The sequence below is a fragment of the Aedes aegypti genome, chromosome 1, assembly GCF_002204515.2.
Source record: "Aedes aegypti strain LVP_AGWG chromosome 1, AaegL5.0 Primary Assembly, whole genome shotgun sequence".
Taxonomy (NCBI): Eukaryota; Metazoa; Arthropoda; class Insecta; order Diptera; family Culicidae; genus Aedes; species Aedes aegypti.
In genome coordinates, this window is record NC_035107.1 from 3,929,527 (window position 1) to 4,001,615 (window position 72,089).

At 39.4% G+C, this 72,089-nt stretch overlaps 1 long non-coding RNA gene across 1 annotated transcript; it reads left to right on the forward strand.

Annotated features, from left to right (window-relative positions):
• The first annotated feature begins 22,540 nt into the window (after nt 1–22,540).
• LOC110674727 lies at nt 22,541–23,366 on the forward strand. Its single transcript, XR_002499134.1, has 2 exons — nt 22,541–22,667; nt 22,734–23,366. It is a non-coding gene; the product is annotated as an uncharacterized LOC110674727 (long non-coding RNA).
• Nucleotides 23,367–72,089: the final 48,723 nt, after the last annotated feature.

Here is a 72,089-nt window from a genome sequence, read left to right on the forward strand (position 1 = left end):
GGAGTTCAACCAGAAACTCGTCTAAGAATACCTTAACACATTGCTACATGGACCCCTAAAAATATATATACATTAATTTATTCATGGATTTCTTCAGTGATACATGAAATGTATCTTAAAGAATATTGAAGGATTCCTCCCAGATAATATTAATGTATTCCTCTAAGCATTTCAAAAAGGATAAATTGAATGAACAAATCAATTAATAATATTTCTAGCAGAATACTTCTTTACGAATTCCTTTAGAAATTTTCTATGATATTCCAAGCCAATCATCGAGAAACTTTTTATTCTTCGTCCAAGAATTTATTCAAATGTTTAATCAGGGATTTCTGCATTAATTTATCCAGGAATTCCTCCAGAAATTTTTATAAATATTTTCTAAACACGCGTACTTTTTCCTTCAGCAATTTCCAGAAACTCTAGCATAAATATAACAACTTTTCATGGTTTTATTCAGACTCTTTAGCAAATTTCTTAATCTCATGTACTCTTTTATGAATTCTTCTCGCAATTTTGAAAAAATCGTAAACAGTTTTCAAACAAGTTACCCTAGGACTCCTCTTATTATTCTTTAGAAACTATCTGTACTATTAAGTTCAGGAACACCTCCCTGAATTTCCTGCCATAGATTCCACCAAGGATTGTATTCGCTAGAGATTTCTCTGTAGGTTCCTGATGAAAAGCATTGAGGGATTTGTCCACAGGTAGTATATGAAATATCCCTGAAAATTCTTTAATTTTTTCATAACACTTCAATCGTCGCGCTTTCCGGTGGAAAAACTCTGGAGGAATTCCTGGAGAAACCCTGGAAAAATTCCCAGATCAATTGTGAAGGAATTCCCTTAGTAACTGTGGACGATTTCCGGAGGAACTCTGGAGGAATTCCTAGATGAACCCCGTAAGTATTTCTGGAGAAGCTACGAAGAAATTACTGGAAGTATTTTTGAAAGTAAGGAATCCGTAGGGATTTCAGATAGAACTCTGATGGAATTCTAGGAGAAACTCGTAATAAATTCCTAGACGAATTTTGAAGGATTTCTTTGAGAAACTCTGGAGGATTTCCCGAGGAGTTACTGGTGGGTTCCTTGAAAAACTCCGATTAAATTCATGGAGGAACTATGGTGAAAATCCGAAGATATCTCCGTTGGAGCTCCAAAGGAATTTCCGATGGAGCTACCAGTGGAGCTCGAATGGAATTCTCGATTGAGCCCTCCAGAAATTCCTCGGGAGATTTTTTCCAAGAATTCCCCCGGAGATTCCCCTTAAAACTCCTCCGGGATTTTCTCCAGGAATTTCTCATGTGATTTCCAATAGCAATCCCTCTGTAGATTTCATCCACGATTTGCACCAGGAATTCCTCAGAGGATTTCGGTTAGCAATTTCAGCGGGAATTTGGGCCAGGATTTTCTCTGGGGATTTCGTCCAGAAATTCATTAAGGGATTCCTGTGAGGATTTTCTCCAGAAACTCTTTCAGGGATTTTTCAGGAGATTTCCTCAAGGTATTTCTTTAAAGATTTAAACCAGGAGTTTCTCCGATTATTTTCCCCAGGAATTCCTCTAGGGTTACCTTTGGGGATTTCAAGGATACCTCCGGCGATACTCCTCCGGAAATTTTCTCCATGAATTTCTCAGAGGATTTTCTAAAGCTATTACACTAGGGATTTTGTCAAGAAATTCTTCCGGGGATTTCCTTCAAGAATATCTCTGGGGATTTCCTCAAGCAGCACTTCCGAGGATTTCCTCCCGAAACTCCTCATGGTGTTTTCTCCAGGAATTGCTCTGGGTATAAATATATTTCGTCCAGAAATTTCTCCAGGGATTTCGCCAAAGAATTTCTCTGAGAATTTCCTTCAGAAACTTCTCTGGCAATTTGCTCCAGGTATTCCTCCGGAGATTTTCTCTAGAAATTTCTTCGTAGATATTTTCCGGTGATTTCCCTCAAGAACTCCTCCGGGGTTTTCTCCAGGAATTTTCAAGGAAATTAAGAACAGCAAACATTTCGAAGATTTTGTCGAGAAATTCCCTCTAGAAGTACATACCTAAAAAGATTTCATTTGATGAAGAATTCCTCCATGAATTCATTCGGAGATTTCCTCCAGGAATCGTCCAGAAATTCCTTCGGGGATCCTCAGAGATAGAGATTTTCTCCTGATATTTCTTCTAGAAATTTCTCCAGGAATTCCTCCGAGGATATCATCTGGCGATTTGCTTTAGAAATTCCTCAGGGGATCTAAAATAGCAATGTCTCCGGAGATTTACTCCAGAATTAAATCCCCGGACGACCTTAAGGGTATTTTCTCCATAAATGTATCCAGCATATCCTCCGAAGTTCCTCCAAAGCTCCACCGGTAAGTGCTTTGGATTTCCTCCATAGCTCCTATAGGAATTGTTGCGCAGTTCTTTAGGGAATTCCTCCAGGATTTTTTTCAGATTGTCCCCATGAATCCCTTTTCGAGTCCTCCAGCAATTCTTCTGGAGTTCCTTCAGCAATGGATTACCTGCTTTGATCTTGACCACAGTTGATCAGCAGAAGTTTTCTCGTTTTATTTTGTATGAGTAAAGGCATCTAACTTCAAATTTCTCGTGAATGAAAGCATTAACCGAAAAAAATATTTGGTAGGCGTGATAGTCATTATAATTGGGCACAACCGGTAATTTTTGTTTTCGACAATAGTTTCCAATTTTGAGAAATAATTCGTTAGATGCATTTCGCCATAAAAATATTTTTTGCGTTACCTTTTAGCAATTTTTTGTGCATAGACACTAGGCCAGTACGTTACTATGTGGTGTGTAGCGAATCAGGCCAAGCATGTAACCCATTCCTCTGGAGTTCCTCCTGGAGCTTTGGAGGAACTTCGGAGGATATGCTAGATAAAATTAAAAAAAAAAAATTGGTAGAAGAACTCTGGAGGAATTACCGGAGAAGCTCCGAAGGAGTTCCCGAAGGAATTCTAAAGGAATTCCTGCAGAAACTCTGGACAAAGTCCTAGAGAATTTCCAAAGGAAATCCTGGATGAACTATGAACCAATTCTTAGAGGAATTCCGGAGGCGTTCTTAGAACAACTCCGGGCAAATTGCTTGACGAACTTCAGATAAATTCCTGGTGAAACTAAGGAGGATATTCGAAGCATTCCCACTGTTGGGAAGGAACATCGGAGGAACCTTCCAGTAATTACGGGAGAACTTTCGAGGAATTGCTAGAAGAATTCCAGAGGAATTTCTGGAAAAAAATCTAGGAGAATTGCCTGTAGAAATCCGGAGAGCTTTCCGAGGAATCGAAGAACGCAATCCAGAAGAATTGCCAGAGAAAATCCGAAATAATTTCTTGAAGAACTTAAAAAAACTTGGAGGAGCTATGGATGAATTCCTGGAGGAAGTCTAAAGAAATTCCCGGAGATTTTTTAGAAATTTCCTGAGGAACTCTGGACAAACTCCCGGAGGGAATGTAGTGATTTTTTCGAAGCATCTTCAGATGAACTCCTAGAGGAGCTCTGAAGCATTTCCGAGGAATCCTAATGAAACCCCCATGCATCGACTCATTATTATTCGATGTCGACACATGAAACGATACAAAAACCCATAACTTCATGGTTATTATGATGGTCTACTCATACAACTTTCCAAAGCATTCCTGTTCCATGGCTCGGTATTTCCAAGTGTCGGTGTTCTTCTCAGATATCGCTCCATTTTATAACATGGTTCAAAAATTTGGACCACAGGTGAAATTGCCCTAGGAATTCTGGAGGAGTTTCAGGAAAACCAGTAAAAATATCTTGACAGATACCCCAAAGATCCAAAGATAATTTCAGAAGCAAAAATTGTGGCAATCTCAGGAAAAAATCATACAAGAATCTTTTAACTTTTTTTTATGAATTCGTTGAAAAATACACGAGAAATACTGAAACAGATTTCAAAAAGTCCTTGTAGTAATCCATGAATAACTTTAATGATTCTATGAAATAATACTTAAATGCATTACTAGAATGTCTTCATAAATATCTGCAAGAGTTCCTTGAAGAAATTCTGGAAGAATTCTTGTCAGAATTCTCAGATCAAATCTGAAGAAATCCTTGGAGAATTTCCAACGGAATTCGGAGAGGGATCGCTATAGTTTGATTTAGACGTGCAAAAATCTTCTAGTTCTTTTTTCCAAATCTAGGAATGTAAAAAATGCCAATTATTCAAAATTGTCTTCCAAATGTCTTCACAAATTCTGAAAAGTCTTCCAAAAATCTTCCGTCTTCCAAATGTCTTCCACACTACTCAAATGTCTTCCAATGGAAGACATGTCTTCCAACCTGGCATCCCTGCCTATAGTAGCCTGTATCAATAAGCCATTTTACGAAGCCTGGTCAAATGACAGGAGACCTGGGATTTTTCAATCATCGTCGTCAGTTTTCGCGATGATGATGGTTGATGACTGTGCGCATTTCTAGCGTAGCTTTTCATCCAGGCGAAAACTTAAATGGAGAAAAATTATTAAAATATTTCTGATCACAAAAGTGCTTTTTTATGTGCAATATGGGTAACAAAGAGGTAGCTGATACAATAACTAGGTGTAATGTTGCAGTAACGAACATTTTTGGATCTCATTTTTGTCATTTTCTCCATGTCCTTGTTTGGTAAGATGAGGCGTTGTTGAAAATCACGCTGGATTTAATCCCAGGTCTCCTGTCAATTGACGCCGTTTCGGCGATCAGCTGTTCCGAAACGTCTCGTAAAATGGCTCATTCTTCGTTTGGAGAATGGGGCTCTGCACTGTTTTGATTTTACATGGAATTTTGACATTTACTGGCCTTGTTGTTTACAAATTTTGTGAAGGGGTGAAAGAGAGAGAAAGATTTTTGTGCAGAGCCCCATAGGCCTCTGCACTGTTTTGATTTTGTATGGGATTTTGACGTTTACTGGCCATGTTGTTTACTAATTTTATGGAAGAGTGAAAGAGATCGAATGATTTTTGGGCAGAGCCCCGTATAATACAATACACATTTTCCCAAGGTATCTAGAAGGAAGGTAATTCAATCTGCCAGATTCTTCATTCCGCCATTTTAAAACAATAAGCATTGGCGTAGCTAGGATTTTTCTCTGGAGGGGGCCTAAGGGGGGCCTAGCAAATACTTGTTTTACCGAAGTAATGTCGGTCGTAATAATCACGATTTTCATAAATTTCATAGTTTTTATAGATTGCATTTATTTCTTATTTTATCTCATTTCGCACATCAATCATTTTTGTAAATTTCAATATCGTTTCGAAAAAGATTCATTCTTTTGTTATCTTTCAAGAATTCTATTAAAAGAACTCTCTTTGATCTTTTCAGGTATTCAATTCCTCTGAGAATTCCTTCGAGAATTTCTTCATGAATGTTCGTACTTTTCAGAGCTTTCTCAAATACTTGTTTACCAGTTTTCACTGAGATCGTCCTGGGATTCCCACGGAAAATTATCTCAGACTATCTGATCTCACCAGAAAATTTCTCGAAGAATCTCTATCGAATGACTCAAAAAATATCTTAAAGAATTCAGCCTGAAATTGCATTACATTTTATTGTTATAATTATTTCTCCTAAAACGTCCTCTAAGTACACATTTTATATAAATTTCAATTATTAGTTTTGAGTATCCTCCTGTTTTCATATTTAATTTGTTTAGGATCTTCAGGAATTTCTGAGGATTTCTCCAAAATGTAGTTCACCAAGCAAGGATTCATTCCACGAATTCTTCAGTGAGTTCGCCAACAGTTTTTTCCAGCTTTGCTTTTGAAGTTCTCTCTAAAGTTTCTCTACCGCACCAGTGATTTTTTTTTTTTGGGATTTTTTTTAAGAGTTCTTTTACCAGATTCACTAAGATTTTGCAATTTATTCTTGAACTTAAAAAAAACATCTCCGGAAGCTCCATAAAGTACTCTTTTAGGTTCTAGAAATAACTCCATATTTTACGAATAGAAATCTCATGATTCTTTCATAAATAACATTTAAAAATTTATCCACTCTCCAAATTTCTCAAGATGGTCCATCTGAATCTTCTTTAGACATTGTTCTTGAAATCCACCCTTCCTTGACTTCTGGTTTTATAGAATACTGCCAAAAATCCTCTAGAAATACCACCCTCGTAAAAATCTTTCGATAATTTCAAAATTCCTCTAAAAACTGCCTTTGAGATTCCTTCAGAAATCCCTCTTATTTTACTTCTAATTTTTTTTTTGCAAAATTGCTAATATTATCAAAGGCTTCTTACAGGAAACATCTCACGAGATTTTTCCATGATTCGACCAGGAATTTCTCTAAGATCATTTAATTTAAGAACATTTAATCATCCCATAGGCATAGGAATAATTCCAGATATTCTCGACTTCATCGAATGTCATTTATGAAAACATCTAAGAACACAGAACAATAAGAAAACGAAAGAAAGTTTCTAAAAATATTACTTCTTGGTTTTCACACTGTAAGAGATTTTTTTACAACAATTCCTGGTCAAATTCTTGATTGAATGCCTGTGAAATTTCTGAAATAATTCTATAAATTATTTCAATATTTCACTTTAAGATGCATTTCAAAAAACTTCTTTTAGAAAGATCCCAGTTGAAACATGTTATGAATTTCACTTAAAGGAATTCCAAGAAGAGTGCTGATGCCATTTCGAAGGAATTTCTAAAAAAATCTGAAAGGAATTTTTATGTTTTTTTTATGAATTTCGGTGTTTTAGGAGAAATTCAAAGATAATTCAATTGTCATGTACAACTAGGATTCAGGTTGATTCCGGTTGTCTTACTGGCCATAGCAAAATTAATGATCAAAAAAAATTACTACGTATTGAATCTTCAAAATTTTTCCAAGACGTTAGATGGAACCGTTACACAAGAATTCTCCAAGACGTTAGAAGGAACCGTTACTCAAGACGCGTTCGAAACCTTTTTTAATGTGAAAAAGTAGGGTGGATGCCCTGCATAGTTTTATGTTTCATGCAAAAAGGATGCAGAGACAGTGTATGAACATCGTTTTGACACGAAATTTGAGAATGCCCCCTCAAAAGTCTATGTAGGTTGAAAACGCGGTTCATAAGAAATTATTAACACGTCAAAATTTTGAAAACAGAAATAACAAATATGACCCGATTTTGTCAGGTTCCCGATTTTGTCAGCCTAAAATTCATCGAGGGGCTGACAAAATCGGGTTCCTACTGTATTTCTAAAGAACATTAGATGAACCTTGCGGAAGAATTTGTAATAATTTTTTTTGGAAAACTATTTTTAAAATCACCGAAGAATTTCTAGTAGAACTTTCACCGAAATATCTTTGTATTAGATTTGACAGAATTAATGATTTTTTGGAGGGATTGCGAGGGAAAACTGAACTTTTTCCGGAATCGATTTGCTAAGAATAGACATAGAAGGAATGGATGCTCATCAGAAGGAACTCGCTTTGAAAATTTGAACAAGTCCCACAATATTATTTGACTAATTTCGAAAACATTTCATAAGTTCTGAAGCCACCCTTAAATATTACTTGAAGAAAGAGATTCAACTTAAATTCTATAAAGAATATCGAAAAATTTTGTTTTTGGTTATTCTATATATTTTAGGTAATAAGGAGTTACTCTGAGAAAATCATACAAATCGGTTCAGTATTCTTGGAGAAATCTGAAAATTACGATGAGATTTTTAGAGTTTTAAAGATCTTTATTTGTCCATCATTGTACCAGAAACATAAATGTTTATAACTCAACTGCACCAATTGCTTCATTTTTTCACAACATACTCGCATTAATGTATCATTTCGAGGAATGAATATCCGAATACGATAAAAATTCTGTAGTCTGAGATATTATACTGGGTTATGGCTACGCGTCGGTCTCCCAATGAATTTTGAAATATCTCCGGATCCAGATGACCAATTATCAATATCGACACCTATTCTAAAACTAGAAGAGTTTTTTGAGAGTTTGTGAAAAAAATGTGCAAAAATATCAAAAAACAAAAAAGTTATCGTGATTTGAATACTTTTTAGTGGTAAAATGAAGCTGCCGGTACAGGAATTAATGTATGGATTTTTTTAGTGAATTTTTATAAGGGAATTCGTCATCATCACTACACACCTCAGGCAGGGTATACTCCAAAAACATGCGAAATCAGAATGTAGTGAATATGCTGCTTTATGCTAAACAGCGTTATTAGGATTATTCAGAAGAAAAACGAATTTTCGGAATCAAACTTCCGCTTTTTTGTACCACGGTATTTTTGGCAACGGAGATGTCGATAAATTGCTCTTATCGAATACAACAAGAAGCTAGTTCTAACAGTAACCAATCGATCGACAGTTGGACGGATAAACTTTCGGTTGTCGCGTGATACACCGAAGTCAGAACCGTCACGCTGATGCTGTATAACACAAGCGAGATTTTCCCTGTGTTTTTCAACATAAAATAAAGTTACTACTGAAGAAATTTTTGTCAATAACAATAGTCAAGTATGTGCATTCAGAAGGTTTTGCTTCATGTTAAATTGTTTGTTTGTTTTAATTTTTTATTTTTATTATCATCAAAAATTCTGGGGGGGGGGCCTGGATGATTCTGGAGGGGGCCAGGCCCCCTCAAATTTTCACTCATCTGCTGTTACTAGCAGTAGGGTAGGTGTACCAATTATGGATGCAATATGTCAACAGTACGGATAAAAATCAAGTTTTAACCGCGTTCCTAAAACGCAAGCATGACTTGTTGGTGTTAATTACTAGTTTGAAGCCTTGCGAAGCAGTTAAATTAAACAGTTTTAGTACTAAATTGACTTTAAGCTTCTAAAAAATTGTTTTAAAAAGCGTTGTCTTTGTACCAATTATGGCAATAGCGTTCCTAGCATTCGACATAAAAATGTCCCAATTATGGACTATCGAATATTTACACGAAATGAACTCAAACGTCATCCAGAGCGAATGATAATACAACGCTAATATGTAATGAAGTGATTGCTCATAGAATTTTCCAAAATTTTTGTGTTAAATACATGTTAAATCAATTTATTGCAATGGGTTCATGGGAGCAAATTAATTTTCGAAAAGGAGTCGAAATGTAGTGAAAACGCAAATTATGATGCAAAACAGCATTAATAAACTCACATTACCTTTTCAGCGCCTAATTTAAAGGAAAAAAGAGGGAAAATTCAAAAATCGAGTGTCACTGAAAACCTCCCTCTACCATGAAATTAGCATCTTCCGCTTGCAAACATTTTCGAACGTGTGATTGAAAAATCTTAGCAATTGAGTACAAAACATGAAGATAATGCCTTACTGGACCTTCCCGTCGTGGAAGTCACCAGTAAAACAGCTTTACTTCTTTTATTTCACTGATCAAAAAATGTAAACAAACTGCCTCCAGAGTATCGCCATAATTGGGCTCTCATACACTCCTTGTACCAGTTATCGACATAGTGGAAATAACACGATTTCCAGCTTAAACCAGTAGATATGATAGCTCACCAGCTAAATTTATTCATTTGTTCTCACTAGGCAACATACATTATTCGGTTGAAGCAGTTATTCCGGATGAAAACATACATTTCGTAAGTGGTGTCCTTTAGCAAACTGCTAAGAAGGTGACAAATGTGTGAGGCAAAATTTTCAAATGTTCATTTTTCAAAGCTTATTGCACGAATGTTCTTATCAAGGTTTAGTTACCATCAAAAACAAATAGGTTTATCATTCCTATGAATATAAGCCGTTATATTCTAGTGAAACAATAAGAAAAGTCTCTTTTTGTTCCCACTATTGCCATAATTGGTGCTATAGCCATAATTGGTACTTCTACCCTAAACAACCCCTAACAATTCCATAGAAACGGTAGTTTAAAGAACAGAGTACACAAACCCGCCAGCTAACCAGCTCGCCAGCTGTCACTTCCACTTTCCCTGCAGCTGACCTCACTTCTCACCCACTGACTGCTTAGATTGCTGAACCTCTCCTTCAATAGATCTTGCATTTTCCTATAAATTTTCTTGATTTTGAACGAAAAAATGCTTTTGAAAATTCCTAAATCAATGACGGTTCATATCCCCTTAAAGCTAAGACAAGGGAAGTAATTACTTGACTAAATGAGTCAAGAAATCTTTTACAGAGAGCCCCATTTGAAATGACATTTCTTCTCTACTTCCTACTGCGATCAAAGAAAAATGTGATTTTGTTGACTCTGGGAAGAAATTTCCAATGCATCGAGATAGGCAATTACTTGCCTATAACAGAAAACCAGCCTTAATTTGTAAAATTTAATTCATGATTGAGTGCTTAATGTGATTGGTTTAGGGAACTTATTTGCAATTGAAAAACATGAATGATTATTTTTAGTGTACTAGCAAAGCTACCAAAGCAACCGATATACGCTGTACGCGAAGGCAGATTTCCAAAATTTCTGACATTCCAAATCCGGACACGCCGATCTGGCGGCGTCTTGCGACCAGTCATGACCTGCTTCGATCATGTTTCAACATGTCAACCGATAAAAAAAAATACAGTCACCAAATCCGACAACCAACCGGAGGAGAAAGCGCACCCTCCTCTGAGTCAACTTGCTCCTGCTCAGAGCAAATCATAACATCAACCAGCAGCCGTAATAACAAATCCATTGCCCACTGACCGTATCAAAGCATTCCACGATCGCAAAAAAACATCCATCCATCCATCCAAGCAATCCAAAACCCCCTTTGCGCCGGGTGGTAGGTATTTGTCTATGGGGGTACCGTTAGAAAATGGGGTGATCACACCCTGGCCGGCAGTCAACTATATGTATTAATGAGAAGGTGGTCGTCAAGCGCCAAGTTTTGGATGTTTTTTTTTTGCGGGCGCGCGCGCCCAATCGCGATCAATCGCAGCTCGCGTTCCGAGAATTGTTTACAAATTGAACTCGTTTCTTGCGGGCCGGCTGACCATAACACATATTTTACGGAGAGTACCATCGCACCACGGTTATGAATCAGTCAGTGCTTAAATCAAGAAATTTCAACTCGATGCATATGTATAGTAGTGAGAAAGTTACCAATAAGTAACATCTTTTAGCAAAAATACCAGATTTGGAACTGGAAAAAAGGGTAACACGTTCTTGTATGAATAGTGGAGAAAGGAATCAGGAATGGATAAATGAATAATTCCTGGAAGTGCTTTTTAGATTAATTTTATTATTTGGAAACCCCGCTTTGAGTATTCGGTCATGAGAATTAGCCTTTGATCTCTTAATAAGTTGCTGCTCTGATTTTATATGTCTTGTATATTTGTTTTGCTGATACAGCACTGTTGTTATTGAGAGTTTTTTTTCGCTCTACACGAGACTTTCAGGTTTGCTTAGAAGTGAAATTCACAACTCTTGGTGTTGTAAGTGTTTTATCCTTAGCAGGGATTGAATTCTGATAAAATTGGGAGTATCTCTCACTTATCACTCTCCGTAACAATCATGATCCACAACACATCATGAGAATCTGTTTACCGTCTACTGCTACAGCTCTGATTATTTCGGGAGGATAACAGTACATGATAAAACCCGTCTAAACAAGTATCGGTGTTTTCGGCATCTCTTTGGGTCTCTCCTTCGCTGCTGCAATTTATCAAACTTGTTACAACTTGCGAAACTGTGTCGATCCTTGACTGATACTGATGCGATGTTTTTTTTCGTTTGCTTCGATCCTGCTTCGGAACCATCTGAGAACGAATTCTGCAATGCCTGATGTTTTCGTTAACATTACAAATGATAGAAGACAAATACAGTATGTATAGTAAATAGTTTTGAGCGAGTTATTCGATGTTGATCGCCAAAGTGATCCGTAACGGTACGTGATCCGGAACTGTATGCTCATGGTACAGTTTTGATTGACAACAACCGTTTTGGATCCGAGCTGCTACAATGTTGCTGGCTGGCTACTTTGTTGCCTCTGATGGGCCTGCTATGCGGATGGGTGGGAGGGTGTTGCACCCCCTTTCCGAATAGCGGTTTCACGTTTGTTGTTTTTTTTTTTTGCTTGCTCTCTTCCTATCATAGTGAGCATGGACCGCCCGATCGGCCGGGCCAACTTGATTGATAGCATTACATAAAAATATTTGAGCTGTGGTGGACCCCTGAGCGAAGTGTGTGAGTGTGGAACGGATTTCTCCAAACGGTAGGATTTTTGGCGCCATAATCGACCACAGTGAGCAAAGGGAAATCACATTGACCCAGAAAGACATGCGTCAGAACCAACTTGAAAGTTCTAGAAATGCTCCGGTTGTCTAGAGTAAGGTGGGGTTTGATCTTAGTAGAGTGAATAATCAAGTAAGGGAGAGTTGACTGCAGTTTGTTAACGGGAACAATCTTCTACAAAGATTCAACATGTGAAGGAATCATAGTATAGCCCCATAGAATCATATATTAGCTCTCAAATTTAGATTATCATCCCTCAAGAGGACAATTTTTCCCATTTTGGGAATCACTGCTCTAAGCCAATTTAAAAAATCATGTTTTTTCCTAATCATTTCGAAATACGAATACAACTCCATGTCACAATCTCCCATCCATACAGGGCTGCGTTTACATTTATTTGGTCTCAATCGACGCAAATAATCAATTCGCCTTACGGCCCTCTTAATTAGCTTCCAGACCATTCCGAACCAAACCTAAATTCCAAAATATGTCCCAATTGAGTTGCCGAAAAAGATGACTCCACCGCCTGCTGCGCAACTGAAGGAAAAAAAGGCCGTCCCTGCATTTGCATCTCTCTTGGCATTCGATCGCAGAAGGCGGCGCACGCGCGGGCGTCTTCGCGAGTGCGTTATTGCTTTCTTTAGCTCCAGTCGCAGTAATGACGGTCAAATTGATTGAAATCGTTTATTATGCAACGGTACCGCAATGGTGTCGTAAAATGAGTCCCGCCTCGATCCTGATGGGCGAAGGCCAAAACACAGACTTGGAGGATAAAGGGACTGGAAAGACAGGGGGTACCAGTCTGGTTCTTATTTGAGCGTAATCAGGTCACCAATTTTCAATATCAATATCGTCGTTTAAATTTGTTTGCTTTCTCCTCGACCGACCGTGTGAAAGTGGTGGCCTGTTCTGATTGCTGCAGGGACGATCTGAATTGCACCGGGTCAGAGGATCACTCTCTTGAGAAGAATGGTAGTGGAATTTTCCGTACTGATATTCTTCTAATTGTTCTGCTGTAGATCATTGTGTGGAACTTATTTTTGGTCCTTTAAACGCTAATTTTTGTGAGTGATTTAACATTTCTTAAGCAGTAACAAGTTTGGTTTAACTGTGGTATTGAAGATCAATAACTACTACTCAACACTCTTATTATTACGCAACTGTTTCGAGTCCCCCCGGAACTACATCACGCAACTTCATCGGAGGAGAGTTGTGCTCATGAACTTCGTCAGTCTCAGTCTCTAGCTGTTCTGATAGTTCGCTGTTGGAGCTTAATATCGTCAAAAACGACATCTCTATGGTGTCTCTGCGACTACTCGTTTTGTCCAATTGGCGGTTGAAAATCTTGCCGGTGCTTTGCACAGTTTTCTGAGCGTCAACGCATTCTACTCTTGGGCTGGCCTCACTTCACATCTCTGTTGAACTTCTACTGGACGCTCATGTGCACTTCGCTACTCGTTCTCCGTTGCAGCTTTTCGAGTTTTTCTGGTTAACCAGTTGAATTCCGAGGTCGGTCCAGCGACTCCGTTTGAAGGATGTCTGGCGCTTCGACGGCCGTTAGCCGGTGTTACGTTACGTACAACTCAGAGTAGTCTCCGGCGGTGGATCTATCCTACTCCGACTAGGATCTCCCCGGCGGCGGAAGATCTCCCTAACCGATGCTATCTGGGCAGATGCCGAGGTTGGTCCTGCGATTCCGGTGGAAGGAAGCTTCTGGTTCACAGGCGCCCCGACGACCATTTGCCCGTGCTGATTCGTGAATTACTCGGCTAGACCCCGGCGTTGGACTCAGCCTACTCCGATTCAACGTTACTCCAGGGTCCGTTCTGCAATTCCGGTTGAAGAATGACATCGAGGACTCGCTCTACTCGATCTAGTCCCCGACGGAGGATCTAGCCTACTCCGATCGCACCCGATGATTTCCTTTATGTTCTCTGTTCAACAGACTGACTTGTAGAGTGCCGAGGTCGGTTCAACGATTCCGGTGGAAGGTTGGCTTCCGACGACCCGACGTCAAGCGCTGCTCTCTGCGTCTCGTTTAGCTGCTTTGATCGTCAGTTGCGCTGTAAGCCAGACACTATTAGCACCATCCGGATCGCTTATTATGGTACACGGATTACCACTCCTTCTACGCTGAAGTACTATGTTGAAACTCGGGCAGTCGAAAAAAAAAACATGTTCTGGCGTTTCTTCAATCTCTATACACTCAGGATCACGGTATAAAAAATTAACAAGGCAGGCTCTTTACTGATGTAAACATCAAGTTTGATTGTAAACATGTGACGTCACTCCTATCGTACCATATACCATCCGGACCATATACCGACGAACCCTTGATTCTCAGCATTATCACTCGGTAGGTATCCCCTTAAGGATTAGCATCAGCTGCTTGGCACAGCGCTTGGAAGCAGTTAGACATGCTCAGCTTGATCTTTGGTTTGAAAGACGCTCTGGCTTGCTGGACTACATTTCTTCGCTCTACTTGGATTTCATCGTGTCTCGCTCTCTGATGTCGTCACCTGCCTTTAAAACAAGCAGCGCGAAGAGTGCTGAATGGCTCGTTCCACTTGTAGATATACGGAAGCCGGTTGTTTGGTGGCTGCCGTTTTCTCGGCATTGTTACGTCACACGCCCTGACCATCATCCTTGTCAGCTCCACCGCATCGAGATCCTGGATATCGCTGTCTACAAGAAGCTCCACTTCTGCACGAAAGTCGTGTTCCTCGGTGTCGCCATGCAGTACTGTCGGCCAATGGTATAGCGGATTGCCTGTCGATCGCTATGGGTATACTCCTCTTTTACCCTCCAGTTCATGTTGCCCGCCAGCGATGAGCTGTACAATGTAAGATCGATGATCGATTCTCATCCGTTTTTCATAAGTGTGCTAACGGTACGTTCATTGCACAGTTGGAGATCTAGCTTTGTCAAGGCCTCCAGCAGGCTCCTCCTGCGTTGGTTACCCTGCTACCCCACTCCACGGCCAGTGCATTAAAGTCTCCTCCAATTAATACTGGCTTCCGACCGACAAGCTCATCGGTCAATTCCTCTAACATACGCTTGTGTTCGTCGAGCGTCCACCTTGGAGGAGCGTAGTGTAGGAACCTTGCTGCCAACCCGGGAGCATCATGACAGCTGTAGTACAACGTCAATGTACCGAAAAATTTTGGTCCGTGGTACTGTCAAACTCAATGAAATCATAGAGTGTGCTCAAAATAGGGCGTAAACTAGAATTATGTTTGATGGACATAAAAAAGTTTTACATTTTTTGTTTGGCATTTGGAACATCATTATAAACGAGTGATCACCAAATAGCGATTCTCTTAAAGGATTTGTACGGTCATCGGGAAGATTTTGTATGGCCCACGAGCGAGTTTTGAATAGTGGTGTGATGTGGTCCGCATGCTGTAAGTTGCTTATAGTAACCATTCCTTTGTTTACGAAATTATTTTTTGACCATATGGCAATTAAAAGCAAGACAAATTTGTTAGGCATCGTTCAAATATTTCGTAACACAACAAGGGGATGTAATGGATATTTTGTAGTGTTTCGGTCCATACAATAAAATGAAAATTTCCATATAAAACCTGTTATTTCAGGGAGGGAGAGGGGTTAAATTGGCAAATTCCTTAGTTACGTAATATTTGAATCATCCTTTAGATATTTACGATAATCATTAATTTATAAGAAATTGACTGTAGTTATAAGCTTGAAATCAATCTGAGATCATATCCTTGCGCAGTACATTTTCTTTTGCGGATTTGAACACTTTTTTTTCTCATATTTACCACCAGATGTCTAAGTTTTAATCAGATAAGCATGTTGAATGAAGTATCCCGCTTTTACGAACGCTCATATCACCAAAAATTAGCCCACTTATACAAAAAGGGGTCTAGTGATCTGACGTTTGACTTGGGTCGCTTGATATGGACTTATCTACCGGTTCACTAAATTTACTCAGTCCAAGAATTTTGACACTTGACCGAAACACGTGGGAAGCATCTACGTGACCCGCTAAAGTGTCAAAATTCTTTAACCGAGTCAATTTATCACACCGGACCAAAGCCAAACGTCAATATGTTGGATCCCTACCAGAAAGTAAGCTAACTTTTAGCGGCCATTACCGCTCTTAAAAAGCTGGATAGTTCATCCAATGGACTTATCCACGGTCTTCTTTTCTTGTTGATTTTTTCCGATCTAAAAATGTTTACATAAAATGACATCCACGCCAACACAAATATTCACCGGATGAACGCTGCGTGGATGAATGTGCAACGAAATCGTTTATTTTTCTGTATACATCGCCCGCAGTAAAGGTTTTCTTCACGCTGAAAGTTGCAAAACGAAAAATTTAGGGTGGTACTGAAAAATCGTTTTTTTCTTGATAACTTTTTATAATTTATTGCAAAACTTTGTTCCAAGCACTTTTAGAACTTTTGATTGCGCAACTTTTTGCCGAAGAAATTTTTGTTCTATCTCTTATGGTTACAGAGTTATCAGAAATTTTCTTCGAAACGAATGTTGTTTTCAAATGCCGATATCTCCGAAAGGCGCAAACGGATTTTCAATCTTTTGTCGGCATTAGAAAGATTATCTTTTTCTCTGTTTATGGTGAAAAAACTGTGAGGACGTTTTTTGTTTGAAAAGATTGACAAAATTTTGAAAATAATATGTTTTTTAACCGAAAATTGTCCATATCTTGAAAAATATTCGAGATAGCTCTTTGGTGCCTTCAGCAAAAATGTGCAAAATTGAAAGTTCTGAAAGTGCTTCATACAAAATATTCATAAAAAATTAACGCTTTAAGATATATTCACCATAAACCGAATTTTGTATGGTGAAGAAAGCGAAGAAAGAGATATTTGCTAGAACAATCGAAATAACTGTATGTAAAGTCATTTGCAATGAACGTAACTTAACACTAGACAATGGTAACTTAACACTAGACAATGGACACTGGATGCTCCAGTGGCACAGTTGAGAAACATTCCTGACGAAAAGTTTCAATGGCTGAAGCGGGAATCGAACCAACATACAATGACACGATGTGCTGCCTAACGACACTAACCGCACGGCCACGAGGCCCACTATATTATATTTTATTTTATGTTACGGCCAGCGCTTTCTTTTGAGGGCATAAAAGCGATCCACAAATCAGTTAGGCTGTATTGTAAGTAATTTCTTATAGATTACTTTTCCGCAAAACAACGCACTAACACGTCATTTAATCTTTTCACCGAACGAATTGGTACGCTCTTAAGTTCATTTGATGCTTAAACTTGGTGATTTTATTAAATTTATTTCCATTGGCAGACGAAAATATCAGACTCGCCCTTATTTCATTTCATTCCATTCGTTGTTTTGCACCCGTCAACAACGAAACAAAATTCCAATCTGCCATAGTGAAAAATTGTGCCGGCAGCGGTGGATGGCCCCATTGTTTACGTTGAAAGTAGGTACGTGAAAATTGCGTTATCTGTCACTTCGCGGGGGGGTTGCTTGCTGCTTACGTAGACACCATTGGCTTTCGCGATCACTTTGCTTCCGTTGTTGACACACAATACAGTTGTTGTGCGGTGTCGCAGTTATTCTAGATGATCTGCGTTACCTCCACTACTGTCGTGATGTCGCCTTTTTATACGCAGCACACTTAAAGCCGCCCGTTGCATGGGCGTTTCCTTCCTCCGGTTTACAGAGTAAACACTTTAGTCGTTTCGTGTAATCTTTCCCGAAGTGCTTTTCTCTCCGCATTTCCTGCACTACTCAGATCTGTCCGGATCGTTACAGATTGTCGCCTGATGTCCGAAGTTTATGCACTTGATGCTCATCTCGGCTCTGTATATAAGTTCATCAAATTTTCACCTTTTTCTCATCCACCAGTTTGTTGGCTGCGGCCACTGGTAGCCGAATCATCGCTTACTGCGTGCCATCATAAAACTTTGAAAATCGGATTGTCATGGCCTTATCTCCAATATCGCACTGTGATCGCAACTCCTGTTGCAGATCATCATTGGCTGTGATCTCGTCTCGATATCTGCACTCAACCACTGCCTCCTGAGTTAAAGTTTTTCGCTTGCCTCGTTTGCCAACGATTATTGATCAACTCCTGCTATGCTGATCTCTTGATCAACGGATCGTTCTTCAGCTCGAAGTGCATTTCTCCTCTCTTAGTACGCCACGTTCCGACCACGTTCTCTCCGAGGTCCCCCTTTTCCATTTCACTTCCTTCGTCGTGTTTCTTCCTTCTCTTCTTCGGGCCACTGACGGTTTGTCATTCTTCGTTTCCTGCTCCGTCCAGCACGTAGTTATCTCGCTCTTTTTTTTTCCGAGCCAGCTCCATCTCCTGGCGAGTCTCTTTCACGCTTCTTCGTCGGCTTGTTCGCGCGTGCCTTAGGAGTTTTAAACACGTCAGCAACTGTTTGTTCCTTAGCATTTTGTGCCTTTTCGGCTGCCTCGGATCTCATTTTTAGCGCCTATTGTTCGTTTTCGGCTGCGCTTATGGTGGATTTTATGCTCGTTAATAGATTCCTAATCTTGTGATGCACATTAGTCCTGTCCTTCATGTACTCGTAGAGTTCATTGACCTTTATTTTTGTCCACCATCAACTTCGGATTTCCCGTTAAGCGTTCCAGGCAAATGCTGTTGGGCTTTGGAACCCTAGTCCTACTTGGAGTCTGGAATTATCCCCATGTAACGCATTGCTATTACTTGCTGGTGTCTCGTGCTGTGCTACTGGCAAACATTGTAGCTTTCCGCTTCTAGCGAACGCGTTTGCGTTCTTACCCTCTGCTGCTTCGATTACGGTATTGTCTGAGATGTTCTCCAATTTGTTTGGATCCCTAACCAAGCCACTATCTTCCTCCGTCGTAAGTAGTCGCCTTCGTCATCCCATGGTGCTCTTTGCAAGCAGTGAGAGCCATGCTCGGGTTGACACGGTTCTTCATGGGGTACCGTGTTAAGAGCCAGATCGGCGCAGGACAGGAAACGTTCAACTGTGCCTACTTCCACCGGCTAAGATGGCGGATTTGGAACGTAGTCGAAGGCTTACCAAAGTTTTAACGGTACGGGATCAACTGCACTATTAGCCCACTCGCATTTGTGGGTAGGTATCATCCATCCTTACTAGGGAACTGGAACAGCATGGATGTCAGCTCTGCACCATCGGTGTCTATATTTATTTCGTAATCGTGCCCATGTTGCTGGTGGCCAGTACACCATAATAAGGATTTTCCTGGCAGCCATCCTGATGTGCTGGTTGGCTCGCCAGGGGGCTAGGGCACTTTGAAAGCAGTACCAGGCTGCTTGTTCAGAGTTAATTGCAGTTATGTATTTTTTGTAGAGTTTCAACAGAGCCCTCCCTAGGTAGACTATGCTTGAGCTCCTGGTTCAATGGACTAGAAGCTCGGCCACCTCCCGGAGGTAATGCGAAAGGTGGTATTCCATACGGCTGTATGTATGAGTTTTGCTTGGGAAAGGCAAGAATCCCTAGCCCCTACCTGAGTATGTAGATCGTGTGGCAGGTACGAAGATACTACAAAATTCCTAGAAAAGATCCTCGACCGGTGGGATTCAAATCCACGGCCCTCAGGTTGGTCATTGTACAAAGTCATACAGAATAATAATGGTTTCAAAAGGGTAAGCTTGAGCAAAGCAAAAAAATAGTGCTTCCCATAAATATCTCTGATAAAGCTTCATATAAAACGAAGTATGATTTTGTAACGTGATAACTTCCCTTACTCAACAACCCTTCCACAACTGGCAGCGAACCGTGTGACGAAATCATCCAGCTTTATTTATCGACACCAAATGGGTAAATCCGTGGGTAAATCACACAACATTTCGGGTACCGGTTACCTCTCTATTAATAAATAAATCGTTCCCAAATCCGGGACCCAAATCGGCGCATGATGTCACCGTCGCTTCCAGAATATTTTACATTTTACGACCTCTGTCTGCCCGACGCATCCTGTTTGCGTAACCATGACATGACGGTGATGTAATATTCCACTCTTGGATCGCTGTTAGCATCCAAATTATGTTATTATGCTGTGGCGCACTAGGCTAGTAGGTTGTCCGGAGCTCTACGATCTAGCTAGAACACACGATGATTTGACAGTTTTTTGCGTGTCTTTTCGTAACTGAATCGCCCTGCCGTTTTGGAGCCATACCGCCAATGACTGAGACGGCATATTGTAAGAAATATATTGGTTTTCGCGTCTTATGTTCGGAATTGGTGGTACAACTCGATATTGCTTAGCAACAGAATCTCGAATTTTCTTCCCCGCCCCTGGCAACCGGTACACGCAGAGCCTACTTCGCGAGATTGCTGCACGTGTTGCACTCGACAGCTTGAGAACCTTTCTCGCGAAATTCTTCCTTCTTTTCGGTCCGGATACCGTTAAGTTTTAAATGCAAACGGTCGGCGCGGCAAGACGAGCATCCATGTCCATAAATTGCCGCAATGGCCAACGGCCAGAACGCCAAGCCGCCTTCTTAAAAAAAAATTACAATCGAAAAAGAAAGTACTGTTACACTCGACCAGGCCCACCTTCTTGAGCGCTCTCTAGCACCGTGCGCCGGAGCTGGATAAAAAAGAAAGTTTGCGAAAATGCATCGGAAACGAGCTGCGGCAAGCCGCTTGAGAATTGGCAATTGGATTTGTTCCACTGCGCCTTCTCCCCAGCCTCAAACCAACGCAACCGTTCCAGCCAGCGTGTGACTCTTTCTTCGGTGCATCAAACGGTGCTCGGTCATCGCAGCAAGCGAGGAAAAGATCGTGCGACGACGACGGTCTCCGGGCTCATTTGGAACCTTGCCCTAAAATTTATTCAACGGAGGAGGAGGCGTTGAATCAGGGTGGCCAGTTTTATTCAATATTGGTAGGTTTGATGAATAAAACTGCATTTTTTTTGTTTTCTTTGAAAACTGTCACGGGCATTGCCTTTGCCAACGCGGATCTATTCTAACCTGAGTTGTTTCAACGCAAAACCGTAGTTGAGCCCAATAATCCAAATTTGGATAATTTTCCGAAACCTCCGTTAGGTACTTTGCCTTTGAAGCCATAAGAAAACTTTACTTGGTTTTATTAAACGCAAAATTAAGTTCATTCAACCCAAGCTTGATGAAATGCAAAAATATGTTTTGATCAATTACGCACTTTTTCCATGTTTGTCCATTGTTTAAGATCCGGGCTCACAGTGACAGTTCGTGACAGCAGAATTTCGGCTCACTATGACGTACAGAAATTTCGTATCGGTTTCTCCCTCTCATGGCCAAACTACCCCCATTGGGTAGGTGCTGCTTTCTCTATTTTTGACAACATTGGTGAGAAAGAAAGAGAATACCGATAGATTATTGGTTGAGAGTATAATCGATATACTTAATTTTGGGTAAAGTCAATCCAAAAATTAGATAAACTGTTTTTCCGTGTAAACAGAACTCCTATCGAATATACACTTCCTTGTTGGATCGACGTTGAACGAAAGCGCGAATGACGTCAAACCAACATCAATACGTTTTCATTCAGAGGAAATCTACCAGTGTAAGATTGATCGTGTGTTGGTATTCGTGGCCTTTTGCTTGGAGATTACTATGTATAGTGCATTTCAGTGTGAAATTCGCTCTCTTTCGTTATTTAACAAAACTTGAAAACAACGGTGGCAGTATCTGTTAACTTTGACAGTTTGGTGTGCGTTTCGTGACGATTTCAAGACCACTTTTTCAATATGGCGAATGTAACATTATGCTCACAACAAGAAAATCGATGCTGAAGTTTCGAGTTTTATTTTTAATTCCTATTTACCATTCTTATTCTTTCTGGCGTTACGTCCCCACTGGGACAAAGCCTGCTTCTCAGCTTAGTGTTCCTATGAGCACTTCCACAGTTATTAACTGAGAGCTTACTATGCCAATGACCATTTTCGCATGCGTATATCGTGTGGCAGGTACGAAGATACTCTATGCCCTGGGAAGTCGAGAAAATTTCCAACCCGAAAAGATCCTCGACCGGTGGGATTCGAACCCACGACCCTCAGCTTGGTCTTGCTGAATAGCTGCGCGTTTACCGCTACGGCTATCTGGGCCCCACCAATTTACCATCTAAGCCATTAAATGTTAAATGGATACATTTGGTCGATACAAAACAACAACATTTATCATTGTAGCAGATTCTATATGCATTTTCTTATGTTTAAATTGTGTTTTTGAGTAAAAAACGATTTCAAGTCATTTTTCCGTTTTGAAACGACTATGCGACCTATTGATAAGTCGTTCTGAAAACTATCTTGTTATTTTCGTCGGGTGCGTTACGACATGTTACCAAAAGTTATGTTGCTTTCGTCAAGTTTGTTACGACGTATTGACAACCGATGTGTTCCTTATGTCAGGATGCATACGTCAGCATAAGCATAAAACAACAGATAGGACAGGTGGAATAATGATGACAAAGATCACGAATACGGATGTTTCACGAAGTTCTGTGTCACAAAACTTCTGCGCATCTTGACCTTCACAAAACTGTAAGTATTAACTCGGTATATTAAGCATACTAACAACCAAAACATCTTAAAAAATTATGTTCACAGATGTTGCGGATTTCATCGAATGGAAGCCCTCAGAAAAAGTCAGAGAGCATAACCGGTAAATGCATTGAGGATATTGTGTGAAAATGCTTTACCTGACATTCTTGCCAATTAACAGCAACAGCAAATGAACGTTGAAATTAAGGTGCAAAGTCGCCAGCCAAGATTGCAGTTTCATAACATCGTTATTAACTCTACGCCACCTCCAGCTCGTGGACACCTCCTTCCTACCTCGCAGGCAACCATCACTCACCTGGCCGTGCTCACTGTGCTCCCGCTGCTAATACTGGCCGGATTCGAGGCGACAACCATCTTTGCAAGCTTGTCCGGCATTCTAGCAACATGTATCACCCAATGTATCCTCGTAGCGTTTGTCATTTTTGCAGGCTGGGTTCACCGTAGCGTATAGGCGAGCTCGTAATTTATGTTTCGATGTCACAGTAAAATGTATCAACATATTTGTTTTACACTTATAACTTGATTGTAGAATTATAGCCTCCTTAAGCTTGCCAAATATTTTTATATAAAATGTTTGTAATATAGAAAAACTACAATCCAATGAACAGTAGATTTCTCAATAAAAGTAAAAGAAACGAAAACAAAAGGAAACAAAAGATTACTATATAAATCAAGATGGTAATAATCTACATATAAAAATAACTTGAAAGAAGTACTTGTGGAAAAATACTTGAGTATGTAACTTGATTCGACTGTTATGTTGACGATTTGAGGCTATGTTTTTCAGTCTTGCAGAGATCAAAAAACGGGATTTAACGTGGTGGAAGTGTAAAAACTTGATTCTTGCAAAACTGAAAGCTATAAGCTCAACCCATTTGAAAATATTGTTGTGTACCAGTAGCTGCCATAAAGTGGCCGTTCTTCGTGCCGTTACTGATAGGCATAGGGTGGCTGATCCAGTGGTAGTGTGTTGCCCAATAATAATGGTAGTGTGGTTTCAAGCATGGCAGCTACTGGTACACAACAATATTTTCAAATGGGTTGAGCTTATAGCTTTCAGTTTTGCAGTTGTTAAAATAATATGAATGTGTATTAAAAATCTCGGAAATTAGTAAGGAAATAGTAGAAAACCAATGGGAAATCAATGTAAACCACTATTATAGGAGCACAAGTTAGTAAATACCACTATTACTGGAACATGTTCCAGTAATGGAGAAAATGCTTTTATGAAAAATTCAATAATTTTATCGTTCTTAGATATTACGTAAATAGAATATTACGTAAAATAGAATAAAAAAGCTTTCGAATGGTGTATACAGATATGAAAATCGAGCTTTCGTTATTTCCTGGCATTTTTTTATTCCTCATACCGTTACTATTGCCTCTATAACTGGTACAGTCGCCCTAGAACAATTTGGTCCATAATTTCATACTTGCAATTCGATAAATGAGTGATGTGTGCTGTAATGATCAATATGCAAACAGTTCCACAACGATAACGAACTTTTCTGGGTCAATTTTTGATTATTATCATAGTTTGACACTTAATTTACATCCATGAGACATTTCCAGCCCAACGTAGTCTGCCACAGTATAAACTCGAAATTCACCCAAATGTAGCATGCGGCAGAGTTTTCACCCAAACAGCTCAAATACATTGTGAGATTCAAGGTATAGTGCTGCCTTGAGTAAAAAGTTCTTCCACACGTTAGATATGGTGTGGGCAGTTGTTTCTGCAAATCAAAGGAAACCACCCGAACAGTAGAATCAGATCTTGATCGTTGAATATCCCGTCGCTTTTCTTCGTACACTTTTTGAGCAGCTTGTTGATGGTCTTCCTGCTGGTTTTCCAAAGCTTTTTTCTCAATAACATCTACTTCCGTTTTAATCTGAACACGCAGCCTGTCACAGATATCACATGTATCTATTTTTGGCTTACGGAAAGAGAGGTTCATCGTGTTTTGTGTGAGAGTGTGCATGCGTGTGGTAAACGTAATACAGAAATCGATCATGACTAACTGTGGTTTGCGTGATTCTGCCAAAAGATAGCGGTAGTGTTTTTTAAAGTTGATGTTTTCAATTAATATTAATACAGAGAGTTACGTCTGTTTGTCTGTGCCTGAATAGTAATACAGTGATACCTCCATGAGTCGATGTTCCATGGCTCGATATCGACTCATGGAATCATACTTAAAACAAAATTTCATGGTTACTATGATGGTCCCTAGAAGCAGCTTTCCAAAGGATTGCTGTTCCATTGCAATATCGACTCTGGTGCTCGATTCAGAATGGATGCTTGCCTTTGAACCATTCAAGCAAGACATCACATCACAACCTTCCTTCTGTGTATTCGACGGTTTTTCGTGCGGCAGTTGGTATGAAGTTTTTGTAGGTACTTCCACCGTAATGTTAGCAGCTTCCGGTTGTGCAGTCGACAATATCTCGCGCTGTAGTCGGCGTGAACCAACAGCCACTTCCGCTGATATGTTTGGTGACACTGAAAAAGTATACAAGTTGAATTATAGCAGCAAAATTACCAAAATGTAAAACTTTTACCTCTCTGATCAGCCTTGTGAGATCCGCTGCCATTCAAGGAGATTTTGATCTGATGATCAACAAGGGAATGTGCGTTCAAATGCTGACTTGACCGGTTGTGTAAGAAGCCACTAGGAAAATCCGATCCTACGGCCTGTTTATGTGCCACGGAGGTATTTTTTAGAAGTACCTGCGCCGGTATATTTTTGCTCTCAGCATCCTGGAAACCTCGGTGGGAATTTGCGTCGAATGATGTTCCCTTTGGTTTGGTTTTTGGAGAGTTGGCAATGTTGCGGAGTACTGCACGGGGTATCTGGTTCTGTTTGGATCCAGCAGAATCGTTCACGGGTGCTGAAAGTCAAGAAATATCTCTTAGTGCTCAAATTTCTGAAAAAAAACACCTAAACTTACCGTTCTCAGTTTCACATGGCAGTTTTACTCCTGATCCTTGTAAGGTTCGCGCTTTCTTGGTTGATGCTGGTATATTGGAGGCTGGGCACTGGGGGCTCGAAATGAACTTTCTGAACTCCGCTCCAAATGACCGCGCTGTTGACATGTACAGAATGTTTGAAAAAGGTGCACTTCACAATAGAAAAATGTACTTACATTTCTGTACAACAGCTGTTTTGTTTGTGTCGTCTGATGCCATCGCCGATTGTGAACAATTTCGATGTTAAACCTGATTGATTTTAGTTTAGTGGAGTACATTTACTTAAATTTTATCACAATAGCAAGCAAAAAAAACTGTGTTTACAATTTGGCTCACACGAAGTTGAAACCGATTCGTTAAATAATGTTGTATACGACGTTTGGTCAGTCATTTGACGAAAGCGTAAAAAAATATTTTCACTTTGATTGTGACTTAGGCCAATTATGAAAAATGAATTTTATGAGCTGATTAATAATAATTTGAATTTTTCATTTGAAAACCATACAAAGCAGTGCACGATTTATCACTTTGTGGAAACAAATGATTTTTGTTGACAATGTTACTTACGTCCTATTGAAAAAGGGGTCTTGATTTACTTCCCAGATGCTTGAGTCTGAAACATTTTTTTACCAGCTGTCAGACATAATATGGGTATATTTTTACCATTATTTTTGGTTTTCAAGTTAGTGATTTGAAGTGTTCTAAAAAGTCGTTCTGTTTTCAATTTTGGTCAACTATTCTTAATATATTGGTTTAAGTTAACTTTTCTAAAGAATTGTTTTAAGTCTTTTGTAGCATCTGCTAAGGCGTTTTCATTGACTCAAAATAGAGTGAGCCATGAAAGAGGGATTTTCCCCCCTATGTGTTACTTCGAATTCTACTAAACTTAATTTTTCTGCAAAGTATTCGAACTAGTTGCTATGCGCATTTCGGCGAAAAAATAAGCGATTCCTTCCATTCGTTGATAAGATATGACCGTTATTAATTCATATATTTAAAATGTTAATATCTCAGAAACGGGTAAAAACGGTGATGCAAATTTCGCAAAAATTATAAGGTGCAATTGAGAGATTTATACGGCAGTATTAACTTTATAACTGGTCGGTGCTCAGACAGACTGAAACAAGTGTTTTGTAGTGGCTTCAGGAAAACGTACCCCAGATATTCAAAATATCAAAATATTGCATTATTTGCTGTAATAATGCAACATATCTATTAGACGATACTTCTTTATCAGAATAGCAACGGAAAAATTAGAATTGATGGATTTCTCCGCTTATCCTTAAAGCGTCAAAATACCATCTAATCCGTTCTGTCTGAACACCGGCAAATTGCAATGTGAATTTTTTTTTTTTTATAAAAATTGTTTATTTCTTATGTAATATCAATGTTTACGGTTCAAAATAAAGCAACAACTTTCGAAAAACTGCCCAAACGAATATTTGTCTTTAATCAATACATACTAATTTGGCAGAGTCTGATCCCAAATTCATGTCGCAACAGATACTTCTAGGGATTTTCTCAACGATTAATAGAAAATTACTTGATTTTTTTCAGAATTCTTCTGTGGCTTAAGGCTTCTCCAAGAAGTTCGTAACATTACCTCCAGGGATCTTCTACGATTTCTCCCAAAATAAATCCTTATTCTAAATTTTTTCAAGAGGCTCATTCAAGCAATGCTTAAGAAGGACTTCGTCTGAAAAATATTTACTAAATTCCTCCATAAATACGTTCATGGACATGTTTAAAATACTTTTCAGGAATTTATTAAAGAAGAGAATCAAAATAGTAGATATGGCTACCCTGTACCTTTTAATTCCGCCCTAATTGATTATCTTTGACATATATGCGGATTTCAACTACCACTTGTAGCCTTCTTCAATGTCAGCTACTCGTATCCACTATCTATAGTGGTTACGAGTAACTGACACTGAAGAAGCCTACAGGTGGGTTTCGGGTCATTTGGCCGAACGCCATTAGGCCGAAAGGGCCATTTGGCCGAATGCTATTTGGCCGAATGCCGTTTGGCCGAAATTGAAAACAATAATGAACCATAGTCAGCATTCTTTTGTAATGAATTTCAATGAACTTATTCTGCTTATTATTAAATAAAGATAAATAATTAGCTTTTTGTTAGTTCAAGAAACAGTCTCTGTTGAAAGAAGAACGTCCTAAATGTAAGCAATGGACTCTTTGGAATGGTACAGAGGCGTCGCGTGGCTCTTTCAGCCACATGTGCACCAACCACTCGAAGGTGCAGTTTTCAAAAAATTAACAAGTAAAAAACACAATTTTGATAGAGATTTTTTTTCCAAGAAATCTAAAAACGACTTAATTGATTTATTTTACTTTATTTTAACAGTTCGTATACATTTCACGTTAGGGTACTTATCTAGACTTATTTATACATAAGAGCAATTCTCCTGTCACTTCTTTTAGCAAATTTCTCAATAATCTCATCGTAAAAGCCTACTCGTTTTTGCATATCTTGCAATAACTTTTGCTCAACGCACATTATCATTAGCCATTTTAGTCGCTCCTCATTCATTGTGCTTCTCAAATATGATTTGACTCTCCTCAAGACCGAAAACCTTCTTTCCACGGACACAGTAGTGCTTGGAAGACACAAAATTTGCTTTCCAAGATTGAATACTTCTGAAAACACATCTTCTAGCCCTGTCTCATGAATGTACGAAACGATTTCCGTAACACTTTTACCTTTAAATTCGTTTTTGACATACAAAACTTTCAGTTCATTTGTTAGCTTTATTCTGTCATGCGATTTAAATCGATCACAGAAGTTGTCAACCAAATCTTTGGGAAATGCTTCATCATATGCTTCAAACTTTGATTGATCTAGCAACGCAGAGTACTGAAAATTATAGAGGTCTTTGAAACGAACGTCTATTTGATGCAATATGCGATCAATCACAGTACAATAAACTTTGTAATATTTTGAATATTCATATCGACGATCATTTGAGACACCCGCTGTCTCAAAGCACGATGAGTGTATCTCATTAAACCTTGATTCACAACGCAATTTAGTAACATTCTCTTTCGTCTCGTTTACGCTTTTCATACATGCAACAAAATCTAACTCCTTAGACTGCAATGTAAGGTACAAAATATCGGTAAAACAAAATATCGTAGAAAATACTTTGAGATAAAATATTGCGTCAAAATCTAACAAAAATCCATGAAGACCCCTAGCCATCAAGCAAGTTTCGCCATCCCAAACACATTCTCCGAGATACATTTCTCCTAAACATGAGACGATGTCCGAATAATGACTCTCGACGATGTTAACCATACGCGAATTGTAAGCCCATTTCACTTTGCATACGTTGGGTATCTTTTTCTGCATGAACTTATTCAACTCGCTATCTCTTTTTGGACTTTGCGAAAAAAAGGACGCCAAAGATGACAGCGTTGCAAAAAACTTTCTTGTTTGAGGATGGTTACTGCATGCATGGAGAAGGACAAGATTAAGTACATGTGTTTGGCAATGAATATAGTGGGCGTTTGGAAAGTGCTCCCTAACTAGCGCTTGAGTGCCACCAACATCACCGGACATAACCCTTGCACCGTCATATGTTTGTGCTATAAGCTTCTCTGCACCAATCTTAAACTTGTTCAGGGTTTCCATGACATGCTCAGCTATAGATACTGCTGATTTATCGTCACTCACGTCTTCGATATGTACCAAACGTTCAACAGCTCTCCCTGAAAAGGTTAACTTGTTGTCATTTAATATGCCTACATTTGTTCAGATTTCTTACCATTTTTCAAACAATACCGAAGTGTCGTGGCAAGCTGGGATTTTCTGGACTTGTCAGTCGTTTCATCCACCATCACTGCTGCACATTTCGCTTCCTGTACTTCTCCAATCATTTCGTCGATCATCGTTTCGCCTATGATCATAATCAGCTCGTTTTGTGTAGTAGCGGAAGCTCCCGAGAACACATTACTCTTGCTGACAAATTCGTTGAAATTTATGTCGTGATGCGCGAGGAAAGCACAGAGATCTCGGTAATTCCCACGGTTTGAAGATTGCTCACTCTCGTCATGACCACGAAAACTTAAACCATGTGTCGCCAAGTAGCATACGATTTCAATTAAATTGGTCAATCCTTCGCGATTTTTCTTCACTAACATATTATGATTGTTCCGTTGAACTTCCCTGCCATGATCAATCGTTTCGTCGATCCGTACTTTTCCAAACGTATGGTATGCCATCGCACTGTCGATGTGATCGCGCGACGCAACGTGAACTTTGATAGCAGTGCCAAGATGGTTCAAATCGTTATACCCGGTTCCGTTCCACATTCCCTTTTGATCTGTTTTTTTAAATAATAAACAGGGCCAACAGAACAACCGATCTAAATTTTCGGATCCGCATAACCATTTCGTTTCATACAAATTCGTATTGAATTTTCTTGTAACGGTTTTTCCTTTCCTCACGCAAGTGGTAATCATGTTTGCCGTTTTCGGTCGGGGTGTATCCATTTTCACTAACTGCATCTTCTCTTCAATTGACCGGCCGGAAAAGGGTCGGTTTAGCACATCCTCTACGACATCAAACTTATTTTCCTCCAACAATGCCATCGTTTTTCCACGCACTATGGACTGAAAATCGTTTTTATTCACAAATCGTCATTGATAAACAAGCGCCTGATTCCCGATCGCTCTACAGTTAATGAGAGCAAAACTGTGTAGCGCGAGAGAGAGAGCGAAATACTAGACTAGAGTGGTGGAATTTGCAAAAAAAGCTTTCGGTGCACTGAAGCTATGACACGCGTTGGCTACCTATACACATAATGTTTCACTCAGTAAAAACTAACACTATCACACGACCACGCAAATGTGCAACAGTGCCAAAGCGTTTCTGATCGAGGTTTCCATGTTGCTGTTGGCGGCCAAGTGATATGAGCACCGGGTGCACTGCAGAGATGCGACGCTTTGGCTACCTATACTTTACCAACTTCTATCGCCTGAAGACTACCACACTGAAATCGCTCCTTTAATAGCATGCACTTGCAAAGCGTTCCCGGTTCTGATTTGCGTGTTGCTAGCTGTTTCATTGATACGCATATTTTCAACAAACTTTTTGTACGCAAGTTTTGGCGTGCGCGTTTGAATATATATTATTTAATGAAGATACATATATTTAGAATTCGTAAAAGCGCTAATTAAGCGTTCATCTAGTAAAATGTGAATTTGCTTCATAATGAATTTTAGACCACCTGTGCAGTGCACATGTTGCACAGGTGGACGCGACGCCTCTGGAATGGTACACAAATTAAGTTACGCTAAACTTTAACTTTTTCGAGCCTGGCACCAACCAAACCCAGCACCCTCCTCCCCTATTTGAATGAGCCCTTCTAAAATGTTGTACGGCTTGTCACCCTTGGCTTGAACACCTCCTCCCACCTTGAAGCGTGACGTAAATTATGCATGACCCCTTTATGCTCAGGCCTAAATTCCAAAAACTATGAAAAATACTTCAATCTTAAAAGAACAGCCTATGATCAATAGAAGGAATAATCTCTTATAAAAATATATTTTTTTATATTGTTTTTTCTTTTTTTTAAGGCACTTGGTGCTCGTGGCCACTATTGTGCCGGAATCAGTTGATCTGTAGCTTCTTTACCGATACAGATCTATTTTCAACTAATCTATATTTACATCTACTTTCACTCTCACACCAAGCAGGTAGGTGAGAGCTCTGCTGTTAGTCCAATCGATTTCCATAAGCCATAATCCATATTGCTTTTGCGGTGGTTCATTTTTGCCGTGTTCCTTTAGTCGTTTGAGGCTTGCTGCCTGCGAAGAGGGTCAGTACTGACGGAGGATGGATGTGCTCCCCAAAGCACGGTCCTCCGTGAGGCGTCTTCTGGTGGCTGGACGGGTTTATTTGTGGAGGGGCTGGGAATCGAACCCATGACCTTCCGCTTATGAAGCGAAAGCGTAACCTCAACGCTACAGACCCCCCTTTTATAAAAATGTAAGCGAGTGAAATGCAAATATTAGCTTTATCAGTATAACTACAAAGAACTGCTGATGATTTAAAAAAAGTAAATTTCTTGAAAGCTAAATTATTGCCAATATGAATGAAACCAGTCTAACTCGAAAGAAAAGCCTATGTTTAAAAGAAGGAAACATTTATGATGAAATCATTAAAAACACTTAAAACCTTAGAACACCGTTTATAACCTAGAAACAAATCAACCATCAGCTTGGAGTCTTGCACGATGTGTGGAGTCGACAACTTTGTGAATAGACGATTAAATTTTATCATTATCGTCCCGCCATATCATGCAAATCAACAATTAAAGCGTTGTAGCAAATTGATTTTTGTTTCATTATTCAGCCAAATGACCCGTTCGGCCAAATTGCATTCGGCCGAATGGCGTTCGGCCAAACGGCATTGGGCAAAAGCCGTTCGGCCAAATGGCCGGACACCCTACAAGTGGCAGATGAAATACGCGTATCTGTCAAAGATAAGAAGCAATTAGGGCGGTGTTCGATTTTCGCACCACCCTAATGTAAACTAAATTTCCACAGCAGTAGGGTGTTTCATGTATTTTGGACAGAGCGTTTCACGTATATAACTTGGCCATTTCCATTTGATTTTGCCGTTAATGGTCAAATTATATACGCGTAACGGTCTGTCCAAAATAATTTTATTACCCTACTACAGCGAACAAACTTGAAAATTCAGTAATGTTCAGACCAAATCCCTTTCAACGTATTCTTGAAAAATCAGGTTACGATTGCGCGGCTTGTGACCGTCCCAATGAAGATGAGTCACAAATCATTTCGGCTGTGTTGGCGTCACATCAGAAATAATCGGATGTTTCGTGGTCCTGTCAAAAGTGCAATTAAGGTGCAAGTGGTGATTCCAATTCATCGGAAATGCAAGAGGGGTTAAAGAAACTCGATGCGAAGAAGAAGCAGAAGCGAAGGATAGACATGTAGAAGACCTTGCATCGAAAGCGACTTGAGGTGCTGTAGGAGCTGAACGAAATGCGCCAACAGCTCCGACGAAGTTTGCGTGGAGAAGTGGAACAACTAGATCAGAAGATTTCCAGACGTCGAGGGCGTTCGCATTCCCCGTTATTTCCTCCAGGGAGGCCGTACTCTAGACTACAGCAGCCTTCAGCTCCACGTTTTCGTCGACGCAAGCCAGGAAGCGTATGGTGCTGCAGCATACGTCCGCATCGAGACGACAAACGGGCCGTTGTGTTCCTTCGTGATGTCGAGGTCAAAGGTGGCCCCGCTAAATCACCTGTGAATTCCCCGCTTAGAGCTGCAGGCAGTAGTCCTTGGAGCAAGACTGCTCAATTCTGTCGTCGACGTTCTTTCCCTCGAGATGAAGCAACGTTTTATGTGGTCCGACTCGAAGACTGTTCTGCTGTGGATCCACTTCAACCACAGGCGATGCAAGCAGTACGTGGCGTTTAGGATCGGCGAAACCCCCAGGATGACGAGACTTGCGGAGTGGCGCTGGCTGCCAACAAAGTGCAACGTGGCGGTTGCGTTGGCCAAGTGGGAGAAAGGGAACACCAATGTCTCTGAAGAAGTTCGAGCCGGTCTGCAGTTCCACGGTATTTCCATGACCGAAGCGACAGTGGATCCGCTGCGGTTCTCGAAGTGGAAGATCCGGTTTCGCATCGAGCTGCAGCTGCAGCTATAGGAGGAAGCGCGATGGTGTGGAGATCGAGGCCGTTCCAAGCACGATGAGAATGAAGAAGGTGGTGAAGAAGGAAGTTCGTTCAACTATAGTACCACTGAAGCGTAAGGAGTCTTGGCATCTCCTCTGGAGGTCGGCACAATCCGAATAGTTTGAAGACGAAATTAGGACGCTGAAAAAGAACCAACAGCTTCCAACACATCAACGTCACCAACTAGGGATGTCCATCAGCTTGTACAACTTGAGTCCATTCCTGGATGACGATGGATGGCCGAGCGGTGCGAGTATTGAGCCGCGTTTCTTGATAATTGTATCGAAACAGTATGCTGTGACGAATAAGCTGCTAGAGTACTACCATCAGCGAGTAGCCCACGGGAACGTGGAAACCGCCGTCAACGAGATCCGTCAGCGGTTCAGCATCGCGAGCTTGAGAACGGAGATGAAGTAAATCGGAAAGGCCTGCGTCTGGTGTAAGGTACGGAAGTGTCGCCCAACGAACCCCAGGATGGCTCCACTTCCGGGGTCGCGTGTCTCGCCGAACTTACCACCGTTCAGTCATACCGGCGAGAACTACTGTGGGCCGGTGACAGTGGCCGTCGACCGTGGATCGGAAAAATATCTGTCTCTTCACGTGCATAACGTTGAGTGGTCATACGGCGATTCATATGCCGTAAAGGAAAACTGCTGGAGTTCTACTCCGACAAAGACACGAACCTCCAAGCGGTAAGCAAGGCGATCGTGCAGCAGATTCAAGCCATGAGTGAGGACGAGTTCACAGATTCCAGAACCCGGTAGAAGTTTAACCCACCTAGTGCACCCCACATGGGAGAAGTTTGAGCGCGACCAGCTCGCTCAGTGAAAGCAGCACTCATCGGGCTGAACGACGGTCGGACGATAACCAACGAAGTGTTGCCGACGACGTTCACGGAGACCGAACACTTGATTAATTCGCAGCCGCTGACGTACGTCGGCCTAGAACCGGGAGCAGAAGAAGCGTTGACATCGAACCACTTTGTTCGTGGTGTTGGTGCAATCGAGGTGGAACGAGGCTTTCCACGAACCAGCGAAGGTGAGGCACATCGGGAGCGATACAAGTGGTCACAGCATCTAGCAAACCAGCTGGGTAGCCGAATATCTATCGACTATCAACCGAAGGACCGAGTGGCACTTGGAGTCGCCGCTATTAGCCTGAGGTGATCTGGTGTACATCGCTGTAGCCGTGCGGAAGAGCTGGATCCATGGCATCGTGACCGAGGTCTACCCGGGAGCGGATTGTCGAATCCGGCAAGCCATGATCAAGACAGCGAAACGTAAGTTCCGAAGGCCGGTGACAAAGCTGACGGTGCTGGAGGTGGAGCAATAAATGAGGGGCGGCCCAAGGACCTTCACCAGAGTTACGGGGAGGGGTACGCTCGCACCGCCACAACCCTGCAACGATGGCGTATCTGGCTGCGTACCCCCTGATCATAGCTGTCAGTGGGTAGGACGTGGCAGGCAGCTCAACTAAGATTACCCCATTGTTTTTCAGTCGATAGCCTTGATGATACAAAAGCCAGTGCACTATGGGCCAGGGACGCAATTAATAACTCGGTAACGAAGCATTTCGGGCATTTGGTGTCTTGGGCAAAGTTTTTTGTAAAAACAAGGACCATCTATTGACATAAACGAATAGTTCTTAAACCGTCCGCATAGGTGGCGCCACAATCTAACTTTTTACTGTGACGTTCAAGAGATTTGGCATACTGGGCAAAGTTGTTCATTTTGAAAAAATAAACAACGTTCTCGAAGACGTCAAAATTTCACAGCCTACTGTTTTCAAGTTATTGGCCAAATAAGACCAAATGAGTGAAACACCGATTTTTTCATTGAATTTGATAATTTTCTTTAGCACCATGTCGTATAATATTTTTTGCTGATAAAAATATGACAATCACAAAATCTGGTGGTAAAATTTGAATAATACGACGCTTAAAAAGTAAGAAATAATGAAAAAAAATAGAGCAATTTTCAAACTTTAATATCTTCAAGAGCGCAAAAAATCGCAAGCTCAAATTTTCAGGCAAAAAAGAACAATAGTAGGTAAAATGGATTCAAAAATTGCAGAGAGGTATATTTTAGTGTTTCTGAGATAATTTTCATTTTTCTACGGTACATATTCTAAGATAAACGAAGTTATCCTGGAACAAAGGCTAGTGCTTCCTGCCCAGCAAGAAGTCAAATAGAGTCAATTGGGTGTTTTCAATGTATGCTTGTCAATATAGTTGAATTGTGTTCATATTCAAAAAAGGTTGTATTTTGAAATAGAAAAAGTTGTGAATCCAACAAAAAATATTGTTGAAATGACAAAGACGCTATATGATGGGTTGATAACTATCATTGTAGAGCCAATAAACATTTTGGTGTGAATTAAACAGAAATGTCCCGACAAATCCTGAAAATTGTCTTACATAATTAATAGACAGCCCCTTGTGAAATTTCTGTAAGAAACATCTTCGAAAATATTGTATGCATTTTGGGTGCCAAAACTTACAGAATTGCAGCATATATTTCTGTGTGCGTTTGAAATGCAAATATCAAATGCGATAACACCAAAAGCGGTAAGATTTTTCACAAGAGATGCGATGTTCAAGGTAGATTTTTCTTGCTAGGGTGGCGGTGATTTATGTAATCGTTGCTAGGTGTCTTTTGATTATTTTGTGTTACCGCATTTGGAGGACGTTCACTCAAAATTTGCATCTCAAATGCAAACAGCAATATTTTCGAAAGATTCTTAAATAACATTTTTGGATAGCAATAAGCAATCTCTGAAAAATTTATGGATAATTTTCCTAGGGATCCATAGCTCCTTAGGAAAATTCACAGATTTATCCAGCATCCCATTCTGTTCACATAGCTACGGTAACATGAAAATTAATCTGCAACGTGGCCAGATTTATAATTGGTGACCTTTGTGACAGCATTCAATGATCCTGTAAAACTTTTGTATCCATAATCAGACAGAAACAGCAAACAACAATGGATCATTAAAATAACCAAAACGGCCGCTATGGAAAGCATAGATAGCGCCACCGTAGTGTTGTGTGTTTGACAGAACAGCAATGCTGTCACAATGTTAAATCACATATACAGTGGCGCTTTTGTTTTGATGCGGTGAGTACTTGCAAAAACTACCTTCAATGATCCATTGTTGGGTAATATTAAAATCAATGGGGTCTTATAACCGCAGCAGTTAATGCGTAGCTATTCAGCAAGAGAAAGCTGAGAGTCGTGGGTTCAAATCCCACCGGTTCAGTATCTTTTCATAATGGACATTTTCTCGATTTCCCAGGACACGTTCTTGTCACAGGATAAACACGAATGGAAAAATTATCAATTCGCAAAGAAAGCTCTCAGTTAATAACTGTGGAAGTGCTCATATTCTACTTCTTTTTCTTCTTGGCATTTACGTCCTCACTGAGCCAGAGCCTACTTCTCAGCGTCGTGTTCTTATGAGCACTTCCACAGTTATTAACTGAGAGCTTTCTTTGCCAAAGTTGCCCTTTTCGCATTTGTACATCGTGTGACAGGTACGATGATACTCTATGCCCAGGGAAGTCAAGGAAATTTCCATTATGAAAAGATCCTGGACCAACCGGAATTCGAACCCAGACACCTTCAGCATGGCTTTGCTTTGTAGCCGCGGACTTTAACCACGCGGCTAAGGAAGGCCCCTGGCTAAGGAATTTATAGTAGGTAAAGCTAAGTATGCTGTTTCGCTCAAGAAAAGTAAAGACATTCCTTGACTGAAAGGGTCAAGAAATTTCCTACAGAGAGCCTCCTTTGAAGTGACATTTTTTCTCAACTGCGTACTGCGATCAGAAAAAAGTGATTTTCTTGACCATTTCTTGGGAGAAATTTTCCACGCATCGAGATAGACGATTCCTTTTCTTGTCAGTAGCAAACCGGCCTTAAGCCAAGTACGGACCTGAAACGTAAATCACTCAAGTAAAATTTCTCCTTTTTACCAAAGTAATTTTGACAGCTGATTCAGTATGAGCGAAATGTCACTTTTACTTGCGGAATAATTGAGCGGCACATTTTTCCGTTCGGAAAAGTGACAGCTCACTTTGATTTGTACGACAGGCGTTACCGACGTTATGAAATCAGCTCTACTTCTCAGCTGCGTACAGTTAAAGTAATTTCGGTAGCGGAATCATTCCTTGACCGTTTCTTGTCCTATCCTTTTGCACAGTACTTATGATCAGCGTACCGGCCTTTAACAACAGAATCAGGCTGTGTCTCAGTTGAGTAAGAAGAATAAGTTAAAAAACAGTTCATTTCAATGTCATAGTACAATGGTCGTAATTTCGATAGGAAATTTAAAAAAAAAATAGTAGTTTATTGACGCAGGCAATTGTGTGATAGAGCAAAAATCGGTAGAACTATGGGCCCATTCACAAATTTCATAACGCCGAAGGGGGTGGGTGGGTGTCCTCGTGCTGTTACGGCTCATTCAAAATTTATAAAATGTTCATACAAAAAGTGTTACGAGGGGGTGGGTGGGTGTCGAAAATGACTATTTTTGGCGTTATGAAATTTGTGAATACCGTTTTGCATCGAATTCCCGGACGCTTCGAAAGCCGGACACTCTGAACATTTTGATCATTTATGGTGAGCCAGACCCATTTTAACATAAATTTTAATGTACACATTACTTTAAATACGTAATATTAACATTTGAACTGTATTCACATAACAGTAGGCGGTGAAAATTACCTAAATTAAATGAAAAACAAAATCACGTCAATTTGAACACTGGTTTTTATCTCCTCTTCGTCGTCTAGCTAAGATTGGTAGAATGTGCGTTTCAAATGTATTTTCACTAGTGGAGTTATTTTAAGTAGAAAAAGATGATAAAAATCTAATAAATGGTGTTAAATAACGTTGCTCAATACTTGGAAGTGATGTGAAAGTCCTAAAACGACAGATTTTGGCAATAAATCTTGGTGTCCGGATTTCAAAGCAAAAAAATACGATGCTTCGAATGCCGGACAAATTTTAATCATAAAGATTAAACATGGAATGGATGAACAATGAAGCAAAAGAGAAGAGAAATGATAGTGAAAATGGTTAACAGGTTATAAGAAATCCATGTGAATAAATTAGCCGACCACCAAAATTACGTGCAGTGTGAACTGATTCAATTTAAAGTTGCCCCTCTTAAAACCTTTAATTCGTAAGCAAACGAGTCACACAAATAAGAGAACATTTTTCGGACATATGTGTACCAGTTGTTAATCACTTATAGGGGCTTATGTGAAATGATTTTGAGGTAAGTGATTTTTAAAGTATATCCTTTGCTTCATTATTTGCTCCTTATCGCGTTGCCTTCAGTACTGCAACCAAGCGCTCAGCAGTATAGGTAACTTAACGTTCATAGATGAAAATATATACAATAAAGTATGGTTACTTTTAAATTTTGATATGTACAACGTTAAAAGATAATTCATAATTGTTGTAAGTTACAGCTAATTCAAAGAAGATATATAACTAAGCAGCAAAAACTCTTAGCAGTAGTACCAGATCAAGTTCTCGTGTGCTCTTGTAGAGTTGATCGCGAGACAGAAATATCAAGAACTTTTTCATACCATTCCAACAAACAAGTTCTATTAAAATAAGGGTTTCGCATTGATCAGACCCATACCGTGCTGCATCAATACCCGGACGCTTAAGCAGAGACAATTGTTCAAACTTCAGTTTTAAGATGTTTGCTTTGGATTTTAATGAAGTCACCTTATGTTTCCAACAGTTCTAAACCAGATTATTGTGTTAATAAATAATTAAATGGTAAAAATCACAATTATGCTATGAAAATCATTAAAATACAATGGCATGTCTTGTCCTTAAATCCGGACACCTGAAGCAATCTTTGTTTTTAAATCCGGACACTTTGGAATCAAAATCCGGACAGTGGTTTTATAATATGATATATTCGAAAAAAAAATTGGTTTTTGTCCCTCTTCGAATTAATTATCACATTTATAAGATTTTCATGCTCTCTTGTACATAGCATAATGAAAAATTTGTATATAAACGCATAGTTTACCTCAAGTGCAGCCCAGATATATCCAACCAGCCAATAGTGGTTCAAAGTACAGCCAAAATATGGAGTTTTTTCCGCATAAAAGGCATTCTGATCACTAAGTACATTCCTTTTGATGATATTTGCAAGTTTCTTCAGTTTCACTTTCAAAATAGTCACACACATAGATAAATAACAAGGATTAAGAATGATGTCCGGATTTAAAGACACTTTCATGGTTTCCCGGACAGAGACTGAGACGCTGTAAAATGCATATCTACACCATATTTCATCACTTCCGAGTTTTAGAACTGTTAAACTACCTTTTTATGAACAATTACATTAGAAAGCTTCCTCAATATTTCAGTTTTCCACACTTTATCGCAAACTAAAACTTGTGGCGAGCTAGCGATGCTATCACCAAAAAACTTGCACTACAAGAGAATGACGTCTTTCTGAAGCAGCTGGTTGTTTTTATTTTATTTTCATAATTATCAGCAATGGTTACTAGATTGTAATTTATAGTAATATGTTGAGATCAGTTGGAAGTAGAAGTTATGAGTAAAAATCACCATAATAATATTATATTTTACCTTCAATCAAAGAATTTCACTGGGGTGTCCGGATATTGGAACTGTCCGGATTTTGATTCACCACGGTACTTTGAATTTTTATAACAGTCAATATGGGTATACCGTGATGCATCAATACCCGGACACTTAAGCAGCGACAAATGTTTAAATACCATTTTCAATAAGTATTATGGGTAAACAATTAAAGTTCTACTACTCAGTGAATATCTTTACATCAGATTTTTATAAGAGTGATACATTTTACCTTAAAAATAACGATTTTATAATGAAAATCGGTAGAATGATGAAGCATATCTTGTCCTTAAATCCGGACACTTGCAGCAAGTGTTGTCTTTAAATCCGGACACTTTTGAATCGAAATCCGGACAACTGTTTCAATATTGATTTATTTGCGCAAAAATAACGAAAATTATGTTAGATGTTATTTACATACCATATATCATACAACTTGAAGTATTTATGCGTCTCACAGTGTTTCAAAAACAGAAATGATGAGAGAAATTTGTATTTGAATTCCCTGCACTGCACTTCGTTAGAGTTCAACGGTAGTAATGAAAAATCACACAGTTTTTTCCCATAATTCGTTTCATTTTCATTCACGCTGCCTTCTATAGTTGTTTGACTAGTTTTTCTTCACTATCACTTTTAAAATATTCGTTCACTTCAATTTAACTAGGAGATATAATGTAATGTCCGGATTTGATACATTTGGCCGTAATCCCGGACACCCTCTTTTCACACCCCGCAATACACATTTACACCATATTACACGATTCTTATGTAATTAAATAGTAAAACTATCGTTTTATTTCTATTTGAGTTGAAATCACTTCACTAATAACGAAAATGAAACATATTTTTCACGGATAAACACTCGACGTGCGTTTGTAAACACTACTATCGAATAAAATTGCGCTGTGAAGAAATGACGTCCAGCCAGAGCAGCGTAACTTATTTTCATTTTATTGATTATTTGGCAATGTTAACTAGATTAAAACAAACAGTAAAATGATCAGAAGTATCATAAATAGCTGATGTGATTAAAAACTGGCAGAATAACATTTAATTTTTCCTTTGATTTATGAATATTGTTAGAGTGTCCGGATATTGGTACCGTCCGGATTTTGATTCATCACGGTAATTGAAGGGTCCGGATTTCGAAGCAAAAGTGTCCGGATTTTGAAGCAATCTGCAATCTATGTCCGGGTTTCGAAGCAAGACATACTTAAGATTTTCAATAATTTTGATGTATTACTTAAGAAAAAATGCATTTTAATCATGTTCCAAAGCAAATGGAATCTATTTACAGCATATTCACGTAGAAAATATATGACATATGCGTAAAGTTATAAATAAATTATTGATATGAACTTTTATTGGTGCTTAGGTGTCCGGATTTCGAAGCAAAACGGTAGACCCTATCCAGAAATCGGTAGGCCTGGCCACCCTGCAGTTGAATATTGCATGCGTCAAACGAAAGCGCATTCTACCGCGCTCGCTCTGACGCAGACATATAACGGTACCCACGTCAACTTTGAGCGATTTCTGCATACCAACTGTTCCAAATTTTCGAATTTGTTGTGCAATTTCTTTCAAAGGCAGCAGCAGATATCGCGATCAACGCTGATCAACGGTTCGGGTCAACTGTCAGGCAACTTCGGGGATTGATTGATAGCGCTTTGATGGTGAAGCCGCGGCCCAAGGATCAACAGCGCCATCTAGCTGATTGGCATGTGCGAGAAAGTTCGCCTCGGAGGAATGTCCAAAACCTTCATCCGATCGAAGTTGGCGCGGAGGGCGGATTGAGAGAAAGAGAGCGCGCGAGCGGAAAGAGAAGTTGCGCAATTGACATCACCCGGCATCATGATATGATGGTAACCATGCAGCACCGGCTATCTTTCGGTGCCCCAAACCGCGTTGCGCAATAATACGAAATATCTCCGATCTCCGAGTGTGCCCTAATTTTCACCACGCGGCCAAACGGCCCACGAAGCCCAAACGATCATCAAAACAAAATTTTTAGAATTCCTTCTTCGGGTCCGATCGTGCGGCCAATCACAATAAACATGCTGAATTTACCGTTTTAGATTGCATCAGATCAGAACTTTCACAACAACACGTCACGCCACACTCGTTGGCCATTGGAGGGCGATACGATACCTGGACATAAATTTCCACTCCGATGATCGTGCTTCATTCATGTAAACAAACGAAGTTGACCCCCATTATCATCATGAAGCCGGACGACTGTTAAAAGCTTGATGATCGTGCAGCTTCATTCGAGCATAGTAACCCGGTTTGAGCTTGGTGTGTGAAACCAAACACAGCAAGCCGTGATACGCTGCATCGACTCTTGCACGCATCGCAGTAGGCGACATGTTTGGCCCATGCGGAACTTGAACGAGGTGTCGTTTTGTGTCCCTCTCAGCACTTCCGTCGCACCTATTCCCGCGCCATAATTTGGAGGGCTTACTGAGATCTATATAATTATACCACCCGAATCGAAGGTATTATGAAATGGCTCGCGTAAATCTCGAATTTAAAAGTTTGAACAACTCGTCGTAAAACGAGGTGCTAGTTTCCCGCTTTTATCGGTGCAGTTTGCAACGAAATGTAGTCATCGTCAACCATTTTTTGCAGCTGCCAAATTTTGCACGCTGATAAACATCATCACCCCTTTTCAAACCGGATCGAACTGGCTGTTTTGAACTGGAAACTTAGCGAAAAAAGCCTTTTAAATATCGTAAAAACCCAGCCGGTGCCGAAAATCTGTTCCCATTGACAGGTCATTGCTCGCTGTTTTTGTTTTTTAAATTTGTTTTGACTGTTTTGAGTGGAGGATTAGCGGTACTAAGGGGGCAGTGACTTATGCAGTCAAATGGTACAAAATCTACCGTTAACCGGGGCGTGATAGAGAAGGAGAGGGGTTGTTGTGTTGCTCAAAGAAAACAAAAACAAAATTCCATGGATAGGACAACATACAAACAAAATACTGCAAAAAATGTTCCACTAACCAAAACGAGATAAAACAGCTACATTGGCCCCACGATTGAGAATCATGTAAAGTTGTGGAACATAAACAATATTCAAAATAAAAGATTAGAAGGCAGTTAACTTCTGTTTGCAATTACTGTAAATTTTGAATAATGAAATTTAATACACTTTTTCAACTTTGCGGCAATTTCCGTGCAAAGCAATACTGAAGGTACATGAGTTCGATTACTGAGACAGTCCAGGATTTTTTTTGTTTCTCTTGGTGTAAAATAATCATTGTGATTGCTACACGATATCCGAATGCAAATATATCAATTCAAGCGTGTGCTAGAATAAGGGCGTAAGTTGCATGATCGATTTCTCTTCATCGATCCTCTCTTCTGTCAATAAAGGTGACAAGACGCAAGTTTGTCAGCATTTTTTCACCTCAGGACGCAAGACTGCATCGCTGCCTAGCGGCCTGAAGCGAAAACATGCAAACAAACCCGCATCTTGTCACCTTTATTGGCAGAAGAGAGGATCGATGAAGAGAAATCGATCATGCGACTTACGCCCTTATTCTAGCACACGCTTGAATTATGGCATATAAAGCTCTCGATAAACAACTATGTAAGTCTCGAAAACTTATTCATACAGACTCAAGTCAACAAAGTATACAAACTTACTTTATCGATCCTACGTGTTTCGCAGACGAAATTCTACGCGTTTCGCTCTGAACCAACTCGATTTTTCACTTTCGGAACGTTTAATTTCCGGATTTACAAAACGACGAAAGTAAGATTTTCAACTTTCGCAACCTAACCACTACTTTCGCCGCCCGCTGTATGGAGAGACAAAGTGACTTAACCACGAATCAAAACAAAACACTACTTGAGTCGATTTTACACTGGTAGAAAAACGTCGCAAGTAACTGAATAAAACGGCTTATAATTTTGTCATAGAATTCTTGTGTGAAATAATAGGAACTCCATAGTTTTTTTGACGCGAGCTCATTGTATGCAAAATTTAAGCAATGTGCACGTCGAAAAAATGTTAAAAACGTGATTCATTTTAAAACAGTTTTAGAAGACAGGTTGTGATTCTTCTGAATTAATTTTCTCAAAACCGTATGGAAGTTACTTACGTCGATTTGAAAAAGTAATCGAGAAGTGCTATCGAAACAAACCAGTGAATCAAATTGTCATCAACACAGACGAAAAAGAAACAACACAGCAAGCTCGCTCATATCCGTTTATTCCAACTTTTGCGGATAGGAATACAATCAAAAGCAAAATTGTCATGCAATCACAGGGCGCAACATTGTTGCAACCTTTTCAATTCGCAATTAATCTGTTATTTTAAACATTAAACCAAATTTCTTTCATGGATGCTGTTCAACAATATGTGAATGTTTACCAACAAGGAGATTGTTCTAGAAAATTGCAAAGCGAAGCCCAGAAAATCGTTGCGCACGTGGTGATCAATCATTGACATATTCTGTTCAAGTGATGGCAAACTGATGTTGCGGAATAAAATTGTTGCAACAAGAATAGGAGATGACAATGTCTTTGTTGCTGCATGTTGGGTGACAATTGATTCACTGAAACAAACTGATCAATAAGCTGAGACTGGCATCAGGCATTTCACGGCAAAATTCTCTCTCTTTCGCTCTTCAACAAAACTTGAAAACAATGCTACCAGTACCTGTCAATTTGGACAGGTACTGGCATCGTTGTTTTCAGATTTCCCGAAGGAGGGAAAGAGAGCGATTTTCTGATGACGCAATGGGCAATAGAAAAAAAGAATTCTCGAGTAACTTTTCAAAATGACCTATGTAACAATGAGAGATTATCTCCTCTCTAAAGCTTTTGGACAATTGTTCACTATCCAGCTTTTTAAAAACGCTAATGGCTGCCGCAAACAGGCTCGCTTTCTAGTATAGGTATCGGACGATTTGACGTTTGGCTTAGGTCGTTTTATACTGAGTTGACCCAAGCCAAACGTCAAATAGACCGATCCCAATCCGAAAGCAAGCCAGCTTGCGGCAGCCATTATCGCTTGCAAAAAGCTGGATAGATCGAAAGACAATATCCTTGGCTAGCATTTCATACATAATCGCAACAAAAAAGGTGGCTCAGTTATTGATTAAAGAGAAAGTAAACAAAGAGAGACTCTCAATGTTCTTCTTCTTCTATTTCTTCTTCTTGGCATTAACGTCCTCACTGGGACAGAGCCTGCTTCTCAGCTTAGTGTTCTTATGAGCACTTCCACAGCTATGAACTGAGAGCTTTCTTTGCCAATGTTGCCATTTTCGCATTCGTACATCGTGTGGCAGGTACGATGATGCTCTATGCCCAGGGAAGTCAAGGAAATTTCCATTACGAGAAGATCCTGGACCGACCGGGATTCGAACCCAGACACCTTCAGCATGACTTTGCTTTATAGCCGCGGACTCTAACCACTCGGCTAAGGAAGGTTGCTGCTGCTTTTGAAAAGTTATCCATTTAGTTGAGAATTGACTCAAGAATAGTGTGGCCTTTACAAATATGCGAAAATCTAACAAACGTTAACGTAGCTCTCACAAGCGTTATTATTTTTTCGCAGGTCAATGTCATTTCTGATAATTGTAGTGCATTTTAACATGATTTCGCCATGTAGGTCAATTTTTGTCATGTATTTTTAACTAGCTTAGTTAATGTACTAAAACAAAAAAGATCAAAAAGTTTTGTTCTCTAAGATTCAAAAAAGCCTTTGATTGTCGCATACTCCGCATTCAAATCGCATACAAATAAAATTCATGATTTATTTCCAAATAAAAAGTAAGAGGTTGTTTCCGTGATACAACCGCCAAGATGACGTTAGATAACGTTAGCTTCTTCTATTTCCTGGCTTGAGACCAGAGATTCCAGAGCTCGGCCGTCATGGTCCTGCAGGAAGCGAGTGGCCTAACTGATCGGTTTGTTTGAGGATACCAACCGATCCACGCCAAGCGTGTCAGCATCAATGCCGAATAGGCTTTATTCTGCTCATCTTGATCTGATAGATGAAGCGACCTCGTACGCTCACAACAATTATGAACCAGCATTCGCTATTGCTTGAATAATCCGTGGCTGAGAGAGTGGAGAGAAACGTTGGCTCTACCCAAACGCACATCTTCCATTTGACAGCTCTAGGTTACTGCGAGGCTCTGCAAACACATCATCATTGTTTTTGGGATGAACTGAGGTTGGTTTCTCCGTCAACGCAAGAGCATGATTTCACTTTCCTCTTTGCCCTTTTGGGCAAAGAGCTACAAAGAGACAACGAAGAGCTGTCTGGAAATGCTCTTCCCCGAACTGAGAAATGGGAAAACATGCTCTTCCCCTAACTGAGAAAGGGAGAAAATAATCTCTTTCTCTTTTAAGCACTGAGGTTGTCAAAACAAACTCTTCACCACTGTGGGAATGAAAATAACAAAACACAAACATTTATCAATAGTTTAGTCATGAAAATCAATAGTTTTCATTATTGGAGTCGATTCATAGAAAGATTTCCAATCGATTGGTGCAAGAATCTCGAAAATATATATCCCGGCGTTAGTATGTTATTAACAGTTAAAAACTAACCACTTTTCGTGACGCGAGTGATTTTCGTTTTTCGAAATTGTACCCCAGTATGTTGCCGTAAGACGTTATCCAACGTCAGAACCACCATAGAACCTTATATGAAAATTTTCGCATTTTTATAGGCTAATTGGGCTGAAACTTTACTTGACTTCACTAGGCATTAAATATTACTATGCTTTATTTATAGCCCATGTTCGCATGGTCGTCGTAAACACCTGCACTACCATAGTTGGGAGAATGAGTTTTTATGTTTCCTGTTGCATTCTTGCATCTGTTATCAATTTCTATCAAATAAAGTGAAACTTCCATGAGTATATGTCTCATGAGTCAATATCTACTCATGGAACCATACTAAAATCAAAGTGGTTATATAGTCCGAACAAGCAGCTTTCCCTAGGACAGGACGTGACAACTCAACTACGACTGCCCTGTTGTTTTTCAGATGCTGGACTTCTTAGAGAAGGGCTATGCACACAAAGCTACCACAGAAGAGTTGCGCAGTTTCGATCCACGTCGAACCTGGTATCTTCCTCTCGGTGTAGTTCTCAACCCCAGAAAACCGGGTAAAGTGAGGATTATCTGGGACGCTGCCGCAAAAGTTAAAGGCGTTTCACTCAATTCGATGCTGTTAAAAGGACCAGATCAGTTGACTTCGCTTTTATCCGTGCTGTTCAAGTATCGCGAGCGGGAGGTGGCCATTTCAGGAGACATCAGAGAAATGTTCCACCAGCTTTGATACAAGAGGAAGACCGTAGTGCACTACTTTTTCTATGGAGAAACTGCCCAAACAGCCCGATCGACATAATGGTGATGAACGTTGCAACATTTGGTGCATCGTGCTCCCCAGCGCAATCGCTATTCGCCATGAACTTGAACGCTACTGAGAACGAAGCTGATTATCCGACAGCGGCCGCTGCAATCAAACATCGGCACTATGTAGACTATTTGGACAGTGTCGACTCGACACAGAGGAAGAAGCAGCGGAATTAGCACTGGAAGTAGCAGAGGTCCATTCCAAAGCCGGGTTTGAAATAAGGAATTGGCTGTCAAATAGAACAACGGTACTTGATAAAAGTAAAACCCGGTTCCGTTAAATGTTTCAGTGCAGACAAAGAAACAGGCACGGAGAGGCTTCTCGGGATGGTTTGGAGGCCAGACGAAGACTTCTTTTCATTTTCATTGAGCTTCCGTGAAGATCTGCAACAGCTAATCCAAGGAGAAATAGTTCCGAGCAAGAGGGAAATGGTGAAGATTACAATGAGTATCTATGATCCTCTGGGTATCGTGGCAGCCTTCGTTATTCATGGGAAGGTTCTTGTTCAGGAAGTCTGGAGGGCCAAAATCGATTGGGACGAAAAGATTCCCTGGGAAATTTTCTGCCGTTGGCAACAGTGGCTCGCCGTACTCCGTAAGATGAATACGGTGAAAGTCTCTCGTTGTTACTTCCCGGGATACAGCATCGAATGTTACAACTCCTTAGATTTGCACACCTTCGTTGATGCAAGCGAGGAAGCCTACGCAGCAGTCGCTTATTTTCGCGTAGTCGACAATGGTCGTGTTAGATGTTCTTTGGTTTCTTCGAAGACGAAGGTAGCTCCAATCCAGCCCCTTTCGATACCGCGCCTCGAACTTTTGGCAGCGGTACTTGGCGCTCGTCTGCGGCAGACAATCGAAGAAAAACATTCTTTGGAAATACGTCGAACATTTTTCTGGAGCGACTCATCCACTGTTATCGCCTGGATAAGTTCGGATGCTCGGCGGTATCGGCAATTTGTAGCATTCCGAGTCAATGAAATCCTTAACCTATCATCGATTAACGAATGGCGATGGGTGCTCACAAAACTCAATGTGGCTGATGACGCCACAAAGTGGGGGAAAGCCCTTCCTTTGACTCAAAAAGCCGATGGTATCATGGGCCTGGTTTTCTGTACGGCAACGAAGAAGAATGGCCGAAGGACTGTCGATACGAAGTCAACAATACAGTGGAAGAACTTCGACCAGCCTTTGTCTGTAATCACCACGTTACCGAACCGGCAGTTGACTTAGAACGATTCTCTCGGTGGGAGCGATTGCTGCGGAGCGTAGCGTACGTTTTGCGGTTCATCGACAACAGAATGTGGCAGCACAGAAAAACTTCCTCAAAGATAGGCGCGCTGTCCAGAGATGAACTACAAAAAGCAGAAAGGTGCTTGTGGCGAATAGCACAATTCGACGGTTTTCCGGACGAGGTGACGGTGTTCAAATACAATCTGCGGTCAAACTCCTCGCATCGTCGGAGACTAGAACGAAACAGCCCCCTTATCAAGTTAACTCCAGCGATCGACGAGTACGACGTATTGCGCATAGACGGGCGTATCCAGGAAGCTGACTTCGTGGACTTCGATACTAGAAATCCAATTATCTTACCTAGAAGATAATCGGGTGACCACTCTACTACTGGACTGGTATCACCGAAAGTTCCAGCATGCAAACGATGAAACGGTGGTAAACCAAGTCAGGCAGCGTTTCTACATACCAAGATTACGAGTTCAGGTACGCCTTGCAAGGAAACAGTGCATGTGGTGCCGAGTTTATAACGCTACTCCAACAATACCAAGAATGGGACCGCTTCCAAAAGCCAGATTAACGCCGTTTTGTCGCCCATTTACTATGGTCGGAATCGACTATTTCGGACCATATAATATACGATCACCAACAGGAAGATGTACGTTGAAGCGGTGGGTTGTCTTATTTACCTGCTTGACAATCAGAGCAGTACACGTAGAAATTGCAGCCAACCTATCGACGGACTCCTGCAAGAAAGCGATTCGGCGGTTCATCGGACGCAGAGGTGCTCCACGTGAAATCTTCTCGGACAATGGTACCAATTTCGTTGGTGCGAGCGGAGAATTGGCCTCAGAAATACGGATGATCAATAGAGAAATCAGTAGCACGTTCACTGACATCCAGACACAGTGGCAGTTCAACCCTCCATTGGCACCACACATGGGGGGATGCTGGGAAAGGATGGTGCGCTCCTTCAAAACTGCTTTAGGAGCCCTTCCGACCGTTCGCCTGTTAGATGAAGAAGCGTTCGCTACGGTACTCGTCGAGGCGGAATCTATGATCAATTCCAGACCATTGACCTTCATCCCACTAGAGACCGCTGCACACGAGTCTTTGACGCCACACCATTTCCTTCTCCTCAGTTCTACTGGTGTACGACAACCTATCAAAACCCCTGTAGACGATAAGGCTGCAATACGTAATAGCTGGAATATGATTCAAAACACACTTGATGAATTTTGGCGGCGATGGGTTGAAGAATACCTTCCGACCTTAACCCGGAGAACAAAATGGATCGATGACGTCCAGCCGATACGAGAGGGTGCGCTAGTAGTGGTAGTTGACGGGAATGTTAGGAATCGGTGGCAAAGGGGGCGAGTAGTACGAACATATCCGGGTAAAGATGGCACTGTACGTAGGGCCGATGTGCAGACATCCTGCGGCATCCTACGACGACCAGTCGTCAAACTAGCTATGATCGATGTGGATAAGGAAAGTGACACCGAAGCAATAGTTCTGGTGACACGAAGGGCGGAATGTTAGGATTAATCATAAGAATAGACCCCTCGATCGTTCGTCTAACGGATGGATCGCTGGCAGCTTCACACTAGGCTAAGCAAAACCCCAATACACATACAACATGCAATAGAGCTCCTCGTGATTGTTTGCCATCATGTCCGATACAATTAATATCAGCTAAAGTAGTAAAAGACAGAATCTGTGTCCAATTGTTAAAATCTATTTTCTACACCATTAGTTTCCTTAAGCTTACTTTCGAGCAAAAATCGAGTTTGCTTCGGAGAATCCGAATACTTCAGCAACAATAACCTTGACGATTTATAGTGCGTTAGTAACAACACGTATTATCAGTTCAATGGTATATTACAGAATGATGTTTGGTTCCTACGTCTGACTCTTCTCATATGTCCATGACTACTATGTTAAGTGGACTACTGTGATGTTGTGAGAAGTTTAGTAATGTACTCAATTAATTTACTACAATTCGGTCATCCTGATTCAACGATGTCCTCATCGTTATCATCATCAGTAAATATATGAGGAAAAGATAACCATTTTCGCATAATTGCCGGTGAGCAAACTGAGCTATATGGAAGGCTAGAGACTTGAAATCCATCTATGTCAGTAACTAAATAACGATCATTTGGTAAAATTTGTTTAATAACGTAAGGACCTTTAAATTTATTAGATAATTTATGAGTATCAACTGTTTTTATAACAACGAAATCTCCTTCTTTATAATCTTGTACACCCTTTCGCTTTTTATCCACTTTGGTTTTATTATATGCTTGAAGTTTTTCAATTTGGTCTTTTGCTTCTTTCCTAATATCTACAAGATTCCTAAATTAAATATTTTCCTGTTTGTTTTTGACAAGTGTCTCTAAATTAAACTCAACTTTATTGAAAGTATTTTGAAGTTGGCCAAATAATAATATACTAGGATAGTTTTTTATGGGTCTATTAAAAGTGTTATTATAAATAAATTCTATATTCGGTAACAAAATATCCCATCTTTTATCAGTATCGTGTATTAATTTTGCTAACATTGGTGTAAGTGTCCTATTCATTCATTCATCTCTACTTGACCATTGGCCTCTGGAGTGTAAGCAGCTGTTTCTATGTGTTCAACTAAATGATCACACAAAAAAATTTTCGAATTTATCAGAGGTAAAACAACTTCCTCTGTCTGATATGATTCTCATTGGTCTACTATAGTGATTCATGTAAATTGATAGGTTTTTAATAACTTCTTCAGTATTAGTGGTTTTAGTTGGATAGAATTTGACAAATTTTGTAAAGGCGTCAACTACTACCAAAATAAATTTGAATCCTTTCGATGATCGTAACTGTAACGGACCATAATGATCAGTTTGAATGGTGTTGAATGTTTTTTCACCTTTATCAATATTCTTTAGGAAGCCTTCCTTTTTAGTATCAGCTGGACTGTAAAATATACAACTTAAACAGTTACTTATGTATTTTTATACAATTTTCCTCATATTTGAAAACCAGTAAAATTTTTTGATTTCTAAAATAGTCTTTTCTATCCCAATGTGTCCTAAATTACCATGACAAATTTTTATTATATTGTCTATCATAATTTTCGGAATAACTATCATTTCTAAGTTCAAGTTTTTTTGTCAATTCAAACGTTACCATGGATACCGAAAATGTTGTCTTGAGGAGGTTAAAAAATTCAGATAAGCTCATTGTAAAACGGTTTTGATAAGAATTCAGCCATTTCTGGGCATTTCCTTTCAGTTGCTTGAAAATTAGTAATTTCATAATTTCTTCTCCAACATGGAATGATTTTCGCGTATGTTCAACACTTCTCACAAAATCGTCGACATTTTCTCCTTCATTTCCCTCGAAGTGTGGAAGAAAAATTTGAAGTTCGTCCAATTTCACGGTACAACTTGAGTTCTGTATCCCAGCATGGTGGATAGTACCAAACGACATTGATGCTTCTGATGCTTCTCCTGAATGCATTTCCTTCAAACTGCTTGACTACGTACTCAGCAAATCGGATTGAATTTCTGCAACCAAAGAAGGAAGACTTCTTCCGATATCCTCTGGTATTTCGAGATCCGATCGTTGATGAACGTCCAATATTGTTCAGGATTGCGACTGTGCAGGATTTTTTTTAGCGTGTATCCCACTTCTGATATATAGTGCGTTAGTAACAACAAGTATTATCAGTTCAATGGTTTATTACAGAATGATGTTTGGTTCCTACGTCTGACTCTTCTCATATGTCTATGACTACTATGTTAAGTGGACTACTGTGATGTTGTGAGAAGTTTAGTAATGTACTCAATTAATTTACTACACGATTCTAAAGCCAGTGCTACCAGCATCCTTTTTCAAAAAATCATGCGAACAAGTTTAAATTTCAAGGCTCATATTTTGATAAATCGATATCGACTCATGGAGGTTTGACTGTAATCTGTGCATTTGCAAATGAATTAAATTCAAAATTTGACTTGGGAAGATATTTTGTGTCATGCTATCCCGACAAGCAGATCATATCAAAATTATTACACAGATATATCATGTTGAGATGACACGGTAAATGGCTGAGCATGGAGTACCATTGGTACCTCGCGTACCTGCAGAAATAAAATAGACCCATTTGTGTGGTCGTTAGCCTCTTGCCCAACAACTCCTATCCCTACTTCCTCGTGGTACTGGCCGGGGTACGAGTAACCTTGGGGAAGATCGGGTAACCAACCCCGGTGGGAACATTGGGGGATTTGCTTTTGATTTTGCTTTTGCAAACCTGGAGCGTCCATACTCCATGTTAGGAGCGGCTTAGGGGCTGTCCATTAATTATGTAAGGGTTTATGGGGGGAGGGGGGCTTTGGGATTTCTTACGCGTCATACATTTTATTTTTAATTTTCATACAAAAAATCTTACCATGGGGGGAGGGGGGTTAAAAAACCCTGAAAATTGTCTTACGTAATTAATGGATCGCCCCTTACAGCAGCGTCCGAGTGCCAGAGAAGGACTCTAAGCTAAACTGCGCACTATGGTTGTCCGTACATTTAGGGGAAATGGTCCTCCGGAAATCTAGGGGGTTGGTGTCAGGCACTGCAAGCCAGCCGTGAAAAAATCAAGCAACGGATAATCAACGAGAGAATACGAACCGGGACAATCGGCGAAGACCACAGCGACGGAAAGGGACTAGCGATTGGAAGCTCGGTACGTGGAACTGTAAATCTCTCAACTTCAACGGGAGCACGCGCATACTCGCCGGTGTGCTGAAGGACTGGGCATCGTAGCTGTGTGGTACTGAATGAACATTGTCATAGATCTTGTCTTCCAACCCTGTTATGATGGCTGACAATGAAAAGCCTGTTGAAAGATATCCGAGAATGTAGCAGCGGATCGAACATCAAACGATCTAGTAGGCATGGCACAACTTTGACGCCTCACTCCTATAGTAACGTCAGAATGGAATGAAAGGTTTTTCGTGGGGCTCCCGCTTGCCAACATCGATTCAGAGCTTCACATTTGGCGAACCTGCCAGAATTTTAAATAATATTTCGTGTTCCTGGAGAGCCTGGATTCGTTAACAAGCGGGAGTGTCCACTAGAAAATGTGTTTGTGTCGAGTGCTTCTTAAACCGCGTGTGAAAATATGTGTTCAGAGTGATTGTGGAGTGAAGTTTGAATCTGATAAAAAAGGCATATATCTGTAAATAAACAGCAATGTGGTATTTTTTCTATGAACAAGAGAATACTGATTGAAGAGGAAATATGACATGAATATGTATTAGCCGCTTCACTACTCGTTGAAGCATCAATTGCTTGTTGTTGTTCTTATTGAACACCAGCATCACCTCAACTATTTGAGTTGCACGATGCAGGCTTTAAAGTGAATATTTTGTTTTTGTTTTGGAGAAAGTGTTTCATCGGTTTTATCCGATTCAAAGATTATGTTATTTCGAGCTGATTCATCTTAGTTATGAAGTGCACATTCTGCTTTTATGAAGGACCTATTTTCTGCATAAGTTGAACGGAAGAAGAATAACGTTAGGAACTATTTTTTGCAGAAGTCAGTTGAACATATCCGTGCAAAATGTATAATAATATGTATAATAAGTATAATTTGTATTGCTGTGTGCGTTTGAAATGCAAATATCAAATGCGGGAACACCAAATGCGGTAAGATTTTCCACAAGTAATGCGATGTCAAAGATGGATTTTTCTTGCTAGGGCGGCGGTGATTTATGTAATCGTTGCTAGGTGTCCTTTGATTGTTTTGTGTTGCCGCATTTGGAGGACGTTTAGACAAGATTTGCATCTCAAATGCAAACAGCAATATAATAATGCAAAAGAGAAGTGAAGTGGTAAAGTTCTATTAGTGGTTTTCTTGAATGTTAATCAATTTGTATAACTTATCATTTAGTTATATCAATCGTACAAAAAAACGCCCGTAACATTCATCAACTCTGCAAATTTCTATATAAACAATAATAAAATTTCGCTTTGTTTGTATGTGATCATTTTATCGTTTCTTCTGTGATAATACGTACATTTCTATATTTTATCTCTCCTGCTTTCAAATGAAAATATAATAGTTTTAATCAAGTAAGATAGAGTGAAAAATGAATGTTAGTGTGTGCAAATTTTCCTGGCCATGGGCGATTTTGAATTGATGTTCCAAAAGTAGATTTTTCGTTCCAATTAATCGATTTTTTTATGTTGGCACTACATGAAATCCTAATTGAAGGGATTTGGTCTTAATTTGAGCCGTTGTTCTTGTAAATTTGCTTACGATTGGAAAAATCGAATCGATTTAAAAAAAAAAATGGATACAAAGGATTTGATTGAATAAACGAAACGATTCGACGTATCGAATTTGAATCGATTCAGTATTATCGATGTTTTGGTCAAATTTGTTGAGCATAAATACTGAATCGGTAATTTTTTGTGAATTTAGTGTCGATAATCGGTGAGATCCAAACTATTCAAATCTGCCCAATTCATTATTATTTCTAAATAAATGCCATGTTAAAAAACATGTATGAATGCAAAAAAATGTCCTTAACGCGACTGGTAGTTGCAATGGAAAAAATGTCCTTAACACAACTGGTGTTTGCAGTGCAAAAAATAAATGTCCTTAACGTGACAGGTGGTTGCAATAAAAATAAATATTCTTGTCGCGATTGGAGTTTGCAATAAAAAAAGGTCCCTAAAAGCGACTGGTGGTTGCAATATAAAAGTAATGTCTAACGCGACAAATGGTTGCAAAATATGTCCTTAACGCGACTGTTGGTCGCAAACTTGTTCCTATCAATCAATGTTATTGATATTGCTAGCGCGACTGGTGGTCGCATATTTGTTCTGAGCAATGGTGGTGTACACTTGCCTCCCCGACTGGTGGTCGCATGGTTGTTCCTATGAAGTGCTATTGATGTTGTTAACTCGACTGGTGGTCGCATACTTGTTCCATTGTGGTGTACACTTGCTACCGCGACTGGTGGTCGCGTATTTGTTCTTAATAACTGCTATTGATGTTGTTAACTCGACTGGTGGTCGTATATTTGTTCTAAGCAATGGTGGTGTACATTTGCTACCGCGACTAGTGGTCACAAATTAGTTCCTAATAAAAGTGATGCTCACATGCATGCGCGGCTGGCAGTCGAAAATGTATCTATAGAATAATATATGTAAGCCCAATGATGTCTAGTAACTTAGTAGATCAAGGTATGTTATATCAAAACAAGTAACAACAGCCAAACAAGTCTTCGAGTGAGTATTTCCGTGAAAGTACGGTGGTTTGAATGTACAACAAGATGAGAGGCAAACGCTGATGCTACTCTGTTCAACATGCATATGTCAGTTTATTAATAGCAATATTTTGTCCAAAATTAGTTCGTCTTGGAGATGTCATTGCATAGAATTAGCTTGCCGTTTCTAATGAATGGAACGACATTCAACCGATCAATAAGTTCAACACCGTATCCTACAGCGGAAAAATGTTTCCAAGCCGCATGTACAAGTGAACAGTTGAGATATGAGACAGTATACATCGGGGAAGTTCTTAGCGATGTGAAAGATATATCCTGAATTCCTAAAAGCTTTCGTGATGACGAAAACGATGTGAAAACTCATCACTTAAAACTTTTTTTTCCTGAGAAGAGGGTGGATGTGTGGTACTGAATGAACATTGTCATAGATCTTGTCTTCCAACCCTGTTATGATGGCTGACAATCAAAAGTCTGTTGAAAGATATCCGAGAATGTAGCAGCGGATCGAACATCAAACGATCTAGTAGGCATGGCACAACTTTGACGCCTCACTCCTATAGTAACGTCAGAATGAAATGAAAGGTTTTTCGTGGGGCTCCCGCTTGCCAACATCGATTCAGAGCTTCACAGTAGCGTTACAGGAAGTGTATTGGAAGAGATCAATGGTGCGAACGTTTAGAGGTAAGCATACCATCTACCAGCAGCATACACGAGCTGGGAACAGCTTTTATAGTGATGGGTGATATGCAGAGGCGCATGATCGGGTGGTGGCCGGTCAATGAGAGAATGTGCAAGTTGAGGCTCAAAGACCGGTTCTTCATCTTCAGCAGATCTTTTAAGTTGTTAATGTAACAGTTGAACAAAGTTGGTCCTAACGTACTACCTTGCACAACTCCAAACTCAATGAATTGCTCTGAGCTACTGATTCCTACATCGCACACATATTGCTTTCGGCTACTGAGAAAGCTCCTGAACCATTCGCAACTTTTCCCTCTTACTCCAAGCTCGTTTAGACGACGAAGTAGTATTTTTCGATCACATGTGTCGAAAGCTTTACTTAGGTCGAGGAACACGGCTGCAACCTTTTGCTTCTGATCAGACATCATGTATAGGGGAACTGTGGGTAAAATGAACAGGGTGTGGGGGGGGGGGTAAATTGAACAGGTTTGTGTTTTACGGTAATTATGCTTCATATCTATGCAAAACATTGCACCATCCTGAATCCTCAGACTAAGGAACTATTTCGACAACTCTAGCGCGATCTAGAACTGTCACAAGCTGGAAAAGTAAACAAAAACAAAGTACGCCTCTCCGTTTTTTCATGTGATGTAAATTTTCACTCCTGGAATTTAAGGTTTTTATGACTAAAACCATCAAAAATCTATTTGACTGCGTAGCACATCATATCTTTAAAGTATTTATGATAAGTAGATGGAAATTGAAAGTTTTATTATGTTCTAATTTCGTAGAACAAATGATTTGAAGATGTTGATTCTTTGGGGGTAAAATGAACCACTTGAGATGGGGGTAATATGAACACCATTGCAGGGTGAATACTACTGGATTTTATTTCTGATTCCGAGAGTTTTCCGGAGAAAATACAAAGACATACATGGACAGCCATCCAGATGGTCGCGGCCAAACGTTCCATCGATTCCGGACTGTCCGTAAGTTATCCATTGAACATGCACCAGATGCCGAGCATCATGCCGCAACCCGTTCAATTTCAAAGGCGTTCATTTTACCCCCACTACATGTTCATTTTACCCCCAGTATATGTTCATATTACCCCCATTGTATGTTCATTTTACCCCCAAGTATATGTTCATATTACCCCCGTTACATGTTCATTTTACCCACATGTTTGGAACATTGACTCTGTGGAAAGAAATTTTCAAAATTATAATAATGTTGATAAAATTCTAATTCCATCACAATTTTTCAACTTGTTACATTGCATAAACATCCTTCTTCAATTCTAAGCAATTGAAAAAGAATCTGACAGCTTCATAAGCAAGAAAACATGAGAATTGCTTAGGGTGTTCATTTTACCCCCAGTTCCCCTACGCGCTTCACATCAAGAGCTTGAGATCAGCTTGCCATGAGCGCACAAAAATAACCGCGCGCTATGCAAATATTGAAAGTTTACAAGATTTTAGCAATTTTGAAACGCTCAGAAAGAATCTGTTCTACGATCACTTTTTGATGAAGTCATAATGAGTTCGTCACTTATCCTTGACTGCCTAATTGTAGCAGAACATGAATTCGGTCTCAAATCTCTTAGGGAAAACCATTTTTACAAACTGGGACCATTTTTGTAATCGAAGTCAGAAATTTCCATATAGCGTTAAACGCCTAGCGGTATGCAACGCCCTATAAATGTTCCGTAATTCATTCAATTTTGTTCGATTGATACTCCACTATCAAAGTTACCCCAGAACAGAAAACCTACTTTCGATTGTATGAAAAATTATATATCCATTCAGAATGAATCTTTCGGCAATCTATCAACTGCAATCGATAGTTAGGATACCAGTACTTGTTTTAAAAATATAAATTATAATTCTTTGAAATAGCATGCATAAATATTTAAGTTTTCTTCGAAAAAACTATCAAAGTTACCCCGTTTTACGGTACACAAGGAATTGAGATTGGTCTGAACTCCGAAAATTCAATGGAGTTCGATGTTTTTGGAATTGCGATGGCTTTTGAAATTTTCAAAGCTGAAGGTACTTCGGCCTGTAAAAGCGAAGAGTTCACGATGTCGGCTATGTTCAATGAGAGATGTTCACTGAATTCTTTGAAGATTTTAGTTTGGATTCCATCAAAGCCGGTGGATGCCGTTGATGGAGCGTATTGAGAAGATGTTTTACTTCCGGTGCACTAACAGTTTCGAAGGTAAGAGAACAGTTCGTTTGTTCGCGAATAGGTTCTAAGCTTACATATGGTATGCTCTGCGCTAGTTTGGACCCAACTTTTGCAAAGTAGTTGTAGAAATTTTCAACGATGTATAGTTTATTTTTCCACGGTATCACATTGTTGATAAGTATTGTTATATACATAAAGTTTGAATTCTATGGCAAATTAGGCAAATAAATTGGGGCCCAGATAGCCGTAGCGGTAAACGCGCAGCTATTCAGCAAGACCAAGCTGAGGGTCGTGGGTTCGAATCCCACCAGTCGAGGATCTTTTCGGGTTGGAAATTTTCTCGACTTCCCAGGGCATAGAGTATCTTCGTACCTGCCACACGATATACGCATGCAAAAATGGTCATTGGCATAGTAAGCTCTCAGTTAATAACTGTGGAAGTGCTCATAAGAACACTAAGCTGAGAAGCAGGCTTTGTCCCAGTGGGGACGTAATGCCAATAAAAAAAAAAAAAAAAAAAAAAAAAAAAAAAAAAAAAAAAAAAAAAAAAAAAAAAAAAAAAAAAAAAAAAAAAAAAAATTGTCTTACAAACTAGCAAACTTGCATGCAAGTTGGCTAAAGTAGTCATTTTTACCATTTTCAACAGCCAATGTCTCAAAAACTAGACGTGCTATGTTATTTTTGGAAACGGCTATGGATTCAGCAACCCATTATTGAGTGAATAGCGGTATTTTGGTGCTTGAGACAAAAACGTGTTCCGCAGTGTTATTAGTGGTTCTTCTTCTGTACCCAAGTTAAGTTTGAAAACTCTGATTGGATATCGGACGAGAAGGAGGCAACCCTGATTGAATGGATTGATTGTTTAACGCAAAATTTGCGAAAAACTTGCGAAAACCATCGTTTATGTAGCGGAAGACGTAAGAACTAAGTTGTAATCAATAGCGATTTTGCGGTGGGATGATGACGTTTGATCACGAATAGGACCCCTACGATGCATTTGCCCTCAAGACTAGCGTAATGTCAAAATATTTATCCCTGTGGCATTTGAAACAAATTGGCCTGCTTTTTAATAAGTATCAAAACGAAATAATTTGTTGAAGGAATCGGAACGTGACAAAAACGGAACATACCTTTTCAGTGTATATACGTTTTTGGATCTGATCCAACGTTGCTCCTTTTGCACTCTACTTTCGCCAGTTCATCAAAGAGTAAGTTCAGTCAGTTTTGTCAAGAGCTTTTTTTCAGTTCAGAGAGAGAGGTCCTTTGATTCTTGTCGTTGGTCGATTGCCGTGTTACTCGAGTTCAGCAGTGCATGTTCGGTCAGAAGAGGATCTGTTGTCGAGTCCACTCTCAGATGGCCATAGCGTTGGACGGATCAGTTCGTGCTTTTTTTTCAAGCAGACTGACAGAGTTTTTTTTGTTTGAAGGCTGGATAAAACCCATAACTATTCGCTTATAAAGTGAACGTGTGAACTATGCCGAATTGATTCCATTATCCCATATTCTTCACAGGGAAAATGTGTCCTGGAAAAACCTTAGCAGGTCTCTTACCTAAAATGTTTAAAACTTGCCTTAGTGGGTATTATGACTTACGCGATCCTCGTGAAATATTGTGCTAAACTTGGCATAACCTCTTCAGTGCTTGCAAAGATAAAAGTTAAAGCAATTTACGACGTGATCGCATTTTCAAGATGAGAAAAGCTGCACTAGTGGGTATCTGAGAGAGAAAAAATCAACGTCATATGCAGCCCAGATTCCCCTCTCACGAAACGTCAAATGCAGCCCACCGTTTTTATGGCTGAAAAAGTGAAAAGTATTGTGTTCAAAGTAAACTGTTATTAAAAACCTCAGTCGGCGGAGCAGTTTTTTCCAAAGTTGTTGATAAATCTAAGCAGAAGATTAATTATTTCTAATGTCTGTTACGTTTGCTGGCATGAAATTTCACTCAAACGGCTATTTATGATTCGATGTGATGCAAACTCAATCATTTTTTGTTGAGAGGTTCATGTGAGGATTTGAACAGCATGCGCATAATTGGTATAATACAAAGTGGAATAAGAAAAAAACTCAGCAATCACAGAAAAAGAAGACCGTCTTCGCGAGTCTCGTCTCAGGTGGGTATGTAGCAACAATCAGTAGAAGCGAGCAAGGGAACTAATGAAAGAAAGAGTCTCAATATCAAAGGTTAATTTTCATTTCGAATGCCCAAGAAGAATCACAACTTGGGAATTTGAACTTGAAGAGGATGAGAAATAAAATTAACGAGAGATTGATAACAATGAACAATGCAGTAACGAAAATTAAACATATGGTTGACGTTCATAATGTCCGCTAAGAAAGGATCTGACTGTCCAGAGTACGACATAACTGGAGCTCATTGTGAAGTCTCAATTCAAATAGACAAATATGGGAGCTCTCTCACAAGAGGTAGTGGTGAAGTTCAAGAAACAGGACGAGATAAGCACTGGCTGTGTAGTGTAACCTACAATCGTGTATCAATACGCTTATACAAAAAAAAAAGATAAACCAGCCGAGGGCTGAGATTCTCAATAAGAAAGAATGAAAGAAAAAAAAACATCGATGCACAGTGGCCGCATCCCATACAAATGCTGGCCAAAAGTACAATTCTCACTCAAAACGTTCAAAAAAACTAATTATTTGACAAAACATGATTTTTAGAAGTAATTTTATAGAAATAGTCGCTGAAACAGAAAATCGATTTTTCCAGTACATTTGACAGAATTAGTTTAAAATAGCACATTTTTTTAATTCAATCAATTAAATCCGTATCCAGATCAAAATCGAATGAAACGTCCTATTTCGATGCCAATTTGAAGTTAAATATCGTGGACAAGCTCGAGGTGGTTTTTGAATCTATTCGGGAGCTTATAATGGTAAAAAATGCGACAATTATAAAAAGTATGATGGTCTAATGGGCTGATTCGCAGTGTTGCCAAAATATATATTTTTTTATCTTGGCGCAAAAAAGCGCAAGAGAAGCCATAGTACATCGAATACTATGGAATATTTGCCACACATTTAGGGGTAAAAATCATTTTAGAGCGTTTCCCAGATATCTTGCAGTTCCTTTGCAAAAATGCCTTATTTTTTTAAGGAGCTCAATGTTATACACTTCTTGTCATTCTCAAATGGTAAACATGTCAAATATGGTTCGAAATATCTTCAAAACAAAACCTAAGGTATATTCTTTCGAATGATACCGGTTGAGAAAGATTTGGTCATGATTTAGTACAGAAACTGCAATTTCTATAGAACAACCTTCACGAAATTTGAAAAATTCAAAAGGGTCAATTTCAGCTGTCACATGCCGTAAAAAAATTGAAATATACACCGATCGATCTGAAACTTTTGGGAATTGTTATTCAATACTGAAGAAATCAGGAAAAATATTCAAGAGGGAATTTGAAAAAATATTTTTTTGACTTTTGGCCAGCTCTGGGCCACTGTGCGATGTAGCGATACAGAGTACAAGTCTCAAGAAGTGCTGGAAACTAATCATAACTGAGTGAAGTTTAGCAAAATTGGTCATTCCGGCACACAGCTTACAGCCTGCTAAGGATTTGCTAAGTATGAGCGTAGAGAATGTCGTCAAAGAGATCTAGCACAATGCTTTTGACAATATAATTGAACTGATACACAAATCTGCACTCATAACCGTCAGTCCAAAGACGAAATAAAGACCTTCATGTTCCTGGCAGTTGCCCAAAATTTTATGGCACATGAGGTAATTTTTTTTTTTTTCTGTTCGGAACATAAACCACTGCGACCAATATTTGATCTATTGTAGTATATCCCGTGTCCTTTGTGTAGTGCATGTCGTGTTAATTTGTCACTATCGAGAAGTGATAAAGTATTCGGTTTTTTTACAGTTGTCATTCCTAACTTGATCACAGGAAAGGATTCTAATTGAAAGGTTCCGCTTTTTAAACCCTTCGAAGGGTGTGGTGGGTACACTCTCCGCAGGCGCGCCCCTTTATCAGTCAAAATCGGATCCCTTGATAAAGTCGGGAAGTGACACCGATATTGTCCATGCATCAGAATCCTAGTCCTTACTTCTTCAAACTAGAGAACAATAAATAAAAGATTAGAAAACAACTTGTTGATTTCGACTCATTTTTATCCTTGTCTCAAGGTCATTCTCAGCTACTGGAAAACCGAGACTTGTCACTTTTAACAAGGGTTAAAATGTAACAAGGACTAATAGTGTTCCTTTGATTATTATAGCATCCTGTTCTCTTCGTTTGAAGCAGTCAGGACTAGGGTTCATTGGTAGATCTTTACCCCATAACGCACCACGAAAAGGTGATCTACCCGCGTTATGGGTGACATGAGGTAATAGTTAAAAATCTAGAATACTGTAAAAAGGGTTTATTCACAAATTTCATAACGCCAAAAATGGCAATTTTCAACACCCACCCACCCCCTCATAACGCATTTTGTAAGAATATTTTCCGAATTCTGTATGACCTGTAACATCTTGAAGACACCCACCCACCCCCTTAAGCGTTATGAAATATGTGAATGGCCCCAAAGTGTACTGAGATCTTTCAAACTGGAGTACCGAGTGTAGTATCAAGAGACCAAATGTAGTTTTAGGGGTGGTACCGTAAAACGGGGTGAAGTTGATCACTTTTGAACGATTCTGTTCTGTAACTCCAAGTAGGATGCATGTATTATCATCCAAATATTTTTAAAACCTGTACTGGTTGAATGTTTATTGAGTTATACAAACAAATTTTTGACAAAATGTTATCTTGATAACAAAAACATTTTTTAGAAGTCAAAAAGTGGAGTTTTTGATTCCGGGGTGAAGTTGATCAACTATTGTGATAGGTTTTCTAAAATAAAGAGATATGCTATTTTCATAATTTGGGGTCACTGAATCTGAATTAATTATCAAAAATCTTACAACTTGTTGATATATCGGTCAATTTTAGATTTGAAAACGCCTGAGGGTATGCAATTTTCTTTGAAATTAGCAACTTACTCGCAAAAAATACATATTTTCCTCGGAAAATGAATTTTTATCCACGATGCAAATTAAAACCTGAATTCACCGAACATGTCTGCAAAATATGAAACAGATTTTTTAAATGGTGTTTTTAAATAGCCTTGACAATAATCGATTGTTTGGAGAAGAAGCCTTAAACAGTTCATCAAACATTTTCTTAAAAATCTGTTTTTCCATGGTATAATTGTCTTAAATGTCAATCCGACTTTAGGATCACCAAGAGAAGCTATCAGGTAATGTGATATCGAAGAAATTGTGCAAATTGGAATCAAATCATAGCACTCTTGACAGTTTTTACATGTTGGTACGTGAATGATTAACTTCTCCCCACTGATCAACTACACCCCGAATTACGGTACCCATTATGAGCCTGACTACCATGTCTTAATACCGTCTTTGGTCAGACATTGTTTGGAGCGAACACAAACGAAAGAAATATAACACACTCAAACGTATTTCCAACCATGAAGCTAAGGACAAGCACATCCTGATTATTTTAGAGTCTATTATTATTTTCAAGGTAATATGTCTTTGGTAAAATAGCGCAAAACATACCACTTCTGGAAGTTGCAATCAATTAAGCTTAGGCATCGTAGAATTCGTTCTCTTTTAATTTCGAAGCTCGTTTAAAGGAAACGAATAAAATCATCACATCTGTATCAGTCCATGATCAAGAAAGTTTCGCAAATTGTAACAAGCATGGTAAATAACAGCAGTGAACGAGAGCCCTGAAGAGATTGCAAAGATAAAACTCCTTTCTCTCGCCTATTTACCATTGGGGGTAGGTATTTTATTTTACAGGTATGATAAACCACTTTTTGAAGTTGCAATAATTGATCAAGCAAATGAATTAATAACTTTGTTTTTAAATCAAAACATAATTTTAAAAGTTACACCATAATTAGCCAAATCATTGGTTTCAGTATATTTCCATTAGCGCAGCTGTTCACACAATGCCAGGTTGCATCCCAGTTGGCATTGCAAGGAACTTCAAATCTGACGGCTTCGGTAACCTGATCCGACAACCGAACAGCTTCCCATATTAGATAAGCGTGAGCCTACTTAGACCACACAAGCGTCTAGACAAGTGCAGCTTCCACAAAAAAAGCTGCAGAACAAAAAAACGCGACGCCTACTTTGACCACCATGAAAAAAAAAAAAAAACTCGAACCCAACACAAATCGTGTCAAAAGTGAATCATTCTAAATATAGTAGGCACGACTCGTTGCTAGACAACCGTTACCGGTTTCCAGACGGACACATGCGTCGACACCATCGATATGGAGATCTCAGTCGATCGTGAGCTGCGAATCCTTTGAATCCAACTTTGACTCGAAGGGCATCCACACACTCAGGTGCTCTGCTGCAGCATGCGCAAGCCCATGTGCTCTCAAGATCAACGCAATTTCCGGCAAAATCGGCAACCGTTAACGCACATTCAAATCGCCAAAGCCGCGGGCCAAAGCGCAATCCAAACTTCAACCAGATTCTATAGGGTAGTAAGCGAATAAAAGGAATCGAAAAGCAGAAAAAAAATGATATCGCCATCGAATGGTTTAGAGACGGACAAGGTTCTCGTCGGAAGGAAACCTGTTGCCAGAGACAAGCCTCTTAGTTCACATCGATCGTTACACACCTGCTGATTGTTCTATTGTGGGGTCTGGTAGTAGGGTGAGGCCTATTTTTAATTAATTTTTCGTAGATAAAATTTACAAAATGCAAAATGATAATCAATCCAAAATAACATCTTGTGAAAAAAATGAGATATTCTAGTGGTATTTATTTCAAGTTAAGCCGAAGAAACGTGAAACTATAAGACTCATGTGAACTGGTAAACCAAGTTTAACATTTTCCGGTAATCACTGAACTTCTTTGAGTTAAGGTCTTCAGATCTACAAGCGTAACTTGTAAATTTAACAGTGCAGTCTTAACATTAACATTAACATTAACGTAAATTCACATTTTTTTCATACGATGTTTTTTTTGGACCAATGGTCATTTTACACTTTGTATATTCTGACTACTAAGCGTATTTGGCAAATAAGCACCACCCTATCCGGCCAGTCGTGTGTACCGCGAGGACGCTTTTCGAAGGAATAAAACGACTATTAGGTAGCGAGGCCAACGACTCAGATGTGTGGCAGGTAGAGCAAGGAGGACATATTAATGGATTTCAGTCTCTGTTCGCCTCCTAGCTCGTCTGGCTTGCTGCGATCGCACCAATTGGTTGCAAAATTAGATTCTGACAGACGAAATGAAAATCAGCAGGCTGGGCTGGATCCATCTGCGAACCACCATGCCAAACGATTGCTTAGATTGATGATCCTAATTCTAGAACTCACGTGCAGAAAGGATGAACGACCTCTCCGGCTAGAGAGTCAGAACCAACCGGCAGACGTTCGTAGACTGACGGGTGGAAATCCAGTTTCTCGTAATCCCGTTAACTGATGTGCTTAGAACAGATTTCAATTTCGCCCGCAAAGGCAACACCCTTGGCAGACCCAATCAGAATAATTTATAATAGATCCTTTTCAACCGAAGACACTGATTGACGTGCACGGTAGGGCGCAAAGAACTAGAACTCCTCTTGCGTCACGCCAATGGCTTAGAACAAAATCGCTCCAAACACTGCTGAATGACTTGCAGAAAAATGGACCAACAGGTTATAGGGGTTTTCAATTTTTGAGAATATTTTCCAGATTGATTTTCCCGACAAAAGGAACCTTGCGCAACCGAAGGCTTGCATTTGACACACTTTCCATAGAAACAGAAAGCAAACCCGATGGTCCCCGCAGTTTTCTCCCTCGTTTCGATTTCACCACTTTGACAGTTGGATTGACAAATCTAGGGCTCCCGGAACTGTTTCACAAAACTTGCATCCCCTTATTGGAATCGGCAAAGACGTCATTCCGCTGCATGGCAACTCCAACTCCAATTCTCACCTCGTTTCCAGTGATCCCTCGGGGCGTAGCAAATCTTTTGACCTACCATCGGGGAGATCACTTCAAGAGACCTAAATGAGAGCGACTGCAGAAAATAATGACCCCTAGTTAGACCTGCGAACCGATATTTGTAACATCGGAGGCGACGGCGTTATCGATGTCACGGCGTTAACAAATTACAGCCGTACGGCGGAGTGACGAAAATAAAAAAATATATTTCAATTAAAATACTTAACATAACATCGCGATTGAAATTGTTGCCCTATATTCTCTTTTCTGGAATAATTCTTACAGAGCTCCGGATTGAATTGCGTGTAAGAATTCCATAAATAATTCTCATGGAATCCTTGAAAAAAGTCTGCATCACCGTGAAAATTTTTTTTGAAGTTGTTCCAAGTTTTAAGAATTTTAATTAAATTCTCATAGAAGAAACTCATAGAGATATTTTTTTAAAGGATCAGGTGGAATATTCATAGGGAAGATCATAAACTACATACATGTAATTAAAATACATGTACATGTATACAGTACATGAAAATCAACACTTTGAATTGAACAACAATCAAAGCAGTTTTATTCAGACTTCCGAAATACAGATTTGTTTCATACGTTTACTCTAAGCTGCTACGGACGCGTTCTAGTTGCTCTGAGCTGTCCTGACTATACTGAACAAGAAAACTTCTATCTAATACAGCTGTGCTGACTACTTCGCGATGGGAGCTACCTGAGGGATTCCACGGAGGCATGCAAGTCGATTCTGATCGACCATTTCAAAAATATCTGAAACTTTGCACAGTTTTTCAGTTCCATCTAAATCGTCATTTTCCGATATCAAATCTTCAAGTTGAGTCACGACTAACTTTTCAAAAGGGTGTATGTGAAAATGGTTCAAAAATATTCAAAAAGCTGCACAGCAAAAATTGTTCGTTCGATTGTTAGACAACTAAAGAAACAAAGTTAGACAACTAAATAAAGATTCCAAAAAAAATACACACAGTAAAAAAAAATTTTTTTGCATTAAAAAACATCATTTTTGTCACAAAAACTCAAATATCTCAAAACCCTATCGGAATACCAACGTAATTTTTTGAGGGAAAACGGTCCATTATATTAGCTATCTACCATAAAAATTTGGTGATGGTAAGCCAATAAACAAAAAAGTTATGACATTTCAAATATTTCACAAATTTGACACTTAGTGAAAAATTTTTTTTTTCATTGTTAATTTTTTTTAGGACCGCAGTTAGTTGCTGAATTTTTTGTTAAGGGTACCACATGAGGTTAACAAGTTGTTTTCATGATATTTTATTTAATTATTCATAACTATTATAGCATCTATTAGAAAGTTAGACGCGATCCAGTGTTGTGATCTAAAGTCTTGATAGTGTCATATTTTTTATTGTACGTAACTGAAGAAAAATTCTCTCAATAGTGTTGAAACTTTTTGATAAAAGAAACCTATAAGAAATCTAATATTGAAGACAAAAGCTACAAAAAAAGTTTTCTATACAGGTATACGACTAGTTTACCTGCAAAAAGTTTATCTCGTAGAGAACAATCTAGTATACGTAAAGCAGGTCGGTTTTCTCGGCGCTGGTTTTCTCCACAAAGTTAAAATCTGTTTACACCTGGGTATAGACCCGCCTTGGTAGAGAATAGACTTTGTTAATCATATTTGGGAGAAAGCGAGTAACTTCAACAACATCAAAAACATGATAGGTACATACCATGAACATACTCACAAAAAAGCTAAAAATATACTACCACTATGGTTATAAAAGATTTAATTGTAAAATTTTTCTTCAGTCAAGCAAACGACACCAAACTAGTCAGTAAAAACTTAAAAGTGATTTTGTTTATTAAAATTTAACGAGCAACATGAGTAGTCGCTTTCTCAACTGTTGCAGGCCGTTTGCAGAAAAAAAGTGTTCGAAAGAGCTACGAAATCTCACCGAAAGCACCATAGATAAACTGAAAGCGGCTGGTTATGCTCCAATGTCTACATTGAATACAAATTTACGCATTTGTACGTCCTGCCGTTTAAACGTTGACAAACGGGCAATCTGTACATCATCGGTGGATCAGGTTGCAGGAAGTTCGAAAACAACAACAACTGAGGAATTACTAGATGCACCGACAACAACTGAGGAGTTAACAGAAGTACCAAGTGCAGATAGTCTTGCCACGGTACCATCAGCGACATCTGTTTCAACAAATCAATCAGAAGATGAGTGCGAACGCTTCAACGAAGGGATAGCTGGAATAAAAGTGACTCCGATTAAATGGACGAAGATGGGTTACGTCAATTATCCCGAGAAAAAATACCGTGAAATCAACGAAGCTGTACGAAGAAACCTCTTCAAATTAGGACCTGAGGATGTGGAAAATACAGACTACGATGAGGTAATTATGAATATGAAGGAAAGGTTCTCGAATCTAGCCACGACAAGGAAAGAAAAATTATTGATTTTGTCGATGCTGCCAAGCTCGTGGTCTATTCAAGACGCCATTGATGAGTTCAAAACCAATAGAAATACAGCAAAAGAGGCAAAACAATTCAAAAATAACTGTCTTGCAACCAAAAATGCTAGGTCGAGTACTTCATTAACAGATGAGACAAAAGAAAAAATAAATCAATATTTTGAAGACGATGAAGTAAGTAGAGCTATGCCTGGCCAAAAAGATTATGTATCTGTTAAAAAAGATGGAAAGCGTCAAGCAATCCAAAAACGATTCATGATGACTACTTTGAAAGAAGCGTATACACGCTTCAAGGAAATTAACGAAAATATTAAGGTAGGTTTTTCCTCATTTGCAAGCCTTCGTCCAAGGCAATGCAAGCTTCTATCCAATTCAGGAACACATAATGTTTGTGTGTGCACAACACACGAAAATATTAACCTAATCTTACATAGTTTGAAAAGAATCAATTTATCAAAGGATATTAAAATGTTAACTGGTAGTTTTTTGTGTGAAAATACAACATCAAATTGCTATCTACGATCTTGTTCGGATTGTCCAGATTCTTCATCATTGGAAAATACTTTATTCGCTGAGTTTGAAGAAAATTATATTGATCAGTTATCATTTGAGCAATGGGTGACCACGGATAGGTGTGACCTAGAAACTATTGTAAAACCTGTAGATGAGTTTGTGTCATTTTTTTGCTTGAAATTAGAAAGTTTAATTCCTCACGACTTTATTAAAACAGAGCAATCCCGCTTTTTAAAAAATACGAAAAATACATTACAAGATGGTGAATTTTTAGTCATTTGTGATTTTTCTGAAAACTATAGCTTTGTATTGCAAGATGAAGTGCAGTCCCATCACTGGAACGTACAACAAGCTACAATTCATCCATTCGTTATTTATTTCGATGGAAGTACGCAAATTGAACATTTTAGTTTTATTGTAATTTCCGAAGATTTAAGACACGACTCAGTATCTGTAAATTTGTTCATTGCCAAAATGATTAACTTTTACGCGTTGATAAGGATAAAGAAAGCAGAAAGATATATTTCATGTCTGATGGAGCAGCATCGCAGTACAAAAACCGTAAGAATTTTTCGAGCCCATGTCAATTTAAATCAAAGTACGGAATTGATGCAGAATGGCATTTCTTTGCTACGTCACATGGCAAAGGTCCTTGTGATGCTATTGGAGGAACCATAAAGCGCATGGCCACAAGAGCAAGTTTAGCCAAAGAACGTGGGCATCCAATTAAAACTGCAAAAGAACTATTTGATTGGGCGAATCGCAGAAAAGAAGAAGATTTAACAAAATTATCATTTTGTTTTACTACTACTGAAGAGTACGAATTAACGGCATCAGAGCTCAGCGAGCAATATAATAACGCGAAAACGATCCAAGGAACCCAAAAATTTCACTGTTTCATTCCATTGTCAGAAAATAATTATCACACAACAGTCCTCTTTTAGGGTGATTCAAAATTCACAACTAAATTAATTGCACACACTTTTAGCTGTTAGTTCTATCGCGGAATATCCTCATGGATAGCCTTATCTCTTTTCGTTTTGTTTTGGAGAAGACAGCTGATCCAGTATGGACGGATTTCACGCCAACTGGACACGTGATTGGCAGCACCCCTTCAGAATTCAATGAAACTTTCTGGATGTCAAAAGTATGTGAAACTAAGATACTTTGCATATTTTGTATTTTCAAAATCATTGGCGTAAATAGGGAGGGGCCAGGGGGGGCCTGGCCCCCTTGAATCATGGGGTTGGCCCCCCCCGAAAAAAAATGGAAAAGAAATGATCATACTGATCAATTAGTGTTCAGTATCAAAAATGCCCTTATGATACTAAAAACGTTAAATGCATGTTGCGTGAATATACAATTCTGGATGGTCATTGTAGTTGTAAAATGTCACATACTGTCATAATGTTTCCTTTCCGCCCTTTCCCGATTTGAAATTCATTGAAGAACGTTTTAGAATTGACAGACCTGGTTCGATCCATTTGTAGTTCTATTGTCAATTAGAAAACTAAAGTCTCTTCAAATTTTAAAACAAGCTGCGATATTTTGTGATCTATTATCTAGAACGAATTGTTGTTACTGGCAAATATTTGTGTATGAGAGTTATGGTAAATTAAAACAAAAATGTCTTAAAAATAAAAATTGATGCATCAACCCAAGTTTATATTTTCACGAACTTTAAAATATTTTGTATTCAAATTCTGGAGCCATTCGATAAATTTGTATCTGAGCCGTTAGGAACAGATGTTAATTGCTGGTAAGTAGACGTCATAAGTGATTATCTCGGGGATGGGATTCGATCCCAGGTCCTCGGCGTGTGTTCTAACCACTACACCAGGTCCATCCCCACATCAATCTTGTTCAAAGGTGTTTTATTATTTTAAATATATCTGCATTCATGTAAAATTTCAGTAATTAGAAGACGTTGCTTTACTTAGATAAAACTTGCCTCTAGATTGATGACGAAATATCGACGATGTACTGCTTTGTTTTATGTATATTTTTTATTGCAAGTTTGAAAAAATTTAGAAAGACTAACTGCAAACGGTTTTCTGTAAGTTACACTAACATTAGAATTTTATGCATGTAAAATCACAAAATATTTTTTAATTTCTCTTGGCTCAGTTTCCTTATTTTACCAAGTCCAACGACACAGCCGTTTGTTAGACATTCACTTACATCTATGTCAGTCTCCCGTATGAGAATTGATTGTTTTTCAAGAATAAGCTTTTATGTTTTTCAGTAAATATGTATTTTTCAGTCGTACATTTATATTTTGAAACCGGATTTCTTTTTCAATTTTTAGTAGCCCAAAATTAAACAATAGAGTAATGTGGGCCAAAAATTCGA